The sequence below is a fragment of the Vidua macroura genome, chromosome 18 (assembly GCF_024509145.1).
Source record: "Vidua macroura isolate BioBank_ID:100142 chromosome 18, ASM2450914v1, whole genome shotgun sequence".
In the NCBI taxonomy this organism is placed as follows: domain Eukaryota; kingdom Metazoa; phylum Chordata; class Aves; order Passeriformes; family Viduidae; genus Vidua; species Vidua macroura.
In genome coordinates this window covers 13,960,390-14,021,337 of record NC_071588.1, presented here as the reverse complement: position 1 = coordinate 14,021,337, position 60,948 = coordinate 13,960,390, and the positions used below count along the sequence as shown (strand labels likewise).

Sequence of the window (60,948 nt, the reverse complement as noted above, 5' to 3'; positions counted from 1 at the left end):
CAAACCCCTCAGGGGGACAAGACACCCATCCCAAGGAGGTGTCTGTGGCTTCTCTGCTGCAGACAAGGGGCCCATTCAGCCCCATGCCCTGACCCTCGCCCTGCATCCTGTGCAGCTCCTCGGGGGGAGTGCGGCCAGCCCCCCCTGCAGCAGCTAGGGCCGATCATGTGGCTCCTAATGAAATCCAGATCCGGTCAGAGTGATGACATTGAGCAGTGATTTGTGCTCCCACACAGACTAAACACAGGCAGGCGTGATGCGGCTGGGAGCACAGGCTGGGGATGAATCAGGTACCCGGAGCCTCTGCCGGACTTCCACCTGATTATTCCTCCTCTCCTGCTCAAAACCATTGGACAGAGTGCCCTCGTGCTTCCCCTGCAAAAATATGGATTTTTCCCACATGATGCTTGCAGAGGCTGAAATAAAAGCTCAGGCTCTTGGATTTGCCCAGCGATGCCTCTGTGTGTTGGAAGCTGTTTGCTCTGTGCAACTCATTGCGGCTGAGGATTAACTGGGGTCTTGGATCATGTGGAAACACTTCCACTACTCCATGGGTGAGGGAGAGTCTAAAATGGAGCCAAGGTAGCTTTCCAGTGTGTGCAGCCGGGGAGGTGGGCATGCCCGCCTGATGCCGTGAGCAGGGGTCCGGCTGCAGCCCCTCCCCTGTGCAGTCTCAGGGCACTGCCCTGTGCCCCGCTAAACGCACACTGATGGGAACCCCAGCCTTCAGCACATACGGCTGGGGCTGCAGAGGCACCCCTGGAGGTATCCATGAGCTGAAGGTGCATCCCCACTTTGAAGCCCACGCAATGCAATGCAGTGCAGGACAGGGCAGAGGAGGTGACCGTGGCTTTGCCCAGCCCTGAGTGCCCATCGGTGGGGACAAAATGGCTTTAGAGTGATCCTGTTTGAAGAGCCTGGAGCTGCTGCTGGGTTGGTGCTGGGAAGTGAAGTATCCTGCTGCCCTGCTTACCTACAAGTCCATGCTGGAGGTCCCTGAAGCCCAGATCCTCAGGGAAAGTACCCAGAACAACACTTGTTGGATTCAGCATCACAAAACCTGCTCTGTGGGCACGGTGTTGAGAGGTGCCTGGGTGGCACTGCCATGATGCCATCAGGGATGAGGCTGGCACCTGGATGCTGTGGGCAGGCTCAGCCTCACCTCAACGTCCTCACCTTCAGCTCCTGACTTAAAAAAACAGGTAAGTACATAAGTGTTTGTGTATATGTACATTACTATATACATAAAATGACAGAAGTGTATAAATCTATGTTATAGATTTGGAAGTATGTGTACCATGTACTGTGGGAGCATATAGGAGATTGTAAGTGTCTATATATGAAAATAAATATAGAAATAGAAAAACATTTACTCCTGGAGTGTATAGGAGCGCATACAAAGACATTTTTATATTATATTGTGTAAATATATATATATAAATTATATATAATATACACTCCTATACATTCCAGGAAAAAAAATTTATATATATATATATATAAAATGTATATTGACATATAAAAATCATGTATATCATATATACACATATTTGTGTGTGTGTGCATATACTCCTGGAGTTTGTATTTTTATCAATGTCCTGTGTTTTGTGGCATCTTGGGCACAGGGTGCAGAGACAAACCACTCCCCACCCCGCTGCCCCATGTTCTCATGAGGGAAAAGGCTGCAAATACCAACCCAGAGGCTCCACCATCCCACGACAAAGCTGCGGTAGCTGGATCAAGGTGTCCGTGCCATGCCATGGCTGTTGGTGCAGGGTCCCAGAGCCACCACCCATGCTCACAGGGAGCCCTGGGGTGCAGCTTTCTCCTTCCTGCTGGATGCTGATGCTGGAGCTGCCATCCCGCAGGAGCACAGTGCCCGTCCTTGGCTCTGCAGGTTCGTGCTACCTGCATCAGGAGCTGGTGGGCACCGGGAGAGCACAACAGCAGCAGCTGATGGCCTGCAAAAGGCTTCTATTTCTTGTCACTGAAACACCACCAGAGCCCTCCTCAAACACCAACTGTCCCCAAGAGAGGTTGATGAGGTTGCTGATGGCTGTGGTGAGGAATGGGAAATGATTGTGGTAGTGTTGCAGCTCTTTGGGGTCTCAGCTGGTGTGATCCACACAGCCTGGCAGTGGAGAGCCCAGTGCCAGCTGGATGGTGGCTGCACGAGGACATCATCCATGAGGCCTGGGGACATCTCAGTGTCCCCAGCGTGGCCATCCCTGGAGCCAAGTGTCTGGGGGAGGCAGTCAGGACTCTACATCCACTCTGTGAGGCAAAGAAGGAAATGGCCATTTCCCCATGTATAATGTAGCCAGAGGAAGTGTCAGCTGCATATGTATTTGTATTCCTATAATCCTAATGGAGCTGCCCAAACCCCTTCACAATCCCCTCATCCAGAATGAAATTCCCTCTGACACTGCCGTCCCCCTTCCTAGTGAACAGTGAGAGAGAAATTTCCTATATAGTTTTGAGAGCTCTGGGTTGTCTCCTGTGTGTTTCGTTCTCATTGGAGTTTCCCTTCTGAGTTTATTTTTGGTAGGGCCTGAAACAGGAAATGAATTGTTGGCAGCAGGCTGGCTTTTATTGCTGCTCGCTGGCCAAGCCAAAAACATGTGCTGTTGTCCAACCCAACAGCTCCTTCTCTGCTTTGGGAAATCAGGAGGAAATGGGAGGAAGATCAGTGTTGCAGTGTTTGTGGAGGATTGGCCAAAAGTGTCACTGTGCTCCTCTGATCCCGTGGATGATATGCTGGTAGAACGGAGGCTGCTGGCTCCATCACAGCCACTCGCACAACTTCTCTTCAGCCATAAGTCACCACGTTGGCACCAAAAGCCCTACTTGTCTATTGGGGAAGCTGGATCCTGCTCTGTCTCCAGGGAAGCAGAACACCTGATTTCTTGACATTATGACTGGGTTCAGCTGGTTTTTCCTGGAGGTCAAAGTTTTCTGCCTGCCCAAAACAGCCCTGAAAAAGCAGCTCAGAACAGCAAATATGTATAATTTCCTGGCAGAACTCACAGCTGCAGGAAAATTATTTGATGGTTTTCAGCCTCTACTGATTTGTGAACCCCTGAACAAGACCTCCTTACTGGTGTCTATCATGGGGAGCTGTCAGTCAGGGATATCCAACATGCAGTGGTGGGAAGAAAGCCTGCAGAATGCCTGGAAAAGAGATTCATTAGCCCTTCCTGATACTGAGGTGTGGCAATGCCTCATCCATGTCCTTCACATGGATGGCATCATAGGACATTAAGGGAAGAGTCTGAGCTGGAAGGACACTGTTAAAAAGACCCTGGAAGCAGCAGAGAACCTCAGGGTGGACATCAGCTTGTTGTTTTTCCTCAGAGTAAGGCAAAGCCCATAGTGGGAGCTGCTGGGAAGGGCACAGGCAGACGTCTGAAGGAAGTGTCCACATGCGGTCTCCTAGCTCAAGAGGGTTGTGAAGAAACTGGAGAGGCCTGGACAAGGGATATCAACATGCTCATGGAGCTGGCACACATTGCACCAGGAGGAGGGGGCAGGGCTGGGCTGAGGGTAGGATTCTGAGAACAGTCAGTGACTAAGGTCACAGAATCACAGAATATCCTGAGCTGAAGGGACCCACAAGGACCATCCAGTGCAGTTCCTGGCTCTGCACAGACACCCCAACAATCCCACCCTCTGCATCCCTGGCAGCGCTGTCCAAATGCTCCTGTGCCTTTGGCAGCCTTGGGGCTAGGACCATTCCCTGGGGAGCCTGGGCAGTGCCCAGCACCCTCTTGGGGTGTTAATCCCTGTTAATCAGCTTAAATTTCCCCTAACATAGCTTCATGATGAAGTTGAACCCTTCTTGGTGGTGCTGAATGATGCAATGGGATAAACAGTCACCAACTGAAGCTTGGAAGATTCAGGTTCAATCTTGGAATAAAATTCTTTCCCAGGAGAGTGATCCTGACGTGACGGTTGGCCTGGAGCCTCTGGTGACCTGCCCGCCTGTCTGTGACACGGGATTTTTGCATTTATCCGTAGGCTGCTCACTTGCAGGCTCTCCTCTGGCTGGCTCGGACTGTGATCAGAGCCCATGGATGGACTTATGCCTGGGTGGTCCTCAGCTGTGCCAGGATAGCCTGAGGACCAGGGAGAGCTTACAGTGCCCAGATTTACTGAGGCACCAGCCCCAGCTTTGCTGCCTGCATGAGCAAGAAAGTGACCCAAGAGAAGGCTGGGGCAATTCCCAAATTCATCTTCCTGAGCCACCGTCATGAGCATCACAAGTGGCTCCGCTGAGTGCTCTTCAGCACTGACATGAAGAGATGTGTGTAAGGACCATGTGGTGTCTGTGACAAACCTTGCCTCTTAAACTGTATTTAATGTTGCACTTTTATTGCCTGGTTCAACTCCTTTACTTCTCTTTTACTAACCCGTGAGTAGTTATTAATCTGAGTGTCTTGGAAGCCTCTTCAGTTTGTCCAACAACAGCCTCCGTGGTGGAAAGAGGGGCTTGGATGCCATCCCAGGTCTCATGGATTCAGTGTCTCAATTTTTCTATTGATTTTCTCTGTTTTGTATCTGGTGACATTAAGAGCTCATTCATCCACTCCTTTTTCTGCACTGTGTGATGTCTCAGGACTAGTTTCAACCACTTTCCTTCATCTTCCCAAATAAAATCTGAAGGAAAGGGGAGGGAGAGTGAAGGAACTCTGAAAGGTGACCAGGAGCCTGTGAAGCAACACTGTGATGTCATTCTTCAGCTTTGTGTTATGTGATGATGCTTCTCCAGCCAGTGTCAGGTACTGTGCTGGCTCCAGCTACACAAAGCTGAGCCATGCCCAGCTGTGGGCCAGAGCCCCATCCTCTCTTGAGTGCTGTGCTGGGCTGGTTGCAGTCCTGGTTCCATGTGGTCTCATCCCATTCTGGTGTTCACCAGCTGCCTCCATCACCTCTGAGATTGCTGTGGTTGACCTTTTGGTCTGGTGGTCTTCTGGGACATCAACCCCCACTGTGGGAACAGCTCAGGATAGCTCAGTGGTGGGCACCAATGCTCCCGGCTGCCCTGGAAGCAGACAGCCCCAATTCTAATGTCAGGGAGAGTCCTGCTTAGGAATCTTGGGCAGAAGCTGTGTGGGAGAAGCCTCAGCTTCTGGGCTGCCCCTGGGCTTGTCCCAGCCTTGTCCTCTGGCAGCATCCTGCCTGGGGCTGTGTGAAGACTCCAAATGCTGACAGGGCTAGCAGCCCCTGGGCAGGAGGTTACTCCCATGCTCCCCCACATTTGTGTCCCAATACCCTGAGCACCCAGGGGTGGGCTCTCTTTGATCAGTAGCCAGAGCTCTCTTGAACCTCAAGGTCTGACCCAGGCTACACTGAGGAGTGTCTGACCAGGGGACCAGTAAGCCATTGGGACAGTGCTGGATACTGGGGGAAGAGAAGCTCCTCACCTTGTCCTCAGGGCTCATCTCTGATGCCAGGTGAGCATGTGTAGCAGCAGCCCTAGTGGGGACCTGCCTTCCACCCTGTGTGCTGCTTGTTACCACCTGCCTGTACTGCTGCAATGTCATCCATCTCTGCACTGCATCCCACTCAGGACCAGGAAGCACCCAAGCAAGGCTGGGCATGTTGCCTGCCCACGGGAAGGCAGGGATAGATGGCACCCAGCTACGGAAGAAATACATTTTTATTAGGAAAGCGCTCTGCAGAGGTGCCAGGCTCTCTCATACCAAACTAATCCCTCCAACTCCAGTGGATGGGATGCAGGAACCCGAAGGGCGTCCACCTCCATCCATAAATAGTGCTTCCTCCTGGCCAGGAGCAGCGCCGGGGCGGAGGGGAGGGAAGGTGGCATCGGTCGAAACCAGCTCGACCCCACTCCGGCATGCACCGGCAGTGGAGAGCTGTGCCTGGAGGGCGCCGGGGCAGGGGAGCTGCTGCCAGTGATGGATGTGGGGCACATCTCTGGCATTGCCCAGGGCACTGAGCAGCAGCAGCTCCCTCCCTCTCCCGTGCTCTGCGACCCCGAGAGACCAGAGTGGAGCACGGGAAGCGAGCGGCTCGGTTACTGCAGAATATACCGTGGACACGTCTAGTACAACAAGCGCTGCTTATGCGGTCAATAATACTGCTACAAAAAAAGTGTGTGTGTGTGGGGGGGTATGCCACACACAGAGCACAGAGCCCCCTGGGGTGGCAGCTGGGCTGGCTCCTTGCGGTCCCGCCCTGCGTGGAGAGGGAGGGTGAGCTGAGACCCGGGCAGAGAGCAGGAGTAGGGCACAGATGAAGGGACCGGGGTCCTAGGGCAGGGGGGACTAAGGCAGAAAGGGGGATGAGTGAGGTGGAGGGGGATAAAGGGAGGATCAAGGCTTTTCCAGTGCCCCCAGCCCAGTCCAGGCCCCCACGTTCGCTGGTTGTGCTGGCGAATGTCCTTCTTCCCGGTATGCGGCCGGTGCGGGGCCAGTGCCCGGTTCCTGGTCACTGCACTGCCTGAGCAGGCACAGCAGCTGCCCTGGGCGGCTCCAGGCTCGCTTCCCGGCTCTTCTTCCTGGGAGGCTTCTTAATGGGGGTTTTCTTGGCTGTCTGCTCAGTGGGGAGAGTCTGATCCTGCCCGCTGCCGGCACTTGGCTTCTCCATCCACTTGGGCTCCCTGGCTGCCGTCTCGGCCGCCGCAGGGATCAGTTTTTGCAGATGGGGAGAGGTGGGCAGCAAGGGTTTGCTGGTCTTCTGGCCGCCGGCGGCCGCCGAGCGCTTGGCTTTCTGTGGAGGGGTGGGCTTCTCCCGCTGGGCACCGACCCCGTTTGCCCGGATGCCTCCGTCCCCCTTGTTGAGGCTCTGAGTCTTTTCCTTCAGTTGGGCGGCCAGCTCGGAGGCCAGCTGGGGATGCAGCGGCTCGGAGCGGGGCTTGCTGGTGCTGGGGCTACAAGGAGCATCCCTGGTGTCCCCAGCCCGCCGCTCCGGCTGGAAGGCGCCCATCTTTCGGAAGGCATTCTGCACCGCCCCATTGATGGTCTCCATCGGCTCCGAGCCAGCTTTGCTCCTCTGCTTGGGTTTGGAGGGTGACTGCGGCTCCCTGCTAAGGCTGGATTTGCCCTCGGGGACGCCGGGGTCCTTCGGTTGCTTCTGCGCTTTCTCCTTGCTGCGGGCGCCGCCCTTCTCCTCCACTCTGCCATGCACGTTGGCCGACGTCTCGCTCGGACTTCTCTTCCTCTTGGCCAAGCCCTGGCCTTGCTCGGGGCTGCCGGACCGGGCAGCCACCTGCTCTGGGGACTGGCTGGGTGCCGGCAGCGAGTTGGACTGGCTAGAGTTGTACCTGCCATGGATCCAGGAGACTTTGGGCTTCGTGGCCGGGTCTGGAGGACGGGGCTTGGTCCTTTCCGGGGATGGCGGCTTCTCGGGGCTGTGGGGCTCTGCAGTGGCATCCTCCTCCTCCTTGGACTGCTTGGAGAGGCGGGCGACCCTGGCGTAGAGCGCGGTGCCGGCCGACCCCGAGCCGCAGGAGGAGCGTTCGCTGTCTGAGGACTTGAGCAGAGGGGTCTCACTGCTGTCAGTCGGGAAGGCTCTGACAGAGCCCGTCTCCTTCAGGAACATGTATTCTCCTGCATCCTCCCCGCTGATTGGCGCCACCAGCTTGTCCCCGGGGCTGGCAGGTGTCCCTCGGTCCCTGCTGTCACCCATGCTCTCTGTGGGAAGAGAGCACAGCAGTGTCAGGTGGGACGTGCCTGAGGAGGGGAAGGACTGAGATGTTCCTGCAGAACAGTGTCCTACCAGTTAGGTTCCCAGTCAGAGATCTCCTGGCTCTTAACCCTGGAGCAGCAAATGCTGGAGGAGGGAGCTCTGAAACCGTATGGGAGGCATGACTGGAACCTGCACTCCTTCCTGGGGCACCAGGAACCAGGGTTGCATGGTCCCCACCATGCAAGAGTGACATCTCTCCATAGAGCAGACCCCTGGTATTGTCCCCAAAGTCCCCTGGGGCTACACCCTGCTCACCTTCATGGGGGACACAGTACACAGGTCCCTCGTCCGTGGTGTCAAAGGAGGAGAAGGAGCCACGGGATGACCAGGATGGGGAAGGCTGCTCCACTACAGAGGGTGGCTCGATGAAGCTGCAGTTCAGGGTGTTTTCCAGGTCATGGTGGGCCACTGTGAGGGCAAGGAACTGTTGTCAGTGCCTGTTCTGCTGAACCCCCCAGTCCCCACTGTCAGCCAGGAGGGTGGGAGGCTGCACAGTTCCCACTGCCCAGCTTCCTGCTGGGTGTCAGGGACAGGGACAGCATCCAAGGCACGGGGACACTTCTTGCTGCACAGTCCCACCAGATCCCTCAGTCAAGTGGCCACAAAAGCCATCAACCAGCAGTGGTGGTGACCAGTATCCCCCATGCTTGGGCTGTGGGCAGCAGAGTCTTTTCAAGCCTCACACTTCCATCTATCTCCGGCTCCAGCTGTCCAAATTGAGGGTGAATGTGGTGGAGGGACAAGCCAGACAAACCCTGGGTCCCATGAGGACTTGAGGAGTGTCTTGGTAGTCACCCATGATCTGCGCAACCTGGCACAGCCACCCTGCAAAGAGGGTCCTGGCACTGTGACTGTCCTCTTCCTAGGGAAAAAATTAGCTGCTGGCTTTAATTCCACTAATTCCCACTTCAGCATCACTGACTGCATTTCCTTTTCCATGTGCTTTTGCACATGGATGCAGGATGATCAAAGGAAGCCTGCAGCAGGGGGATGTGTACATTTTCCCTATTCTGCCATTTTTCAATCCCTTTGCCAGCTTCTTCCTTCCTGAAGCTGAGTAGGAGTATCCCTCCCTTCATGCCCTGGAACTGCCCCTCTGCCAAGGGGCCACCCACAGAGAAACCAAGTGGAAGAGAGAAACCACCAGAGGAAAAATGGTGTTAATAAAACAAAATAGAGAAGATGAACAGTTGTCTGGGCTGGAGTGCCTTTTTTTTCAGCTTGATGATTTTTAAGGCTTTTTTCTGCGTAAGCTCATGTCCCAACGCATCCTGAGGGGCTTCCCCAGGTGCCCACAGCTTCAGCAGCCTCCTCGGGTAGCCACAGAACTGAGGCAGCACCCAGCTGGGAGGAGGGACCAATCCTCCCAGCGAGCCATGCAGGAGTAGATGCACTTGTCCCCATCCCTTTCCACTGGCTTTTGTCCCCTGGGACAGTGACAATCTGCCTTCAAAGCAGGGCAGAGCATTGCTTTGGATGAAGGGCTGCAAAAGGGTGGTCCCAGAGGCTGCTGAGCATTGCCCAGGCTCCCCAGGGAATGGGCAGCCCCAAGGCTGCCAGTGCTCTCAGGCACAGGGTGGGACTGTTGGGGTGTCTGTGCAGGGCCAGGAGCTGCACTGATGATCCCTGTGGGTCCCTCCCAGCTCAGGTTATTCTGTGATTCTACGAAAACCCCATGAACAGAGAGGGTCCCAGCTGTACGTGGGTATTTCCAGGTATTTTTAACCTTTGACTGAACATCCCAGCTGCATCCCAGTCATGCTGCAATTGCCTGCCTGGACTGTTTGAATCTTGCAACACATCCCTGATTTACAATAAAATAACTTTTAGTGCAATTGGGATGCCCACTGGAATGTTTATCCTTTATTAGGGAATCTGGCTTCAGACATGTAGGGCTGTTAAAATGACAGCAGTGCTACACACTCACCCTTGCATAGTTCGGCTTCTTGGAGCAAGGAAAAAAAAAACCTAAGCAGAGATATTTAAAGAGCAAATGGCCCAGAGAGGGGGAAGCAGCAGCTCCAACATGGTTTTCCTTGTAATAAAAACCAAAAAGAGAAAATTAAAAGCAGACGTCTGGAAGCGGATAAAGGAGATGCTTCCTGAGAGGAGGCATGACGAGCGGCTGGGACTCACAGCCACAAGGCAACTCCGGGACTCCAGTGAGACCCAGGACACAGCCAGATTATAAAATAAGGATATGTAGTGCACCTGGAAGTTTTGGGAGGCTTGGGGGCTCCAGCATGGTTGCCAGGGATTTTTCTTCCCTGGCTGTTGGGGCTGAGAGAAATGTGGATGCTTCCCACATATCCCTACCTCTCACTGCTCCCCAAAATTTTCTGGAGCCACAGCATCAGAATAACAATCCCAGCCCTGCCTGCACAGTGGCCAGTTGGTCTCAAGACTGGGATGAGGCAGAAAAGAGCAGCAAAGAACCATGAGAGAGGGATCCCAGAGTCCTCCTGGCCACCCCCTCCCAACTCATCCCAAGCTCCCCATGATCAGCATCACCCTTGGGGCTGGTTGAGCTTTGCTGCTTGTGGAGGAAACGTGGCGGGGTGCCGGGCTCAAGTTAGCTCTGGCATCTTCAGGCTGACATGAGCAAATCCCATATACAGGCGTACCCAAATGCTGGCCCTATGGCTGCTGCTGTGAGCCCAGGGTGTGGCCCTGCAGGCTGCCAGCTCAGGTGCAATCCCTGGGGAGATGCTGTGGATCCAGAACTGGTGCCAAGACTGGGGAGGAACCTGAGGCTCCAGGCACCTGATGAGCTTTAGTGGGGCTTCAAGATCTGCAGTCCCACCTGGGAATGTTCTACCATGGGTAGGCTTGTGCTCACTGGTGTTTGAGGCTAGAAGAGAAAACCCAACCTGGTGTCAGGAAACACATGGCCAAGACTATGGACAGATCCAGAGTGACCACTGCCCGGGCATCAGCCAGCAGCAGTTTCACTGTGACATCCCCACAAGGTCCTGAGCACCTCCAGCACTCACTTGACCCTTGGGATGGGGCACTTCAGCAACTCTGGGACCCCCCTGCTGGGGCAGGACCAGCGTGGGTAACAAATGGCCTCTGCAGGTGGATACTGCCTGGTGTGGCTTCCACAGCACCAGGTGTGGTCATGATGTGGCACCCTGGTCACTGGGCATCAGGGAGACAGCTACTATAGGCAACCCAGCAGGGCACTGTCACCCTGGGGCCCCCAGACCCAGTGGGGGCTGGAGGCACTGCCAGACCTCATGTCAGTGGGACTGGGAGCTGCTGGAGCCTACATGGGCTCCACTGTGCCAGATAAGGCAAGCCCTGACCAAAGCCTTTCCCTCCAGGGAGATGCCAGCTCAACTCTGTGACAGACTCCAGGAACAGCCCCAGCCCTGCTGGGACCCAAGACCATCCTGAGCACCCTCAGCCTTTCACGGGGCCACTGCTGCCCTGTGTACACAGAGCAGCTGGACTGCTGCCAGCTGCCTGCAGGCAGCCCCCCTTGCCCTCACTGCACACAGGCACCCTCTGTCCTCTCCTCCCCAAGCCCTTCCCTGGCCCCTTCCACAAACACAGCCTGTATGATCCTCTGTTATCCTTGCAGCAGGAACATTCCTTGGGCCCCAGCACACCCTGCTCCAGGTAGGGCTTTGCTGTACCCCATGTGGTGAGGGGTTATCCTCCCACCTTGGGTGCTGAAGGTAGTGCATGGTGTGCAGGGATGGGGGTCACCTCTGTGTCCTGCCTGGGATGAGGGACTTAGCCTCACACTGAGCCACCGTGTGCCAGGATGTGGCTGCTCAGGGCATTTCATCAGCATGCCATGCCCAGTGAGGTGCTGGGCTCAGGAAGGGGGCTGGGGTTGAAGTGCATCCCAGCACAGGCTGGGGATTGCTGCCTTCACACAAAGTTTAGTCAGCGGGGTTGCAGCAGATCCCCAGCTCTCCATGCTGGGAAGAGTTGCAAGGAGAGTTCAGAGAGTGCAAGGGACAGCATTCCCCAGCTGCTGGATGCAGGAGGTCCCAAACAGCCCGGACAATGCCAGGTCAGGGGCTTTGCCAGATATGAGCAGCTCCCTACAAGCCAGTTCTGTGTCTGGTCTGAGTGGGAAGCTCAACCCAAATCTCTGTCCCTCCATCCTCAACTCTGCTGCACATGGCAGGAGGGAGGGCATCTGCCCAGATGCTCTGGCTCCTGGGGTTACTTCAGGACCAAAAGCACTAAAAAGGCATCTTGCTGAGTGAAAGGGACCATTCCTCTCCAGGGGAACCTCAGGAGAATAAACCCGAAAGTACCTCATCAAAGCTCCAGAACAAGGTACAACCTTTGCATCCTCACAAAGCAAAATGTGCTTGGAGATCTAGAAGCTGCAGACAGAAAGGGCTGAGCTCCTGTGAGCCAGTCAGCTCACACCAACCACTGAAATGCTCCCAGTGATCTGTGTGCTCCTGTCACTGCCCTGCCATGCTCACCGCCCTGCTTTGGGGCTGCAAAGGGTGCTCTGAGCCACACATACTGCCCTGACAGGAGTAAAACCTGGCTCTCTGCACCTTCCCCAAACCCCAGCGCCTTACCCATGACCTTGGGCAGCTTCTGGCGGCGAAGGGGGATGCGTGGGAGCTTCATCCCGATCCGACTGAACCGCCCACACAAACGTCTTGGAGGCTTCTTGGCTGCTGCTGGGTCCTGGCTGGAGCTGCAGAAAAGGTAATGGCACTATCAGAGGCACTGCTCCCCTCCCGTTGTGGGGCCAGCCTGCATGGGCAACAGAGAGAGGCAGCAGCTCAGAGGTGCTGCAAGTGCAAAGGTGTTCTGGAGTGATAATGGGGCGGATGAAAAGCAGGGGTGTGCCCAGGCTGAAAGAGTTGAGGACCCACAAAGGCTGCTGCCAGCCCCAGGAACCCGCTTGCACCACACCAGGATGTAGAGCAGTGCCAGGGAATGGTGGGAAGGATGGATGCAACCACGGCCATTGGCACTGCAGTCCCAAAATGCCTGCAATACCTGGTCAAGACCCCAAATCTTTAAAAAAAAAAAAAAAATCATCCCAATCCAAAGCCAAACATGTGGCTTCTCTTTATTTGCTTTATGGTTTTGAAGCCTCCTGGGGCCACATTTTCAAGCAATTTTCCACAGCCACAGGAGTGAGTGGCTTTGTGAGCTGACTCAAGGGAACCTGTGCCATGCCCACCACTCCCTGCAAGGGAGTGCACTGCAACAGCTCCATGGGTCACCCAGCAGTCTGGGGACATCCTGGGAGAGAGGAAACTGTCTGGAGCCATTCCCCCTCTCCCTGGGCCATTCCTCACTTGATGGGTTTGTGCTTTATCTGCAAGATTATTACCTGCAGCCTGCAGGCTCTCCAAGCCAGCTGTGACTGGCTGTGATTGAGCTCGCAGGGCTGCAAGGGGAGGCTTCTGAAAAATTCCTCTGCAGTGGCTGGTGGCACGAGGGGGTTTTCTCAACTATGGCTGAACTCCAACAGCCCTCTCATCCCTTGCTGAGCAGCACAAACCTTTCCCCCTGCCTTGGGTCTGTCCCCACTCCTATTTTCATGGTAGGATGTTGACCTGGTGCTTCTAAAACGCTGTCAGCATCCTGACCTTGCTGCAGGAATCCACCCTCCCTGCTCTGATCATCCATCCCCATGTGGGACAGTCAGAATCCCCCCTGTCCCCCAGGCCTCATCCCTTTGCCCAGGGATTTGTTCTGAGGATTTTGGCTGTGTTGTGTAGCCCTTGCTGTATTTCAGGGCCCCCTTTGCAGATCAGCTCCAGACTCTAGTGACTGGAGGGGACTTGGCAGGTTTCCGTGACATTATGGCCCACAAGAGAGAGACAAAATCAGGGAGAGCAGGAAGGTGTTCCCCTGGAAGGGCTCACCCTGAGTACCTCCATCAGCCCTGATGATGCAGCAGGACTGCTCAGACCCTTGTACCCACAAGGTGTCATGTGGGCAGCACAGTTCTGCCTCAGTTTCCCTGCACAACCGCTGCCCCAGCATGGGCTCTGCATCCCCCTGCCAATCCCAGAACCCACTGATCTTCTGCATTCCCAACCTGGTGAGATCCCTCCTGGCCCCAGCACTCACCCACTGGCTTCGTCCTTCTTGCGGCAGACGCAGCAGCAGCAGAGCAGGGAGAGCAGGAGGATGAGCAGCAGCGCCAGGAGGGCCCCTGCCCCGATCACCCCCATCCTCTGGTTGGCCTCTGCAAGGCAGACCCGCGGCTCAGCCCGGGACCAGCCCTGTGCCAGAGCCCAGCCCCGGTGCCTGGCACTCACCCATGTGGCAGGCACCCGTCAGGGGGTCGCAGGCGCCATCGTGGCAGCCACAGACTTCGGCACAGTTGGCTCCGTAGCGTCCAGGAGGGCAAGTCAGGTTACAGCTGGAGGGAAGGGCTGGATGAGAGTAGTGCATCCCCCACCCCAGGCACAACAGTGGGAGCCACTTGGCTGCCACCTTCTCCCAAACCCTCCATGTTCCAGGGAGCACTCCTCCAGCTTGCTTTGACACAGCTCCTCCACACCCTGGGGGAGCCCTTAATCCACAGGGATCTGGAGCCCATCACCCATGCAGTGACTTTGCCCATCACTCAAGGGCTCAAGGGATTCGGCCCAGCTGGATCTCAGACGCTCTTACTGCTCTCTGCATGTCACTTCACCATTAGACACAATAATTAGGAAAGGTCATTGACCCAGCAGTCACATCTAAAGATATCCTGAGGTCACACACAGGGATTCCAGCTCAGCTCTGTGGTGATGTGGCCGTGGCATTCCAAGCCCCACCCCCCACCAGGCAGAGGCACAGTGGCCACAAGCTGGGAAAGTGCCCAGATTGACATTTTTTTTTTGCCTCCAAGAAGGAAAAAAAACAGAGCAGCCCTAAGACCCTTACAGTTTGGTTATGCCTGGTGTCAAATCTCCACTGCTGGTAAAATGACTTCCTGATGGTGTCACAGAGATGATGGGGACACACATAAATGGGCACCAATCCACAAGTCTTAAGGGCTTGAGCGTGGAAAACACGGTGTTAGCGGATCCATCCCAACCTGCCTCCCCAGCCATGGGTCAGGCATCGCAGAGCAGGACCCAGTTGGAGCTGGAAGATGTTGGCAGCGTAGCTGGGCACCAAACCCTTCGCCAGCTGCATCCCAGCTGGATTGGCTGCAGCTGGAAGGAGCCAGTGGGCCCCAGACCAAACCCACTCCCCTGGGGACACAGCTGCCCCCAGCCCTGGGCACTGTGCCCCGAGGCAGCTCAGCCCATTTCACACTCCAACAACTTGCAAAGTGCCACCTTGGCCAAGCCTTGTGCCTGCTGTGTGCCTGTCATGTGCCCATCATGTGCCTGCCAGGATGGGTGCTGAGCTTCTGCGCCTGCTGTGCTGCACTGGGCAGCTAAAGAAGCAGAACAGGAGCAGGGATAATCCCCCAGCAAGGCCAAACCTCTCACTCCACCACTTGGCCCCACAGTTCGGTCCCAGGCTGAGATTTTGGGAGAGCAGAGGAGGGTGATTTTTTCCAGGAGAGTCCTGACACTTCTGGGAAAGACAGAGAAGATAAAGCACTTTGTGCACACATAAATATTTTAGCAGCTGCTCCTTTAGCCTCCTCCTGACACAGAGCTGAGAGGACATGCTGTATGGCAAGGATGTTGCTTGTGCTTTCATTGCAGAAATCCTCTTTTTAGCAAAATTTTACCCTGCTGACAAAAACACTGGTTTGGATATAGTCACAGGGATTTGCCTGAGCACCCAGAACGTTCCCGAGCCTGCCTGACTGCACAGCTCAGCTCAAGGTTACAGCACCAAGGCTGCATCCTGAGCATCCCCCATCCCCACCTTCCCAGTGCTGTGCCAGGGTCTCAGAACAGGTTAATCCACACTCTGCCCTCTGGTGCTGTGCTGAAAGCATCACCACACCCCCTGAGGAGCATTCAGACCCTCTCACCTCTGCCTTTGCTACCAAAGATGGCCATGATGCCCAGGCCGGGCATCCTAAACTGGTGCCAGTGTTCAGCAACTGTTCCAGCACCACAAGTGGTTGGCAAAGCCCCATAATAACACCTCCCAAAATGCAAATGCTCCCTGTTTTTATACGCTGAGTGAAATGTCTGCGTGGGCAAGATGCCAGCTCCAAATCCCCATCCTTGCTGTCACCCTCTGTTAATTGCTAGGAAAACCTGAGTACCACGCAGCAAGACCTGGGAGAGCTGTCTGCAAGTCCCAGCTGGGTGGAAAATGCTTTTGTCATATTTTCAAACAACATTTCAGTCCCACGCTGGGAAAAACTACACAGGGATGTGAGCAGACCCTCGATGGCCCTTGTGCCCCTGGAGTGGGGGAAGGAGGAGGCCTGGGGAAGACCCTAGCCAGATGCAGAGCTTTAAGCGGGAGCCCCCCAGGGATGCCATGCCTGCGAGGCTTGGTATTCTGTGATGTGGTTTTCTCTCTGGTTTTGGATAGAAAGTCCACCCTGGACTTAAAAACCCCCACCAAACCACCACTTTTTGTTGATTTGTTATTCCCAAATAGGCCCTTTCCAAAGCACAACACCCTTTGCTGCTCTGTGAGCTTGTCCTTCCCCCTCTGCTCACCAAATTATCCGAACTATCACCCATGAGCGCTTCCACTGCAGGAAACCTCTCAGATGGCAACAGCATAGGGCACAAGGGGGCAGGAGGTGCCTGAGCATCACATGTAGCCATGAGGCGCCCCCAAGCATGCTCACCAGTGCCTCACTTACTATGTGCCGTGGGAGCCGGGGTGGCAGAGGCACTGCCCAGTCTCGAAGTGGCACTGGCCATTGACGCAGTCGTTGCAGACGAAGGCGCAGTTCTCCCCATATGTCCCATTCCGGCACTTGGTTTCACACCTGGGAGGGATGAGGGCAAGCGGCTGGAGCACCCATGGCACTTGGGGACCTCCAGCATCCCTCCACATGCACGGAGACGGTGCTGAATATCACCGTGGTGGCTTGTGGTTTCTGAAGCCAGGAGAGGAGTACAGGGACGGACTGAACCCACTGACACAGCCATGGACCTGGAGGGAGTCTGTGAGACCCCTGCCCTACACCCCTCGAACTCTGGATGCTTGCAGTGGGGCTCAGCTCTCAAGCTGGGATGCTCTTCTGCAAACTCTTGTGCCCAGGATCGGTTCCAGGGCTGCAAAACCCTTCAGTGACCCTGTTCCCTGGGAGAATCAGGGAAGCCAGGCACTGCTCTCCCAGAACCCAGTGCTGCACCCAGCCGCACTCACCGGTCTCCAATCCATCCTGGGTTGCAGTGGGAGCATTTGCCATTGATGTGATTGCAGGTGTGGCCATCCCTGCAGGGGGGACAGAGCTTCTCGCAGCCTTCTCCGTAGAAGCCGGGCGAGCAGGGCTGGTCGCACTTGGTGCCATTCCAGCCCGCCTCACATGTCAGGCAGCGCCCATCGGCCACGGTGCACGGCTGCAGGCTCTTGCACTGCCCACACCTGCAACGAGGGGAACCCATCACCCAGCACCCCCCAAATCCTCCTGCTGCCACCTCCCACCGGCGCTGGATCAGACCCAGCAGGGATGGCCACTCACCGCCTCCTGCAGCCCTGGCCATAGAAGCCGGCTGGGCATGGCTCACGGCAGTACTTGCCCCGGTAGCCCGGCTCGCAGGTACAGGTCCCGTCCACCTGGTTGCACTTGCCCTTGTAGCACTGGCAGTAGCGGTCGCAGCGAGGCCCAAAGGTCCTCTCCCGGCACTGGCAGCGCCCCGTGAACTGCTCGCAGGGCGAGTTGTTGCAGGAGCACTGGTTGTTGCAGCCACGGCCCCACCAGCCAGGCTGGCACAGGCAGTTGCCTGTCTGCTGGTCACACTGGGAGTTGTGGCTGCAGTAGCAGGAGCTGGAGCACTGCGGGCCCCACCAGTTGGGCTCGCAGGTGCATTTGCCCGTCTTCTGGTCGCACTTGCCGTGCTTGCAGAGGCAGATATTCTCGCACTTGGGGCCCCAGCGGTTGAGGTTGCAGGTGCACTGGCCCGTCACATCCTCACACTGCCCATTGGGATGGCAGGTGCACATTTCCTTGCAGTCGGGACCCCAGAACTGCCGGGGACACTCTGTGGGGAGAACCATCAGCCTCACCACTGCCCAAAGGGACAAGCCCACGCCAGATACCAGTGGAGACCTCCAGTCCCAACAGCACCTCCTGACCACAGTCCTCCCTCTCCTCTCCCCAGTGCACTGCATCTAAGAGGAGACCCTGGCAAGGGGACAATGCCCTGGGAAACAGAGCCAGGGGACAGGCAAGGGCAGAGCTAGAGCATTCACAGTTCCATCCCTGATGATCTGCTCTGGAAAGTCACCCCAGGATGAGCCGGGTCCACCCTGGTGTACCCCCTGAGGACACAAAGGCACCCGCCAGTACTCACTGGTGTCGCAGTTGGCACCAAAGTAGCCGTGGCGGCAGCGGCACTCGCCGGGCCTGACGCATACCTCGTTCTCCTTGCAGGTGAAGTTCCCCTCGCACACAGCTGGACAGATGGACAGACAGCAAGCATGAGTACCAGTGCTTGCACCCAAACCCCCCCCCAGCCCCCCCCAGAGCAGAAAAAGGGCTGTGCAGTGACCCTCTGAGTGCTGCTGAGCTGTGGCACTGTGACCATCCTGGCAAGAAGATGCTTGGGCTGGATGGGTCCCTTTCCAGAAAAATTCCACCAGCCTCCTGCCACCCAGCCAAGCCATGTCCCTGCCAGAGGCTGCACCCAGTGGTGCTGTCCCTTGCTCACCTATGCATTGCTAGAGGGGAGAAGAGGACATGGAGTAGAGGGGTTGTGGGCACTGCCACCCCAGCACTGCCTCTCCCACGTGGCCACCTGCCCCCAAAGGCCACCAGCCCCTCTCCTGCTGAGGGGACCTCATCCTGAGACTGATGCCTGGAGCCAGGCAAGCACAGGATGTGATGCAGGCAGCACTTGCAGATCCCACACCACCCTGGACAAGCTTCCTTAGGCACTGGGACAGGGAGAGACAACCACCCATCCCAGCCACCTTACCTGGGAGTTGTTAGACCTATGTTGATGGATATTATAGAAATCCCTAAAATAGACAGATTACACAGGTTAGGAGCAGTGAGTCTAAAGGTTAGAGCAGGTTCGGGGGCAGGAGATGGGAACAGCTCACTGTGGGACCATCCTCCCCCCATTGTCCTGCCAGATCCTATCCTTCTCTCTTCCAAACAGGACACATCCCGTTCCCAAAACATGCAGCGAGTGGTTACAGGGCTCATGCACAGTGGGTTAGTTGGTTATGTGGGCTTTGGTCCCAGCTGCAAAGCGCCACCTCCAGTTCTCCTGGGGTGTGATGAGCCCTGTGGCCAGCTGAGACTGGGGGAACCCCAAAGCAACTGCCTTCACTCTGGTGGCAATGCAGGGAACGATGCTCCCAGGGTTTCATGCTCAGCATCCATGCTGGGCTCACTGTGGTCCCCAGTAAAGAGCTCTGACACCTTTTATGGCCCCAGTCCAAGCTCAGCGGTCTTTGGCAGCCTCAGCAGCCTCTTTCCAGTGAGGCCATGAGAGATCACGTGCCTGGTCTGGGCAGCTTTGGCTTCACTGCTGGCTCTGGCTCAAGTCCCCACGTTGCTGCAGAATCTGTGGGGAATCTCAGTCCCATCCCTGCAGCTGCACCTTCACCCTCGGGGACACTTCACTGTCCCTTAGGACCCCAAGCAGCATCCCCAAGTCCTCAGACCCAGAACTGGCTGGTAAGGAAAGAAACCCCCACAACTCTGTGACCCCTGACACTGGGGCTGAGCACCCATTCCATCCACACAGTGCTGGCCTGGGGCACTGCAGGGAGGCAGGTCCCCAGGACAGGGGGTCCCAGCCACAGGACACATTAAGGTGGCCCCTGACAGTGGTGGTGAGGCTCATTGAAGTGTGGGCAGAGCCCAATGAAGCAAAATGCTGGTGTTTACCTATTAAACACTCGCTCCCTTGTTGCCTCCATCCCAGGCAGCACACGAGAACTGAGGAGCTGCAGGGATAAAAAAAAAGCATCACAAATAGTTAGAACCCTCAGATAGTCCTGAAACTTCCCAAAAACCCACCAGAAGCACTGAAGCCATGGTGGTGAGAGGTCCTGCTGGGGGTTTCTGTACCTCCAAAGGGGAAGGAGAGCTCTTGGCTCCTCCTCCAGCACACAGAGAGTTCATGGATCTGCTGGAGGATCCCATGGATGCTCCACCAGCAATTTAGGTGATGCCAGCAGTAAGAACAGGGCCAGTTTTTTTCCATTAATAAGGAGTGATGAAAAAGCAAAAGTCATGTTTGCAACCTCCACAATAAAAAAAATCCAAAGGACTGGCCACCCCCCCCCCCAAAAAAAAAAAAAAAAAAAAAAAAAAAAAAAAAAAAAAGAGCTGGGAAAAAAGGGAAGGTTCTAAATGTCCCAGGGGAAAACATGATTTGAATTGCAAGCTTGGTACTTTGGTACAAGCCTGGGGATGGAGCCCCAAAGGCAGGTTGGAAGCACCTGGCTGGAATAGCTGGAATACAGCCAGCTCCCAGGGAATGTCCCTATGTACCCTATGTAGAAGCAGGAGGAGGCCAACTGCAGGCAGCTGAAATGTGTCCCTGAGCTCTTGAGAGTCCTGGAGTGCCGCCACCTCCAGGGACTACCAGGCACAGGATCATCAGGCAGGACATTTTTGGCACAAGCTTGATCAGGATGGGGGCTCAGACCTACTCAGAGGCTCAACCAGGGATGCTCAGCTCTCTGCTGGGAAGTGACATGTGGGGACATCTCACCCAGACTTCATCAAAGAACCCTTCCCAGGCAAATATTTGGGGGCTCATGATGCTGCAATTAGGGGTGGGGAGTACACTCCCCATGACCCCACAGAAATCCCTGCTCATCCCTGGAGCCACCCAGTCATCCTTGGGGTGACCCACACTGCCTGGTCCCACAGGTGAGGGAGCAATGCTAGAGGGTCACAAGCAGCCCAGGCGGATGCTGCAGTCAAGGAAAACTTCACCCGGGCTGGTCTGGCGGTGCAGCCTGGAATGCATCTGGCTTTTTTTTTTTTTTTTTTTTTTTCCCTTTCCCTCTTTATATGTAACAAATGCAGAAGAGGAGGAGACAGTGAGGAAGTATTTGCTTGAAACCCAGCGCAGTCACAGGACCATGTCTGGCTGCCAGACCGCCTCATCCATCGGGGCGGGAGCTGCCAGCGGCGCCGCGGCCAAAGTGGGGTCCTGGGGCCGCAGCTCCCTCCCTGGCCCTCAGGGCAGCACCCACGGCCCAGCCAGGAGCACCGTGATCCCCTTGTCGTGGCAGACAGTGAAAAGTTGGAAAGGAGGCAGAAAAGAACCACAAAAATTATTCAAGGCCTGGAAAAAATGCCTTGCAGCCGGAGCCCAAAATAGCTCCATCTATGCAGCCTGCGGAAGCAGCCCCAAGATGCTGCGATGGCAGCAGCACAAACATCCCCCCACAGGGACCCTAGGGCTCAATGGGGGGCTCTGCTCCTGCAGAGCATGTGAGGCGTTAATGGCAAAGGGGGAGCCGACCACCAAATCACCTCCCTGAGAACTGGCCAGGCTGGAGACAAGGTCCTTCTCTGCAAGAGGCTTTGGGCTGTGCCCCCCAAAAAGCTTTGCCAGCTGTGCTGGGATACTCAGGCAGAGGTGGAGAAGGGTCCATGGTGCTCTTGCCCTCCCATGGCATGGCCAAAGCCTCACTGTTGCACCTGGGGTTGCTTTCACCAGTCCAGCCTTTAGAAATTCAGTTTGGTGGCTTTTAGAATGAAACCACCACAGGTCTGTAAGAGGAAACCCTTCCACCTGGGAGACCTGCCTCCAACAGCCCAGCCTGGCCACCAAAACGGGCATCACAGGAAATGTGCCAAAAAGTATCCTTTGTGATGAGCTGATGGTGGAGAGCTGGGAGTTACTGGGACATGGTGGCAGGAGGGAAAAACTGACATGAGCTGGAGGAGGTGAGCGGCACCACAACCACCCCCAGCTGGGAGCCAGCCCACCGCCTCACAGGATTTGAGCTTATCTATTCCCTGATAGCTAATCTCTCCTTCCCGGTGCCTGCCGATGGCCTCCCACACCCTGCTCAGTACCCATCTCATTTGTCAGCAGCTTTGACAACAAATAAACTTGGTCCTGTGGCAAGAGAGGTAGCCAGTATGTGACACTGGGAAACCATTGCTCCCAGAGGGTCCCAGCACAGCCAGCCCACAGAGGGTCAATGCTGGCTGTAGGTCACCAATGCTCATCAGGGTGGGGGACTAAAAGGATTTCATGGCCACAGCTCCTTGACAAAGGGCTTGCTCCATGTGTCCCCTGACCACTGGAAAAGGATAACTGAGAGGTGTATTTAAAAGCTCGCTCCTGACCCACATGGACATGGCACTGCAAACATCCACTCTGCAAATACTCTTTCCTTCAGAGCACTATAAATGCTGGGAAAAAAAAAAAACAATGAAAAGCTGCCTCTGAGCTGTGGCCAGGGCTTGAGACCTCAGCTGATGTGGAGGAAAAGCTGTGTGCAGAGCTAGAGCTGTCACCTGCAGGGACAAGTCCTCCATGCTAGCCCTGCTGCTGACCCATAGCCATGTCCTGCTCATGCTGAGCATCCCTGGGATCTCAGCTAATGATCCCCGGCTTCTCACAGAGGTAGAATATTTTTCTTGTGGATTAGTATCCCACACTGCTCCTGGAAATCACTTTGCCAATGGCTACAGAGAGGCCTCTGAGGCAGGAGGGGTGGCTCCTCAGTCAGACCAGCGTAGCCTGCCCTGAACAATAAGGAGCAGGCTCACATCCCTGGAAGCAGGAACAAGACTCTAGGGTTCAGCTGGGAGCTGGTGCATGTGGTCCCATGTGAGACCACCCAGCTCAGCCCAGTGAATGGAGCTGCAAAGGAGCCCTGCGGACACCCAGCATACTCCTGGTGCTCAGAGAACCACTGACACCCTCCCCATTCCCAGTGCTTCTCCATCCCTGCCTTGCTGCTCCTTCCAAGCATAACCCCAGTGCTAATCTTCCTCTGTGTCACCCATCTCTTGGTGTCACCCAGCTGGCACAATGTTCCTGGGACAACTGGGTCCCAGGCACTGGCACTCCCCAGCTGATGCCAGCTGCAGCTCCCTGACCCCAGCCTCAGGGTGCAGACAGACAGACAGATATCCCCAGGGCAGGCAGGAATAGGATCATGGGCATAAATAGAAACCCTTCAGGCAGAGAAATAAATCTGAAGACCAGAGATTGGAAAAGAGAGTGTTAGCAAGAGAGCAGGACAGGGTCAAAGCAGTGCCCAGACTGTCACCACTGGCACCTTTGGTTATACCAATGGGAAACCAAATATAAAAGAACTTCAAATTTAAGCACAAGTTGAATTTAGAACACAAAACCCCAAAGAGCCCCAAATATACCCTTTTCTTCTGCCCTAAATTATTCCTTGAATTTCTACCTGGGAGGTCTTAAGAAGTCACACAGTCCTGAGCCCTCTGAAACCTATGGTGGCATCTCCACAGGATGTCTGGGTGGGCTTTGCAGAGGTAAGGGTCCAACAAGCTCCAACAGCCTTGGGTGGAGGACATAGGGACCTCCTCCCAAGGCCACCTTCAGTCCCACTGCCCCTGGCCCCAGGATCTGCAGCACCAGGGCCTTGGGGCCACTGGGGTGGGTTAGGATGGTAACATATGGGGGGGTCCTCCCTGTCCATTGTACACAGCAGTGATGGGGGTGGGTGCCAAGTGAGTGGGTGGAGAGGGAAGAAGGGTTTGCAGAAGGGTGAGGGATAGAAAATCATGCAAACATCATCTGAGCTTCCTAGGAACTGTCTCTGCCCCACCATCCCCAGCTCCTAGGCTGCCTGGAAGCCCCAGTCCTGCCAGAGGATGGACACAGCCAACCCACTCAACAGCCAGTGCCTCTTGCATAGCCCATGGCACCCACGGGTGGCACAGTGAGGGAGTCTGAGCCCTGTGGTGCTGGTGCAGCACCTCCCCCACCTTCATCCAGTGGGGATGAGTGGGTCCTTCTGCACAGGGGAGAAGCCAGACACCTCATCCCCAGCACATGGGGCAGCACACAAGGAACAGGGTGGAGACACTACTCAAGTTCCCTCTGCCAGCCCAAGATGAGGTGGCAGCTTTGCTGTGCAGATGATGGGCAGCTGAGGAGGGACGGCTCCTTGCTGTCAAGGAACAGCTCCGGTGGGAGCTGCGGCCTCTCTGGCTCTTGAAATGCCTCCTTAGGAAACTCCGCCTGTAATTTGAGGAGGGGGCACCAGCGCCCTGTGGCCCTGCTGAATGGAGCCATTATGCGGCCCCTCTCGCTCGAAGCACATGTTTTCCTTGTGGACTAGTCTGACCTCACAGGCAAGATGTAAAGGTGCATTTATGGCCTGCCCCCCCCATCGAGCGCAGGGGATCCAGCTCTCCCTGGTGGGAAGCAGCGGCTGTGGGCTCTCTCTCCTCTTGCTGGGGCCAGCCTGGCCCAGGAGCCTGGGCAGACCAAGCCTGAGTGCTGCAGAGAAGCTCGGCTGAGGTGATGCTCTGCAAAGGGACCTGTGGGACACGCTGGGAGCCAGGACAAGTCAGTGCCACCTCCTGAGACCCTGCCCCCAGCTAAGTAGGCAGGATATGACCTCCAGGACAGCTAGACAGTGCCAGCACCCACTTTCTGAAGCCAAGCACGAGGGTCCTGGGGCTGCCAACCCCACAATCCCCAGCAGCCTGGGGCATCTTCACCATGATACCCAGAGCATCCTGTATCCCACCAGCCCAGGGTCAGCAGGGCAACCCGATCCCCGGAGGCACCCAGGACAGGCTCCCCAGCGCAGATTCTGCCCCAGGGATGGAGGCTTGCCCTGCGTCCCTCTCACGACTCCATCCCCAGAGACACCCAAACCCAGCTCCCTACAAGAGAACCGGCCCCGGGCATCCAGGACTGGCTCCGGAGGCATCCAAGACCGGTTCCCCAGAGCCCCCCGGGGATCAGGACCAGCTTCCACGTCCCTGGCCCCGCTCGGGCTCAGCTCCTCACGCTCTCCCCGCCGCCGACTCCCCCCGCCTCAGCCGCGCACAGGACGGACTTTGTCTTGGAAGGCGCCCAGCGCCGCGGCTGCCCGGGATGGGGGATGGACCGGCGAACCCGTCCCGTCCCGTCCCGTGGCCCCGGCCCCGGCTCGGCGCTGGGGGTCTCGTCCCGCCCCGCACACCTGCCCGCCCCCGCTCCTACCCGCCGGCCCTGCAGACGTTCCTGCCGCGGGGGCTCAGCTCCTGGGCGGCTCCGCGGCTCAGCACCGACAGCAGCAGCAGCGGCAGCAGCGCGGCCCCGGCCCAGGCGTGGCGGGGCGGCCGCAGTCCGCGGGCCGCCATCAGCGGCGGAGCGACGGGGCCCAGCCGGACCCGGCACAGCCCCTCCAGGGCCGGGCGCTGCGCCCCCGCCCCGGCTCCGCCGCTCCCGGTCCCCGCCCGCCCCCGTCCCCGCCGGTCTCCGCTGCCGCTCGGCGGGCGGAAGCCGCGCTGCGATCGCTCCGCCGCCGCCTCCCCCGCGCCCCTCTCTGCAGCGGCGGGAGGGGCTCCGCCGCCAGCCAGGAAATTCCGCATTGGTTCCCCTGACGGCGGGCCAGGCTCCGGGGGCTGCTGCCGCCGCCGCCCCGGCCCCGGGCAGCGCCGCCCCGACGGCCCCGAGAGGCTCCACCGGGTGGGCAGCGCCGCCGAAATCGGGGAGGGTCCCCGAGGGGGAATGGGAGGACGCGGAGTCCTGTCTTCCAGCGCAGCCCGGGGGTTCCAGCAGCTCCCGGGAGTCCTGGGAGTCCAGTGGCTCGGGGTGTGGAGCCACTGGAACCGCGAACCGATAGCACTGGGGATCGGCTGTCACGGCGGTTTGGAAGCCTCAGAGTCCGGGAGTCCCCAGCAGTCTGATGGTCCCCGGGCTCTGGCTATCCCGGGATCCAGCAGCTCCAGGGGTTTGACAGCCGAGGGTGAGCTCCGGGTCTTGACTGTCCCGGAGGTCTGGCAGTCCCAGACTCTGGCTGTATCTGGGATCCGGCAGCCTGAGATGCATAACAGCCCTGAGATCTGTCTGACCTGTGATTCCAGTAGCTCCAGGGGTCCCACAGTCCTGGGTGCCCAAAGACCCAAGGGTCAGTCTGTCCTGGCAGTCTGGTGGCCTTCAGGAGCCCCCAAAGTCCCAGTATACACCTGAGCCAGGGATCGAGCAGCTCCAGATGCTGGAGACAGCCCCAGGATCTAGCTTCCCCAAAGATCTGGTAGCCTCAGGTGTGTGACAGCCCCAGTGCCCAGCTGTCCTGCACGTCCAGGAGGTGCCAGATGCCAGTGATCTGGCATCTCTATGTGTCTGGCAGCCTGGACCAATCTGTTGGGAGCCATGCAGGACCCATGGGAGCCAAATGGTGCCTGCAGCAGCAGAGCCAAGGACCCTGTAGAGTGACAGAAAGGCTTCAGAGCAGCCCCACTGTAAGGACACAGCTGGGAATCAGGGGGGACACCCTGGACACCTGCACAAGTCCCACACCTCTAGCATGGTGGGGCAGTCAATAAACCTCCTCAGCCAGACAGTGCAGCAGCACTGAATGGGCCGGGGCTTTCTTGGCCACCATCCTGTGCCAGCTGGATTTTCAGCTTAATGGTCTCTTGCAAGAGATGCCTCAGGGTTCTTTGAGCTCCCAGGACACCCAATAACAGTATGAGGGAAATGTGGATGGGGACATCCTGGCCATCTCCCTTAAGGTAGTGCAAATGCAGCTGGACAGCTGCATGTGTCTCCTGAATGCTGATGGCTTGCACAGAGCTGGAGAAGGTGTACAGACAGTGCATCTCCCAAAGAGTTGCCTCTGAGCACCACACACCTCCAGGGATCTCCTGTGGATGGGGAGCCTCCATCCCTGTAGGCATGAGTTGAGCAGCATCCTTCTGGAGAGGAGCAGGGAGTTCTGAGCACCTTGGGATCCTTGCACCAAGCAGAGAGCAAAGGCATTTGGTGGGTTCTCTCCATCTTCAGTATTGGCAATACTGATGCACATGAAGGCTTCTCTCCTGCTCAGGTGACATCCAACGGAAAGTCTCTGGTGGTCTCACCTGTGGGAATATGACCCTAGGGTAGCAGCCCCTCTCCCCCCTCCTTTTTTCCCTTGCACATTCCGTGTGTTTGGCAGAAGCACCAGGGAGTAGCATCCCTTGCCCATCTCCCCCTGCCTCCACATCCCTGTCCCCCCTGCCCCATTCTGCTCACAGGTGCAGGAATGTGAAGACCATAGAGGCACAAATTGCTTCCTTGGGATGACTCAGCCTCAGGCTGAGCTCGGCATCCCTTTCTGCTGAGGAAAGTGGGATGGGGAGGGTCATCTCCAAAGTTAGGCAGAAATCTGAGCTTGGTGGGGGTGCCACCCCTGGCAGTTCTGCCCACCTTGAGCTGTAGCCTCACTCAGGCTGTTTCCACAGCTTCATTTTCCTGCATTGTGCTGAGCAGCCCTTTGTGCTCTGCTGTCTCAGTCACAATGAGCCAGGGCAAGATCACACTGCCTCACCTTTGCTGTGCTGGTGTTTTGTGCGAGGATATGTCAGCTTTTTGTATGTTTTTTTGGCTTCCATAAACTTATCTTTCTCTTGGCCAGCAGGCAACGCAGCTCGACTGCTCCGTTTCTACCTGTGTAACCCACAGCAGGGCAGGGACTGAGCTGCAGCCAGGGAGATAAGCTGCTCCCTCAGAAGATGCTGCCAGCTGGCATAAGAGGCTAGAGAAGCTGAGGATGCTGTGGGGAAGAGGCAAAGGGAAGTTTCACAGTGCTCTGGGCTGGCTGGTGCTGCCAGGGCCTGGGCACTGCACATCCCACAGATAGCACCCACCCCTCCCTCCTGTCCCATGGTCCCAGCCAGGCTGTTGTCCATGCAGAGCTTGGCCCGTGACTTCCATCACACTATTATTCGCAGTTCCTATTTCAGACCCTGCCAGGTGCCTGTCTCCTGTCTTTCTGTGTTTTGGAAAACACCACAGAAGAAAGAACCCCCAGCGCTATAATATTTCCGAACACAGAACTAAGTAAAAAGATGCTGTTTTTTCAATGCTTTGGTGGGCAGGACTGCACAATGGGGCACGGTGGGACCTACAATATGAGGTACTTGTCACCATCCTCACTGTGCTCAGGCTGTCAGGATGGTTTCTGCAAGGATATGGCTCTTTCCCTTTCCAACTCCCCACTGCTGCAGCAGCAGCCTTGCAAGCAGCAAGGCTGCAGCACAGGGTCCTACACACACACTGTCTTTCCATGCCTCCTCGTCCTTCAGGACGTGCAGAAAACAGCAGCAAAAGCTAAAACTGAGCAGTGTGGGGAACGCCTGGGATATAGGAGGGTTGGTTGGGTCAGTGCACCCAGAAATAAAAGTGGCAGTTGCTATTTTCTGGTTGAGCATGGATACAGCTGTGCCAGGGGACATTTAGGTGGGAGATCAGGGAAAGGCTCTTCTCCCAGAGGGTGCTGGGCTCCCCAGGGAATGGGCACGGCCCCGAGGTTGCCAGAGCTCCAGGAGCCTTTGGACAGCGCTGCCAGGGATGCCCAGGGTGGGACTGTTGGAGGGTCTGGGCAGGGCCAGGAGCTGGGCTTGCTGGATCCCTGGATGTGGCAGGGCCAGAAGCTGGATCCTTATGGGTCCCTTCCAGCTGAGGACATTCTGTGAAAGGTTGTGGGGAACTGGGGATTTGGGGGTTTCAAAGGCATCCTGTGCCTTGGGTGTTCAGGAGGCAGCACCTGCAGCCCTACACAGCCCCTGCAAACAGGCACACACAACACCACTGACCCAGGCTGCAGAACTGTCCTGTCCTAGGAAGAGGGATGGGGAGGGGATTATCTGCAAAAAAAAGAAGGCAAAGAGGGGCTTCTCATACCCTCCTACACAGATTACTGCAGGTCTTTGCTGAAGCTCACAGTGCTCCTGCATCAGCCAGCCCTGGCTGCAGCTGCAGCAGCAGAGCTCAGCCCCTGGGGCACCAGGGTTCTCTGCCACTCTCACAGCATCCTACATGGGCTGGAAGGCAGCCCAGGGCCTAGAACATCTCCTATCTTCCCTTAAATTCCAGGAGCCCAGCTGCTGCCTGCATCAGTGCTGTTCTGGTCCCGTGCTCCAGGCAAGGCTCCCTGCTCCCCTCCAGGTTTATTATTTTAAGGCAGAAGAGCCTCAGCTAGAGAAAAGGCAGGAGATGAACCAGCTCTGGAAAGCTGAAACATCACCCCTTTGGTGTGGGTGGCTCACCAAGTAAAGGGGCTGACCCTGGAAAAAAGAAGACACTGCCACAGCTCCAGGCAGGGAATCCCAGAGATGCCTGTGGTCCTGCAGAGCCCAGGAAAAAGTGCCCCTAATTTGAGGCATGAAAGCCTGCAGGGTGCATGTCCCCCAAAATCAAGTCTCTCCCATGCTGCCACCCTCTCTTCTGCAGGTATGGGGATGGCCTGGGGCTCCCAGCTCCCCCCAAACCCATCACAGGAAGCTCCATGGCTTCCAGTCTCTGTCCCAAGAAGTCTGGCCTCACTCCTTTCCCCAAGCTCTGGCTCAGGGCAAAGCATGCAGCACTAATCCCCCTTTGAGACCACGGCAGTGCCTGGGGACATGTGGCTGCCCAAGACCAGTGAGAGAGAGACAGACAGAGAGAGAGAGAGACGGGAGCAGCAACAGTTGTGATTTAATCATTTCCATTCTCTACAAATCCAGTGTACAGCAGAGACGAGCTGTGGTCCAGCTCCTGGTGCTCCCACTGCCATGGTCCATTGTTAGAACCAGGGACTGCAGGCAGGACTGGTATAGGGATGGGGCCAGCCCACTTCCCTCACCCTTCCTGCTCCATTGGATGTGTGCCTGAGGATGGACAGCCCCAGGCAGCTTATCCCAGTGGAATGAGGGAGAGCCTGGACCTGCCCAGCTCTGGTCAGTGCAAAGCCAGTGAGTAGGCAGGTAGCTGTCTGGGACAGGTGACAGGGGCTGATCCTGCCCCTTTGGGCAGCTCCAACCCTGGCAGAGGCTGGAGGAGCTTCTGGCTGAGGTCAGCTTGTCCTCAAGTCACCCAGCCCACCTGGACTTGAGCCCATAGGCACAAGGCAAGTGGATAAATCACCCTGTGGAATCCTGCCAGGGAAAAAACACCAGGACAGTGTTCATCAAGGCACAGGGCAGGCTGGCAGGAGAGTCCCAGTATCTCCCCTGGGACAGCTCGAGAGGCCATGGGATGGCAGAGGGACATCTTTGGAGCAATGCCAGCTGGGGTGATCCCAGAGGTCACCCAAGGTGTGAGTGGTTCAACAGCAACAAGGACACTTCTCTCCCAGGGCAAAGGGGGCTGGGGGAGCTGCGGCAGAACTGGCATGGGAAATGGTGACAGCGGCTCAGGCTGAGGGTACAGGAGCCCCAGGGCTGAGGCTGGGATCAGTGGCTGAAGAGGTTTCCTGTGAGGAGACGCCTCTTGACCTCTTTCCAGAGCAGGTCCCGCTCACGGTTCGCCCGCTGCATGAAGCCCCTGTTCTCCTGGGCCCGGCGGGACAGGTAAGGCAGCACCTCGTTCACCGGCCCATAGGGCACATACTTGTACACGGGGAAGCCAGCCTGGCCTGAGGGAGAGAGGCTGCAGCTCAGGGAATGGACGAGAGAGGAAAAAAAATGTGCAAAAAGGGAAAAAAAAAGGTAAAAAAGGGAGGAAAAAGTGAAAAAAATGTGAAAAGGGAAAAGAAGAGGAAGATACTTGAAATGGGGAAAAAGGGGGCAAGGGGGAAAAGAGGGGGGAAAGGGGAGGAAGGAACAGGAAGGGGGAGAAAAAAGGGGGAGAATAAGGGAAAGAAAGGGCAAAGGAAAAGGGGTGAGGATAAAAGGGGTGAAGAAAAAACAGGGGGGAAGAAAAAAATGGGGTGGGACAAATAAAGAAAGAGGTGGGGGGGGAAGAAAAGAAAGCCACCTGCCCTTCCTCCCTGCCCTCCCATGCCCTGATAGTTGTGCAGGAGGCTGTGGTTGGGCACTGGGACAGGGATGTCAGCAGCGGTGGAGCCTGGTGGGGGGCAGCAGTGCATCTCTCCCGGCTCAGCACCGGGAGCTTGGGAAAGCGCCAGAGGGAGCAGGCTGAGGTCACCAGGAGCCCTGGGAATGTCGGCAGCCGGGGCTGGGCCAGCTCAAGGAGCGTTCAACCAGAAACATCAAGTTAACACATTTTTCCAGCATGACTGGACGAGGCTGCAGACGGGCGGCCAAGCCCTGCTTCCAAGAGAACTCCAGGACAGAGCAGCATCTGTGCTGGACAACTGCCCAGTTTGCCTCCTGCTGCTCTGCTGGCCTTGGGACTCTGTTCTGGACACTGGTGTGAACAGGGAGATCAGTCCTTGACCTGGGCTGGGTACCTGGACCCTCGTGTGTCCCTCTGTCTAGGCCCCTGGCAGTGCTGCTCTGCTGCCTGAGCTGGTGGCTGAGGACAAGGTCACACAAGAGGCTTGTGCCATCCTGCTAGCAGAGAGTCCAGGACTCTGTGTGCACCTCCCATGGAGCCAAGGGACACCCCCAGGCCGAGGAAGTACAGGAGAGGGTTTCTGTCTGCCAGGACCAGTCTCTGCCCCATCCTGAGACACCCCAATCTCTGCTCTGACTCCGAAGTGGGAAGATCCCTGCCCAGCCACTACAGGCTCATGGAACCTCAGAAGGGAGATGTGACTCTTCATTTATATCCTCATCTACATCTTCCCCAAACCCCACCCAGGGGTCAGAGCATTCCCCATCGCAAGGCACTGTGCTCAGGCAGTGCTTTATGACAGCCTTTCCCTTTCCCTTTCCCTTTCCCTTTCCCTTTCCCTTTCCCTTTCCCTTTCCTCCCCTAGACCCCACAGCAGCTGCTTAGGGGTCTCAGTGGGGCTGGAGCACCTCTGCCAAGCGCACCCACTCCCATCACTCACCGAGGGGGAAGGTGATCTGGTCACACATGCCCAGCAGCTGCCCAAAGCACACCTTCTTGTCCGAGGGATGTATCCCCAGCTCCGTCATCCTGCAAAACAAGCCTCAGCACAGGGGAAGAGCAGACCCAGCAGAGCTCACCAGGGCAGTGTGTCCCACCAGAGGGATGGGGATCATCTCTAAGTAGGACAGCATGGCACTGACCACGTCCCAGATGGATGCTGGGATGTAGCGCTTGAGGGATGTGTTCTTACAACAGCCTCTGGGCTGGTGATGGGACCAGTTCTGCAGCCACTGGGGCCACCATGCTGTACCTCAGCTCCAAGCCCCATCTAAAGCTCCAAGCCCCATCTAAAGCCCTGAGTACCACGTGGGAGCCAGGATCCCCCCAGGTGAGCTCAGGGGGGACCTGACAAACCACAGCACATCTCCCTGCATCTCTGCTGGGCCCCTGCATTCCTCCAGCCCCTTGTCCCTGCCTCACCATGCTGCCTGCCCAGCACCCACCTGTGCAGGGTGAACTTCACGGTGTCCTCATTGTGAGATGCCACCATCACGCTGGCTTTCTGGCTATGCTTGATCTCCTCCAGGACATAGTCCAGGCACCTGGAAGGCAAGACGGGCCTCTGGTGAGGCCTCTTCCCACTGGGGCAACAGGCAGCAGTGTGCCTGGGGCTGTCCTCTACCTGTGGTACATCTCATTGGTCTTCTCATAGGTTGGGTTGATGGGATCCTCGTAGCCCATCTGAGCCGCCCTCTCCCTCTCCTGCTCCATGTAGGCACCACGCACCAGCTTGGTGCCAAAGTGCCAGCCCTCCCGGCGTGACAGCTCCACGTCCCCTGTCACGTTGTTGTAAGCCTCCTGTGACCAAGTGAAAGACGGCATGGGGTCATGACTCCAGTGCTGTGCCTGCCTGCCTCAGCAGCTGTGCCATTGCACTGCTGTGGCTTCAGGAGACAAGGTCTCCATCTGTCCACACCAGCGCCCTGGGACACGCCGGCCTCACCCTCAGGTAGCACTGGTAGGTGTTGTAGATGATGGGCTGGCTCCTGTTGAAGCAGCGCTGCGTCTCTACGGTGAGGCGGCTGATGGCCGGTTGGAAGTAGCTCTGCTCCGCATCTACCATCAGCCTCACGCCCTTCTCCATGGCTCTCTGGGGGGTGAAGGACATGCAGGCTGGGTTCATAGGGCTGCCTGCTGCATGTGTCCCCTCTGTGAGTCCCCCAGCCCCAAGGCCCCCTCACCTTTGCAAGGACATCCATGCGTTGCAGCACCCTCTTCATCTGCAGCTCCTCCTCCTCACTGAAGCGTGACAGCAGAGGCTCCAGCTGCCCAGTCTGAAACAAGAGCAGCTTTGTGGCACCCTGCCTGCACCCAGCTCTGCCCATGGGGGACACAAACACCCCTGGAGGGAACCCATCCCCAGGACTGCTGCCCCACCCCAGTCCCCCAGCCCCCACCAGACAGCAGTGGTTGCACACTGTGGTCACAGCATGGCTGAGCTTTGCAGCCACCAGCGCCTACTGGAAAGAGCATGAGATCCTTGCCCTGCTCCCACAAACCCTCTCTAGGACCACTCTGGGGGTAGCAAAGGTGGGTACCCACCTTCCTGTTGGGGATGAGCAGAGGCCTGGAGAGCTTGGTGCGGCTGTCAAACAGGCTGTTCCAGTCCAGCAGGTCCACAGTGCTGGGAGCAGAGAGCCAGGTCCTTGCTGGTGTCTTGCAAAGGCAGGGGGCTCTCTATCACCTCCCAACCCCCACCGGCAGGAAGGACACATGACATGTGCCACCCTGTCCTGTCTTGTCACCTCCACCCAAACTTCCCCTGTGTTCCATTAATATGCTGAGCCACAGCAGGCATTTGGAGACCTCCCCTTGCTGCTGCCTCAGGGACAGGGACAGAGTCCCCCAGTGTCCCTGCCCTGCAGCACCCCCAGCTCCCAGGCAGCTTACCCACTCGTGCCCAGGTTCTCGCCTGTGAACCACTGCTGGCTCTCTGCCTTGCTTGCAATGCCGAGGTTGGCCAGTACCTCCTGCCACCAAAAGAAGCATCAGGGATCTGTCTGCTTGAGGTGTCACAGCTCAGGGCTGCTCTGGCACCTCTGTATCCATGGCAACCTCCAGCAATGCAGCACAGCCTCCTCCGGCAGGCCACACCCGCCTCACCTGCAGCTTCTCCACCTCCAGCTTTGTGTCCAGCACGGCCCGCCCAGCCTGGCCCTCCTCTGCAGCCATTTGGTGGAAGAACCTCTGCCACTTCACCAGCACCTCTGAGAAACGCACCTGTGGGGACAAGGCTCCAGGTGAGACACCCAGGCTGGAGCCTCCTGTCCTGCCAGGGCTTTGCAAGATCACACCCAGCCCAAGGCAGATGCTGACCCCAGAGCAGGGCACCTTGGCCAAGCTAAGTAGAATAGATCCCACACATCTGCCTTCATGTCGCCTCTAAAGTTCTAAGCTCTTTGTGTCTCCCCAAAAGTTGAGGCAGGGTCTTCAGGGGTCTTGGGCTCTCAGGGGACAGGCTGTTGGTGCCCACTCCTTACTGCCATTATTAGAGATGCCACCTGGTACCTGCCCCAGCAGATGCATCATCTGTGGCCCTGCCTCTGCCCCACCACACTCTGTCACAGTTCTGGCACTCACCAGGAATTGGGGTCTGGCCAGTGCTGTCAACTTGATGGCAGAGAAGCCATCCTCTGAGCTGCCACCTGAATGGAACCACAAGGACAGTCAACTTGACCATCAGTCCTTGGGCAGGAGAGATATGGTGGTGGTGGGACTGAGAGATCCTTGCAGTCCCCATCACAGCGGCTGTCCAGGACAGGGGAGCACTCACTTGAGGCATCAATACAGCGGAGGAAAGTCTCCATGTGTTGGTCACACTTGGCCTCATCGGCATAGAAATAAGTGTGGGCTCCGGTAACTCCACCATGGTGATCCCCAAATCCCTGATGGGCTCGGTATTGCTTCTCCCTTTTTTCTGCTCCTGGGGTGGAAGAAGATGGAGATGGGCCATGCCCCACCCAGCTCCTATGGCCTCCCCAGGAGCTCCCAGTGTGGGTGAAGGGGAGAGAGGCTCTGGCTTGGAACTCAGAAGAGCCCCCAGCGCTGACATGAGCCCTGCTTGCTCTGTGCCCAAGCAGAGGCTGAGTCTTTGCTGAGGGGCAAGATTGGGTCAGGAACCATGTTGTTCTTCATCCAGCTCATTTTTTGAGGCTGTGGTGCCTGCGTGCTTCCCCCACAACACCAGGCCTGCCATGCCCAGATCTCCAGGCTATCTCCTGTCACTCACCTCCCATCTCCTTCTCGGCTGCAGAGGTGCGGGAGCTAAGAAGAGAAACAGGAAAGATAAGGGCCAGTTCAGCAACCCCCTGCAGCCCTACGCTGATGGACAGGACAGCTCTGAGGCTCCTGTGCTGCCATCCTCCTGCTGGACCCTGCTGTTCCCTTGCCATCCCATCACCAATGGGATCCAGCTGGCAGTTCAGATGCCCAAAACCCACCTGTGGAAGGGAACAGGGCTTCATCATCCATCCAGGGAAGACGTGGGAGCCCTGAGGCAGCACAGTGAGGATGCCCTGTCCCAGGGTTCAGAGCTGCTCTCCAAAAGCCCACCCCATGCCAAAGACAAGGTCAGTCCGGTGGGGCTCCATCTCCAACCTGCTCATGGTCCTTGTTGTGGTGACACCAAGCCTCAACTCACTGCCTCCTCACCTTGATGGCACCAGCAGCCAGACCACAAAGCATGGAGCTTCTCCAGACACAAGCACACCAAGCCGAGGGTGCTTGCTGCCCCACACTCCTCTGTGCCACTGCTTCAGCCAACAACTCACAAACAACATCTCGTTTTCAATTCCAGCTGACCTCAGATGTCATTTTAAGCCCAAACTCTCTGCCATGGAGATAACAGGGCTCTGACAACCTGGCGGATGATGGCCAAGTCGTGAGATCCTTCCTGAGCTTGAGTAGCTAAGCCTTCTTGCTGACACCCTAAACCCAGCTGCAGACCTGGGGTCTGACCTGGAACAGGTCCCTGGAGAGCAGCCCTGAGTGGCAGCAGAGCCATCCCCAGCAGAAGGTCTCTGCCTTGGCATCCTTGTCCCCAAACTGGCCGTGCCCGATGGGGAAGAAGCACGGTGCAAGGGAAGCAGCAAAGCCACCCATCCGGAGCCAGCAGGCTGGCCAAGAGAGCAGAGAGGCACATGGCAGGGTCCCAGGACATGTTCTCCCGTATGAAAACCCTGTGACAGGGATTAGGGGCTGCTGGAAGCACAACAACCGGAACCAAGCCATTCCCTTGGCCCCCTGGAGCCAGGACCAGCCCCACATCACTCAAAGCCTGGTGTGAGCCAGGGCAGGAACAACTGGAGCTCATGGGAAGCAGGATGCACCATATCTAACAGGCTCTGCACCCTGATTTTTCTCACCTGAGGACAGGGAAAGCAGCTTTCTGTCCCTGAGTACAGAGGGTAGAGGAAAGGAAGGAAGAGAGATCATACACTCAGAAATGGGATTTTTCAGCAAAGCCCTCACTAGCTGGAAGCTCCCTTTGGAGCAGCCAGAATGGCATAGGGGACAGCTTCAGGTGAATACTGCTGTGACATGAAGCCACACACAAATGTGGATCCTGTGGGCAGGGGACAGCTCTGAGCCCAAGGCACACCTTGGGCACAACATCCAAAGTACTGGGGACAAGTGGCTGGAGTGAAGACACACAGCTCAAATAGCAAACAGTGCCCTTGGAGTTAGAATGTTTTGTGTTCCTGAAGATAAACACACCCTTCCCAGCAGCATTTCTGCTGCATGACTGCACCAGCAGTTCCTTCATCCTCTAGGGGGGCATTCAAAGCAGTGCCATGGTGCTCGCTTTGTTCTTCTGCATTAAGCAAAATAAACGCAGATCCTTCCAGCTGAAGCAATAACTTTGTCCTGGATATCAGCTGCTCATTTTGCAATATTAATCTTGGCCGGCAAAGCCATTCCCTCACCCACCAAGTGCCACTAATCCCATCTTATACCTGATCATCTCTTCTACAAACCCACAACAAGTCTTCCAGAGCAGGTCCCATCTCCAGGCACTGTCCAGACGCTCCTGGCAGGCTGTGTCCAGATGCTCCTGGCAGGCTGTATCCAGACAGGAACAATCTCAAGGTTGAACTCAGGGCCTGGGAGTTCACACTTGCCTAAAGCAGGTTGTGAGGACTTGCTGGATGGCTGGGAAGGGTAATCCAGCTGACACAGCAGATGGGGCTTTCAGGAAGTTTTGGATCAGGCTAACTAGGGGAGGCGGCAGCTCTGGGAGCAGCATTGCCCAGGCTGGGGACAGTGATCCCACCTTGGGGCAGGTGTCAGATATCCACACAAGGAATTTCTAGAGGAAGCCAAATCCACACTCTGCACAGCAGAGCCTGAAAAGCATCTGACAATGCTAGGGGCAGGATTGTCCCTCCCCTGTGTCACCACAGCCCCAACCCATGTGCAGTCTTGGGATGCCTGTGGGCCAGCAATGCTGCCAGGAGGCTACAACCACCTTCACTATGGGAGGGGGGGTGGTGGTCTCGCTGCTTCACCCCACAGGTACCAGAAGCCCCTGTCCAGTGCTGCCTCTCCACCCCCACCCAGGGCTGCAGCCACGCTGAAGCCCCCAGACCTCTGCGGCTTGGAGAACACTTATTTTCCAGCTGTGTCACCATGACCTGGCAGCAGCCTTCAGCACGTGGCTGAGGCCTCGGGGGACAAGCTGGCAGAGTCCTGGATGCCAGCCTGAGGGGGGCAGGCAGGGGCCTGCGGCAGGCAGGATAAGCTGGTTCTTGCCCACGTTGCATTGTTGTTCCCAGCCGGAAAGGCTGCGGAAGAGGTGCCACAGCCCATTGCTGGGGCGGAGAGGGCATTTCCCTGCCATTATGTCAGGCTTGCTCCATAAGAACAACAGGAGATGGCACCAAGAGGCCAAAACACCCACTGACCGCTGTGGTTTGTAACTCTGCTTCCTGGCTGGCAGCAGCACAATCCCAAAGCATTCACCAAAGGGAAGGACACAGCTCCGGGGTCCAACAGCCATGAACCCAGGACTGCCCACCCCTCTCAACCACGTGCAGCCCAACTCAGCACCAGCCCTGACAGAAGCACAGAGAATTTGGGATTTTACCCCAAACAGAGCCAGGGAGGACCCAGAGTGATGGTTGGTAAGGGACACCATTCAACATAACCCATCCAATCCCATCCTGGGCTTGGTCCCTGTTCAGAGAATTATAGAACATCCTGAGGTGGAAGGGATGAATGAAGACACCAAGTTCCACTCCTAGCTCTGGAGAGGACAACAATCCCACCCTCTGCCTGATCGTCCAAGCACTCCTCAGCCTTGGTACCATGACCACTCCCTGGAGAGCCTGTTCAGTGCCTGACCATCCTCTGGGTGAATACCCTTTTCCTGATATCCAGGCAAATCTCACTGGGGCTTGGGCAGGGATGCCTTGGGAAGTCTTTTGGACATGAATGGCCCACACAGCACAGGCAGAACTCACCTAGCCAGGAGTACCACACGTGCAAACCCCAAATCTGCAGCACAGCCCAGCCAGCTCACAAACCACCAGCACCCATCAGCAGGAGGGATACAGCTGCAGGCAGAGCCTGTCTGAAAGTCTCCTATGGCCCCTCACAGGAGGGGCCCTTGGCCCAGGCCCAGCCAGGCATGGAGGGCAGCAGCCAGGCCCTTGGCCCAGGCACAGCCAGGCATGGAGGGCAGCAGCGACAGCCTGGCAGAACTGGCGCTGCTGGCTCAGCCCCACGGGAATGCTGAATGCTGCCTGCATGTCCAGGGGAGAAACACCCAGCCACACACCTTCAAAACAGCCACCCTCCTGCCTGGCAGCAGCGGGGTGTTTTGAAGCTTTTCTAGAAAAACCCCAAACTTTGCAGCCCACTCTGGGATGGTGCAGCCCTGCTTCCCCCCGCACAGCTCTCGTGCCCGTGCTGCCCTCGCCAGTGTCCGCTCCCATCACGGACACGCAGACCCTTCACTCCTGGGGATGTATGACAGCGGCAGCAGCAGCAGCGAGGGGCAGTGGCACCAGCCATGGCACATGGGGATCCCCGATAAGCAGTTGCCGGGTGTGGAGCAGAGATAAGGCTCCCAGCAGCAGCACCTGCATCACCAGCCTGACTCACATCCTGCTCGCAAACCATTCTAAAAAGCCGTTCCCGCTGTGTTTTTGATACCACGTGACAACCGGACGGTGTCTCCAGCTGCCAGCAGCGACTGCCGCTGTGCAGCCTTGCCCGGGGGACGGCACATTCTCAGCCAGTGTCCTCGGGAAGGGCCTCCCTTGTCGTGGGTGGGGGGACACCTCCCACCCCCGTGACCGTGGGGTGCCGGCCAGCGGCCTATCGATCCGGAGAGCACAACTGACCGGAACTGGAGCCCGAATAATGGAAAGTTACCGGCAGCTTTGGGCTGGTGCCAGCTCTTGGCAGAGGGCAGGAGGCAATGAAGGCTGCCTGGGACTGGGAGGCAGCGCGGGAAGGGAGGCACCACCCCAGCTTGAGAGAGATGGAAATGGTGGAGGGTGGAAATCATGGAATTGCTGAGATTGCAAAAGAGTTCCAAGATCATTGAGTCCCCCAAAATGTATGAGGTAGCATTTCTATGGTGGGGAATGACGGAGGCAGGAATGAGGGGCAGCACACCGATGGGGGGGAGGAGGAAGGGGTACTTCAGGCGTGACAGCAACGCTGTGTGTGTTGTCTGTCTGTGTGCAGAGGGGTGGGGGGGGAACACAGCACCCCAGGGGGTTAGGGAAAATAGGACGTGGCTGACAGAGGGAAGATGGAATGGGGCGGGGGGGGGGTGGTTAGCATCCCATAGGAAATGGAAAATAGAGGTGGGAACCCCCTCAGGGTGTGCAGAAGCGTTCGGGATGTACAGCACCGCCAGGGAGGGATTGCACTCTGGTGTGTGCAAGGGAATAGATGGGGACAGAGGAGGTGCAGCAGACGGGGGGCAGCACCCGGTATGCGCAGAGGGGCGGGGGGACCGACACAGATCAGTGGGGGCTCAGCACCCCAGTGTGCGGGGCACAGTCCCCGCCGTGTGCGGAGCATGGGCGGTGCCACGGGGGGGCGAGGCCGTGACGCAGCGGTCTCGCAGCCAATGGGAGCGGGGGGCTGGGCGGGCGCAGCCAATGGCAGTGCGACCAGGGCCCGCCCCCGCCCCGCCCCAGCCGCGCACTCACCGCCCGTCGCCCAGGTCCTCCTCCACGCTGTAATCCAGCACGGCGCCCACGCCGAAGGCCTGGTTCCGTCGGAGCAGCGGCTTGATGGCCTCCTGGTCCTCCCCGGCCACGAACTGTCCGTAGAATGTCATCTTCATCAGCCGCTCGAACAGCGTCTGCCCCAGCACCCGCTGGCACAACTGCAGCAGCTGCGGGACAGTGGCGGGTCAGCACCCGTCCCGCACGGGCACTCCCGTAGGAAAAGTCCCCACGACCCAGAACTGGCATTCCCCAAGAGGAGCACCCCCCCGGCCCGGGTCCGAGAGCTCCCCAACACGCGCACCCTCCGACCGAGAGTCCCCCCGGAAGGGGAATGACACGTCCCGAAATTGGCACCCCTAGGATGAGAGCCCCCCCAGTCCAGGGCCGGCACCCCCCGGAGAGAGAGTATTCCTAGCACGCACCAACATCCTGTAGAACAGGCACTGTCCCGGAACGAAAGATCCCCCATTTGGAGCAGTCACCCCTGGAGTGACAAAACCCCCATCCCGCACCGACACGTCCGGACGTACGGAGGGGGCACTCCCCATCCTGGGACTCGCAGTTCCAAAATGGAACGCCCCGGAGCAAGAACCCCCTCCAGAAGGAGACAGACACCTCCTGGAGCGGCTGCCCTTGAGCAAGAGCCCCGCGGGTCCAGAGCCGGTGACCCCCCGAACGGGGACAACCCCCGCCCCGGAGCAGCCCCCCCAAGCTAGATTCCTTCCTCCACCCACCTCCCGGTTGTGCTGCACCAGCGGCTCCACGGCGCACAGCCCCAGCACTACCAGCCCCCGCAGCAGCTCCGCGTTGCTCTTGCTGCGGAACGCCTCGCGCGGGTCCCCGAAATCCACGGCGGGCGGCGGCGGGGCCCGCTCCGCGCCCCGCGGGGAAGGGGGCGGCCCGGGCCGAGGTCCCGCGCCCGCCGCCGCCGGGGAGAACCCGCGGGGGGCGGCGGCGGGCGCGGAGCGCGGGCGGCTCGGGGGATCGCACCGGCGGACGGCGGCGCGGAGCGCCCGGGCGGCGCTCGGGAGAGCCATGGGCACGGCGGGGCCGCCGCCCGACGCCGCCTTAAGTACGGCCCGCGCGGGACCGCCCCCGGGCCCCCAGCTCCACGGCCCCGCTCCGCCCCGCCTTTGGCCGCGCTCCGCTGCCACCGGAACCGGCTCCGCGCCCCGGCACTGCCCCGGCGCTGCCCCGGCGCCGGGACGGCGACCGAGACTGCGACTGATTCTGGGATCGGCACCGGGCCCGGCAGCGGGACTGGGAATGGGACTGGCACTGATACCGAGACAGGCATCAGCACCGCCACGGGGATGGGAACTGGGATCGGGATCGGCACTGGGACTGGGACCGATTCCGGGACTGGCACCGACACGAGGACAGGGACCGGCAGCGGAACTGGGAACGGAACCGGCACCGAGACCGGCACTGGAACCGAAACCGGAAGCGGCGCCAGGACTCGGACGTGGACAGGGACTGGGACCAGCACCGGCACCGAGACTGGGAGAGGAACTGCGAGCAAGATCAGTGCTGGGATTGGTACCGGGTCGGGGATAGGAACCAGGACTGGCAAGGTCACAGGGGCCAGCACCAGGACTGGAGCCGCCCTGCCCAGCGCAGCCCACTCTCGCAGCCCCCTGCCCGGTGCCTTCCCCATTCCCATCCCCTTGAAGCAGCCGGTCCCAGGGGCTCTTCCCGCCCGGGAAGCCCGAGGAAGGGGCGAGTGCGGCTCCAGGGGAGCCCTGGGTGGGGCCTGAAGGAAACTCTTCTTGGAGCAGTGCTGGGAGCGGGGCAGAGAGGATCTCCTGCCCTTGGAGGAGCCGTTGGGAAAATTATGAAGGTCCCAAGGGAGCCCTGAAGGGGACCTGTGGGGAGCACTAGGACCAACCCTGAGGGGCCAAGGGGCTCGTGGGTGCTCAGGCAGCCCCAGGGGGGGCCAAAGGATGCTTGCTCCCTTGTAGCCATCTCTGGGGCAGGCTGTGGTATGTCCAGCCTGTGGAGCTGGAAACACTTGAAGAAGGATCTCAGACCTGCAGGACCTGTTATGGGAGAGATGTTTCAAGCCCCTGTACTTGTTTCTGTCCTCTTGATGTGTGTGTGAACATTCTAGGGGTTTCAGCTGAATCCTCACTCATTTGGTGGGGTCCATGGATGCTTGGGTTGCTTGAGGCAGCAGACTTGGCTCCCTTGTCATGGGCTGGGGCTGTTGGGCTTCACCTGCTCTGCAGAGCACTGGAGAGGGCTGGCAGGACCTTGGGATCTTCCAGGCAGGGCGAGTGCCTGTCCTGCTCCTGGCAGGCGTTTGCCTGAGCTGTTCCTCCCCGGCACACCCAGTGCTGAGCTCCGGATATTACCGAGCACATCCCTGACACCCCGCATCCAGGAGTGCTCCCGAGTCTTGGTCTGGCAGATCAGGTACCTCCCTTCCTTTTTGCAGGATTGTTTCACAGTTGCATCACAGCTGCATACTTTTCTGTGCCCATGTCTCTTCTCCCTGCCCTCATCCCTTCTCTGTGCCCACGTCCTCTCTCTGTGAGCATGTTCCTTCTCCATGCCCACCTCTCCAACCCCGTTTCCTGTGGCTGCCGGAGGATGACTCCGGGCTGATGCAGAGCTGTCCAAATCCAGCTCCTCAGTGACATCTTGTGCTGGGAATGCTCAGCGCAGGCAGGAGATGGGAAAATTAGTTCCTGCAATTGTTTTTTCCTGCCCTCCCCAACACTGACATTGCTGTAACCGGCAGTGAAACCACGGGGACTCCCTGAGCTCATTTGTAAGGTTTTCCTTGGGAACATCTTGTCCTTCCACGGAGACAGCCAGGCAGTGGCATTGCCTCTGACAGAACTGTGTACAAAGCTCTGGCAAAGCATCCACTTCCTTCAAAACATTCCCTGTGCTAACTCTTTTGTGCCATTTAGAGATAATAATAATTCACCCAAAGTTCCTCGCCGTGATGAGACTGCACACACGAATTCTTGGGATGCGGTTCAAACCATGTTTCTCTGCCAATTGCCACAGAGAGAATTCCCTTCAAAGGCTCTAATGGCACCAATCACCCCTGGGAAACACTCGCCTTGTCTTAGCAGGGAAAGCTTCCAAGTGCTGCCTGCTGTGCCAGCAGAGCTGCAGCCCTGCAGCATCCAGCTGGGTGCAAAACCAGGTCTGAGTTTCTGAAGAAACTTTAATCTCAGACCCAAACTCAGAGATGAAATGTTAAAAAGCCACTTTTGATGGAAGTGAAATCTGATGAGGTTTCTCTCAGGATGGTAGTACCTGAAGCACAGAAAATCCCTGAGCTGGCAGCCCTGCCAGTGGCAGGGAGACCAACAAGGGATGCTCCAAGCTGCCGTGGGGACTGTACCAAGCCCTCGTGGATCACTGTGGCCTTGCAGAGTGCTGATCCCCCAGCTCCCAATCTCCCTTGGGTGTGACATTATGCCCTTGAGGCCACTGTCCCTGTTCCCACCAAGCCCAGGCAGGGGCTGCTGGCACAGAGGGGCTGGTCCCTGCTCACGGTGGCTGCAGCTGGCATGGGAAGCTCAGTCCAGCCCGTGGCTGGAACGCACATCACGGACACAGACATGCTGCTATATCCCACACGGGGAGCACGGCCAGGGCTGGATAACACATGGCCAAGTCCTTCCTCGGGCACTCTCGGGCACTGCAGTAGCAATGGAAATAAATCCAGGAGAAGCTGTTATGGATGCTTGAGAAGCTGTAAAATGTGAAGAAACATTTGAATGTGAGACAAAGAGGTGAGAAGGGAATTTGGCACAGGAGGAGATGTAGTTTAGAAGGAGAGGCCATGCCATGCATATTTCATGGGCCAGCCCTCAGCAGAGGCTCCTCTCACACCACAAACATCACAGATGGCAAGCAGTAACAGCAGCTGCTCCCAGCATCTGGGAAGGAGAACGGTGAGATGATTGCTCCTCCTGCCTTGTGGTAGAAGTGGGCCAAGGACACAGGACCTGGAAGCTGCTGGCTCTGCTCCCCAGGTGTGGGACCAGCCTTCCTCACCCTCCTCTTCCTCCAGCCCAGTGCCAGGCTAGGGGGAAGCCTGCCCCATCCTTGGTGCTGGGGCTCTGTCCTCACTGTCCCACAGCTCTGTGAGCCCTCCAGCCCTGCTGCCCCAGCACTCGGTGCTTCCAGCATTGCTCCTCTGAGGTTTCCTTGGAAAGTGCTGATCAGGTCCTCCTCTGTCAGGTGTTTCTCACTGACCATATGCCTGACTTGTGCCCAGCACCTGCGCTACCAAATCACTCCCACCGCAGGCCAGCATGCAGGAGGGACATCTGCACCCTGTGGGAGCAGGGTGGATCCTCAGCTGGCATCTGGCCCTGCCATAGGTGCCCCTTGGAGCAGCAGGTGCTGGGGTGGCAGGAGCTGGGTGGGTCAGAGTCTGATGTGGATCCACTAGCAAAACCCAGGAGAAGGTGGACTTCAGGACAGTGCTTCCCAAATTGTAGCCATGTGTGGGTTCTCATCTTGTTATTTTTCTTCACAAGAGGCTTCATCTCCCTCTGTGCAACTCTTCAGGGAGAACTCCAGATCTACTACTGCCTACTCTGAGGGGATAAACCCTTTGGGGTGCACAGGAGCTCCCAGCCTCAGGATGGGGTGTGTTTGGATAACGAGTGGGTTCTCTTTGACTCCGCCCAAGCACCCTGTCTGCCTCGGTGTCATCCTCCTGGGGGTGAATCTGATTTGTGCCACATATGGACCACAATGTGGCAGCAGCATGGAGGAACCAGCCTTCCTTCTCACAGCTGGAGAACCAGGGAACTGCGTCCTTCCCCTTGCAGAGGTGCTGCAGAGGCTGCAGGAGGTTCAGCTGCTCCAGCAGGATTGGGGTGATCCCTATCCAGGTGTGGCACAGGCAGGTGAGGCTGCAGCACTTGGTGTCCTGCCTCCATGAGAGCAGAGTTTGGGAACTTGCTGGTCACCTGGGGAGTCACAGGGTGGGAGCTCCAGTTCCTGGGGCGTTCCTTTGGCCTGGGGGCTCTGGAGAGAGCAGCTGAGAGCTGCCACAGACCCTGCAGAGGAAAGAGATGCCGGGTAGCTCCTCTTGCAGCTGATCTCCTGGCCAGCCCAGGAGATGTTGGTGTCCCAGCATGGCTGGGATTTTGAAAGTTGGACTGTGTTCTGATCCTTGGCATTTTCCATTTGCATCCCAATGATTTTTGGTGAATCACGTGCAGCCTAAGAAATAAATGTCTTCTTGATTCTTCCTGTGAGCTCCTGGATGCAGCTCAGCAGCCAATAGAAAATATCCAGGTGAATTCCTGCCTCCATAAAGGTCAATGCTATTAAAAACCAAATTGCCTCTGAAAGGGAATCTAGGAAATATCCAAGGCAGGGAAAGGCACATCAGACTTACCACACCAGTTAATTGTTTCTTTGCAGAGAGTCCTTCTCTTTTTCCATCCACTGGCAGAAGGGAGTCATGTGAGATGTCTACAAGTGTGCTTGGGGGAAAAGGAACACCGGTGAAGACCTGAAACAATTTTGCTGCTCTTACAGCTGAGAAAGAATCATGCTGGAAGGTTTCTGTGGAAGTGGGGCCTGGGGAATGGACATGAAAAGCCTTTTTTCCCAGCTGACTCTCTTGGTGGGTGAGTTGTATACAGAGCCTGGATGCCAGAGGGCCTGGAAGGGAGCCAGCTCTATTTTAACCCTTTGTAAATGATTTAAACACCTCGTGCTGGGGGAACATTCCCAGGAAAGGGGATGCTTGGCTCTTCTTCCTGGGCAGACCAGGGGTGTGCAGGAGATGGTGGGAGGTAGAAGGAGCCAGTCCTGGTAGGGACAGCAGGAGTGTGTGGTGAGGATGGCTGTGCCCCTCCTGTCCCCCAGGAGCTGCTGCTGAGACCTGAACCAGCTGCTCCTAGTCCAGCTGGCCAGAGGCATCCTCCCAAACCCCTCCCAGGTGATGTTCCTAAGGAGCCTCTCTATTTTTTGCAGCCTTTTCCTGCCAGGAGCATCCCCTGGGAAGGCCAACGTAGCCAAAGGTCCCGGGTGCCCTGTGGGATCCTGGCGAGGTGGGGACATGGGGCAGAGCTCCCTGCAGCATCTTGGGGGCAAGAACACATCATGGGACTGGGGACAAGCTCCTGAGGCTGGAGCAGGGCAACTCCAACCCCCCTTACCCCTGAGGAGCTGGCTGATCCTTATTGATTAATCTGGTGGCTCATTTCTCTAAAAATAGGCTCTTAATTACTGAGCCTCTGGAAACAGAGTTGTCTCACAGCAAAACCTGATTGATCGGAGGGCAGCTGTGGCTCTGGTGAGGGCCTGTTGGCCACAGAGCCTGGATGGCCCCTGCCAGAGACAGGTCCTGGCCAGAGGAGGTTTCAGGCTGGTTCAGGTTGATTCCCAGCTCACAGCTGATGGATATTTGTTTTTTTTCCAAGTGTGACTTGTTTTTGCTTCTTAACTTTCTGTGTAATTGCAAGCATGTGGCACTGAGAGGCACTTGGACTTCTCTTCTGGTGGAAGTAAATGGGAGGAAAAATGTTCATTTTTCCCTAGTGCTCCTGAACTGTGTGTAGAAAAGGGAAAAACTGTTCTGCTTTTTTTCTTTTTTTTTTTTCTTTTTTTTTTTTTTTTTTTTTTTTTTGGTGTTGTTTTCCACCTTCTTCCTTTGCATGGACAAATACTTTATGGGAACTTTCCTGCTTTTCCCTTATTCACCTGTCCCAGAGAAGGTGTGCAAGATCCCAAAAAGGCTGAAAAGAGGAAAAAAAAAAAAAAAAGAAAATAGAGTTTAAAATAGATTTATTTTCTGGGGCTGTTTCATGTCTCTGAGTTTGGGTTCTTGCGTCAGGAGTGTATTGTCATGTCCTGGAGATGGAGAGGGAGTATTCCAGAGCCCTGGGGTCCCCCACCCTCCACAAGCACCACAACCTCTGTGCAGCTGAGTCAAATTAAGGAGAAAAAGGGAAGAGTGGCTGCAGTAGCTGGCTACCAGCACTGGCCCTGCCTCCCTCCCTGGCCAGTGTGAAGGCCATCTGTCGCCTGACAGATCAGCTGGACTCTGCTCTCCATGTCCATCTGCTCCTGTGCAGGTTCCCTGTCTGCTGTATCTCCCTCCTGCTCCATGGCCCCTGTGGGCTCTGTCCTGTGATCCGAGCCAGTCCCTGCCCCAGAGCTGGGATGGGCTGTCACCAGATGACACAAGCAAAAACGACGCAGCACAGCCTTGGTCACGATGAAGAGACTAATTTATTTTCTCTGACTCCAATCTTTTATAGTTCTCAAAAGATGCCAGTGCATTGGAGGGTGAACGTGCCACCTCTCCAACGACACTGGACAAACTACCTGTACATCAAATTTCTCCGCCTCTATGAAAGAATGCAAAACAATAGATTGTTTACAGAAAGTTGTGTGGGAAAGTTCTCTACAAGAATGTAAACTCAGAAGGCTTTAGAAAACTCTTGAAAATCAGGGCGACAATGGGCACCACGGGATTCTCCGAGAGCCCTGAACATCCAAACCCACAGGTCCTTGCTTACTGCATGGGCTGTAGATCCTTGCTGACCTACTCATAGGTTTTTTTTACCCTTTATATTTTATTTTTTTCAAGGCTGAATCTTTCACTCTGGTGGTTGTGTGGCTTCATTTTGCTCATTCAAAGTTTCTTCCAGTTGAAGTTTTATGGGTAATCTTTTAATTCTTTGCCCAAGGAAGTATCAAAGGGAGCATCCCTCCTCAGAGGGATTCAAGCCATGGCACCCACAGGGGAGGCTCACCTTTCTGAGCCCCATTCCTGCTGTCCCACAGCTGTGACAGCCACCCTAGAACAGGGGAGAACACAGGACAGAGCTCCTCCAGAGCTCTGGAGGATGCTCCACCAGGGACAGCCAGGGGACACTGGGCCTGGGACAGCAGTGCTGGCAGCTGTCACCAGAACTCACACCTTGACTCTGTGAGAGCTCCAATAATGTTTCACCATCACCAGCCAAATTTCCCCAGATTTTCTGGGGATAGGAGAAGGCAACACTCCCAAGTCCCTGCTCCTCAAGCTGGCAACATGACAGCTTTCCACTGGAATGACAGAATTTTTTTTTCTTAATGCAGGCCAAAGTAATTTTCTCTCATTAGAGCTGCTGATACAGATGGAAAAAGTTAGCTCTCTCTCCAAAGCTTCGTCTGCCAGTGAGGGGCAGCATCCCCCAGGAAGATCTTGGGGTGTTTGGCTGCTCCAGCTTCTCGTCCCTCTGGCTGTGGCTCTTTGCACTGGAACTTGGAAAGAAAAAATATTCTGGGATGGAAAATTTCAAGCCTAAAGGGTAAAGTTGGACAAAATCCAATCCAGGTGAGATTTGGCAGAGAGACCCAGCAAAGGTTGTTCCATTTTTGCTTTGTGCTTTGGAGAGCCTCCCTGCAGCTCTGCTCCAGCCAGGTCAGGCTCTGCTCTTGTAAGAGGAGATGTTAACACCACCGCATGTGACTTTCTCTGTTGTTTTTTTTTTTTTTTTTTTGGTCTCTGGAGCTATGACTATTTCAGAAGCAGATGCTGCATCCCATGGGCATGGGTGTCCCATCAACCCACCCCACTCCCAGAGGTGGCCCAGAGGCTTTGATCCTCTGGCTGCTTGTCCACAGCAGACACTGCACATCTGTGGTAGCACCAGAACACCCTGACACAGCCCAGATAAATCACCTGATGGAAATGAGGAGCTGGGATCTTGTGGAAGCTCTGGTTACTGGAAACCAAAAGGAGAGAGGAACTCAGTATCTGTGCTGCCTCTGGGGTGCATGTAAGGGTGCTTTGAACGAGGGACGTGCTAGAGACTGCTGTGACTCCTTCTCCCTCCTGTGACCTCTTCCACTCAGGTCTTGCCAGAGTGTGCCAACCCATCCCTGCAAGGTTGGAGGAGCTCTGCAGAAGGACCTTCATGGGCTGTGCTGAGTCCTGGGCTCCTCTGCACCAGGAAGGACCCCATGGCACTCCTTGGGGGCACCATGAGTCACTGAGAAAATCCCCAGGTGCTGAGGCCAAAGACCTCAAAATTCACCTGTGAAGAAATAAGATTAGATCTGACTCATTCCAAGGGTTTAAACCATTTTTCTATTACTAAAAAGATGTCTTTATGCTCTAGGTATTAAAAAAAAAAAAAAAAAAAAAACCAAAAACAAAAAAAAAAAACCAAAAACAAAACCAAAAAAAAACAAAGACAGCAAATCCAAGGTAAAAAATCCAATTTGAAGATGAGAGATGAATCTGCTTTGCCATAAATTTGGAGAAGTCATCACCAAATTTGATGTGGGGTTGCTGTCCTCTCCTTCCCTCCAGGGAGCACTGTGGCATCTCCTTTCCCCTGGATTTTGGAGAGAACAGATTTGTGTTTCCTACCCAGAAACAGAAATAAAGCTCCAAAAAACTGTCTGTGCAGGTCTCTTCTTCCCTGCTTTTCTGACTGTGTTCCTTCATCAAGAGGATGTCAAGAGGCCAGAGACACACCAGGGCCTGGGCCAGGCCAGGAAGGGGCTGGTCATCCCTAGGGAGGCAGGTGTGCTTTTGTCCCGGGGCAGAGGTGCTTAAAGCACCATGATACAGAAGTGATCGCCAGTAGATGCTCCTGCCCCTCCTTGGGTCACATCACCTGCCCGAGACAGCAGCAGAGCTTGGACAGGATTTTGGGTGGAGCATGTGCTGGTGTCAGCTGTTCTGTGCTGAGGGGACAGCCGGGAGGGTGGGCTGGAGCTGGCTCTGGGTAGAGTGTTCTGGTGGAGCTGTTGGAGAGAGCCCAGAGGAGGCCACAGATATGCTCTAAGGGCTGGAGCCCCTCTGCTCTGCAGCCAGGCTGGGAGAGCTGGGGGTGCTCACCTGGAGAGGAGAAATCTCCAGAGAGAGCTCACAGCCCCTTGCAGGGCCTAAAGGGGCTCCAGGAGAGCTGGAGAGGGACTGGGGACAAGGGATGAAGGGACAGGACACAGGGAATGGCTTCCCAGTGCCAGAGGGCAGGGATGGATGGGAGATTGGGAAGGAATTGTTCGCTGGCAGGGTGGGCAGGCCCTGGCAGAGGGTGCCCAGAGCAGCTGTGGCTGCCCCTGGATCCCTGGCAGTGCCCAAGGCCAGGCTGGACCCTGGGGCTCGGAGCAGCCTGGGATGGTGCCCTGGGGGGATGTCCGTGCCCTCGGCGGGGGGGGGCGCTGGAGCGGGGCGGGCGCGCAGGGCCCGGGGCACCTCTCGGCCGCTGGGTGGCGCTGCGGCCCCGCTGTCCCGGGGACAGCGCGGGGACCCCGCGAGCTCCGGCTGCCGTCGGGCCCCGCGGCCCCGTCCTGCTGTCCCTGCCCCTTTCCCGCGGGTGTCTTCATCCCCTGCCCAGGGCCTGGCCCGCTCTGGAAGCGGCTGCTCCAGTGAATTTTTCCTGCCTCAGCCCCGCAGGTTTCTCCAGCCTCTGCCCCGCTCTTATCCCACCCCTCCCTCAGCACAACTCTGGGGGCTCTCCAGTTCTCATGAAAATTCCAGGTATCCAGCTGTTCTCTAAGAAACTCCAGTTATCCAGCTGTTCTCTAGGAAACTCCAGTTATCCAGCTGTTCTCTAGCCGAAGTGTCCTGGCACCTATCCTGCAGCCTAAGTCCGGGCTCTTCAGGCAGCAGGGTGAGCAGTGGACAGGGGTGTTCAGCTGTCCCATAGCGTGGCTGGAATTTGCGAGGTGTCAGGGACTGAACAAGATGCCCAAGGAGCCCAAGGTGGGTGGCACTGAGGCTGCCTTTGGGTGGCTGCACCAATTCCCTCGCTGCCTGCTTGCACCGGGGCTCCTGCAGGGTGCTGGGAGGGCCAGGTGGGCTGGGGACATCTGGGTTGTCCCCTGTTTATATGCTATAGGACATGGCAGCTCTCTGAATGAGCTCTCCCCCTGTGCGTATTGTCACCCAGCCCCAGCAGTACCAGTGCCCACGGGGGAGGGTGGGGGTGCTGGGGAGCAGGGTGAGCAGCACAGGGCTGTGCAGAGTGTGTGTGTGTGTCCCTGGAGGTGCATGCCAGGGGCATTCGGGCACAGAAGGGTGTTTATTGGGGTACACACATGTCCAGCAGGTGGGAGGAGGAAGAGGTGTGTGTGTGAAGCAGTGGCCAGCAAGAACAAGGTGGGTCCATCAGCCCTGTCCCTGCTCTGCCCCAGGAGTGCCTGGGCTCCCCAGAAAGGCTCCTTTCCAGGTTGTCCCCCAGACGCCTCATCCTGGCTCAGCTGGCAATGGAGTTTTATTGCTGCTCCTGAGAGCTGCTGTGGAGAGATCCTGGGAGGAGCTCTCAGCCCATCCATCACACACTGACTTGGCATTTATGAAGAACCTGAAGCAACAAATACTCCTTGGGACATGTGTGGTTGTTGGTGTCAAGGAGGGGCTCAGCAAAATTCCCACAACCCCTGCAATGTGCCTGCTTTCTTCTGGCACTCAGAGGACCTTCCTTGGGCTGGCCCAAGGGCTGCCCTTTCCTGGGAAGGGGAGCTAGAGTCCCCTTGGCCACACTGCAATGTGCACATTTGCCAGCCTGGCCTACATCACAGCTGGACAGGGGTGGGTGCAATCATGTTTGAATGTCTCTCCAGGACTGGCACAGCTCCCACAGCCTGGCTCTCTGGTGCCAGGGATTACTGGGGTAGCAGTTTGGTTTTACAGACAGGCGTGGTGGGATCTGCAGTGCTACACCCTGCTGTGCTGCCCAGTACAAGACAGATGCCCAGGGAAGAGCTGTGAGGATGGTCAAACCACTCAGGAGAGAAGCAGTGCTCTCCACCCTTGGAGGTATCCAAAAGCCTGTGGGCTATAGCCCAGAGAATCCAGCTTTAGGTGACCCTGCCTGAGCAGGGATGGCACTGGACCATCTCCAGAGGTTCCCCAGCCTCAGAGAGCTGTGAGTCGGTTGTGACAGTGTCAAGCCCTGGAACAATGGGGCAAATGTCCAAGAGAACAAAGAGAAATAAGGATATGGTTTTGTTTTCTTTTGGAAGCATCTCTAGTTGCAGAGGATGGACAGCAATGAAGGGAAAAGCTCGGTGGTGGTGGAAGATGGAAGACAACTAAAGTCCCAGACCTCCTTTAGCTGTCCAGCATCACCAGAGGACACCAAAGGGAAATGTGGCATGTTCCCAAATAAAGCAGCAATCCAGGTCCATTCTCATGTTTCACCCATAAGCAGTTGCTGGCAACAGAAAAATATGATAAACAATATACAGTTTATCCAAAATTTGGCATTTTTTTCCATGAAGGGTGCTGAGATTCTGATGAAACCTGGTTTTATTGTGACATTTTGCTCTGCGAGAAAGCTCTTTTTGGCTGTGCCCAACACTGTATGTTGCTCAGCAGAGCACAGACGGCCTGACAACAATTTGGCTGCTAAAATTTCTAAAAATAAAAGCCATCCTTTTTTCTTTCTTTTTTTTTTTTTCCTCTCTGAAGAAATGTTACAGCATCACACCTTCTTCCCAGTACAAACTGTCAAACCTCTTCAGGCTGAGGGGCTGTGCATGACACTGAACTCCAAGATTGTGTCATTCTGCTTTTCTGCAGTATTTTGTTCTTGAAATGGGGTATTTTCTCTGGTCTTGGCAGAAAAAAAGGAGGAAAGAAAAGGTCATAGGGTGGGTTCAAACACTTTTTTATTGTTTGGGGCTGCCCAGAGAGGAGCATTTGGGGGTCTCTTCTGGAATTGTCTGCTCTGATGAGGAGGTGGAGCTGGAGCTCACTCCTCTGCTCTCTGGGAGGGGGGTGGTTCCTGGTGGTCTGTGCTGAACTGGTTTGAACTGGGAGCTCCATCCTGCAGCGTGCCCCCCACTGCAGTAGGGTAGCTGCCTGAGGCTCCCCTTGTGCTGCCCCAAGGCTGAGTGAGAGCTGACACTGCTGCTGGTCACTGCTTAACAGCCAGGAGGCTTCAGAGCAGGGCTGCTGTTCATGAACCAGAGTTAAATAATAATAACAGATCATTTTAATCTGAATATATATCTGTATCTATCTAGACCTACATATATCCATCTCTATATCTATATCTATGTTTATATCTATACCTATATTTATATCTATATCATCAATATCTATATTTAACAGGGCTTTACTCAAAGCCATGCACCTCCCATCACCTGAAATGTCCAGTTAAGAGGAATTGCTTTCATTTGCAGATGTTTTGAAGAAGCCTCTACCCTCCTTCCTAAGGGAAATGTGGCACCCTGAGTGTCAGTCAGGGGTTGGAGGTCCCTGGTGTCTTGGGCATCCACAGAGGTGTCAGCCCTGTGTTTGGACATGGACATGCCCACCATTCATGCTGTAGAAAAATAAAAGGCATCCAGACCATGAGAACAGCCCTGCCACCCCCCTTGCCCCTGCTCTCAGACCCCCTGCTTTGCTTGGAGCACCTACTGCTCTCAGCTTTACCCATCTCCCATCTTTTCACTCAGACTGTACTTCCCTGCATGTTCCTAGGAATGCACCGAGGCTTTGAACAATGAATCATATCCATTGTTTCTTCCTCCATTAGACCAAATACCCTGGCAAGGAGGGAAATTATATCACCCTGACATTTTTTTTTCCTGGTAGACTTGTGTTGGCTGTTTTTTTTGTCATTTATTTTTATCACATATTGGTACTAACAAATGGATTGTTCAAAAATTTGTTCCTAAATTTTTCAAGGAACTGAAGCCAGCTTGGCTGATCTGTAACTCCCCAAACTCTTAATTTCCTTTATTTATGTATTTTTATTTTTCACAGAAAAAGTGCTTTTTCTGCACTTCCCCAGGATTCCCTAAGCCTTCAAAATTTGTCACAATCTGCTGCTAATTGTTCAGAGGTTGCTTGCATTTTCCAGGGTGATTTCTCTTGTCTCCTGATCAGTCAGTGCACTGAGCTTCTCTCGTTACTGGTGATGACGCTGGGCACTGGTTACAGGCTTGCACTGTGCAGCCAGGGTGAGGAAGTCACTGTTTGTGTCTCTGTGTCATCCCTTTGGTTCTTTCCATCACAAGACACGACTGCTGACTCATTTTTCTTTTCATTGCACTACCAGTATATTTCTGGAACTTATTTCCTTGCCTTTTATGCCCCTCACTGGCTGTAACTCTCTCTGCTCCTTACCCTTTCTCATTCTGCCCCCATGCGCTCGAGCTTTCCCTTTATATTCATCCTTATACCCTCATTCCCTTTTTTATAGGATTCCTTTTTGATTTTCAGGATACTAAAGTGCTCTTGTTGCAGCAATATTGGCCTTTTACTGTTGTCCTGTGGATCCCCTGCAGCAGGAAGTTTAGCTCCTGTGCACCTCATATACTCTCTTTTAGTAACTTCCCCCAGCCCAGTATTTTGGATTTTTTCCTTGAGGTGCCCTCCTGAAGGATGCTGCTGGTGGAAAAGCATCCCCCTGAGTTTGTTCTGTTCATGTTTGTGCAGCCACCTGTCTTTTTTTGGATTCTCTCATTTAATTTCAAAACTGATGAACCGTTGTTGGTGGTGGCTCTGCCCCACAGGACCCAACTGGTGCTTCCATACTGGTCAGAGGTTGGAAGAGCTGCTCCCACCCTCCCATCCCAGAACAGCACTTTGGAATAAAAAAAAAGTATCCAGAGAACTTTCCAAATGATCTTTGGGTGTGCTGTGTCCTCCTGCATTTGTTTGTGTGATGGAATGTCAAAATGGGGTGGTGTAGACATAATTATTGCTGTTTATTCAGCCAAATACTTGCTGAATGGAGCCTTAACTTGAGAATAATTGCAGATAAAATGAAGCTATATTTTTGATGAATAAATTGTTCTTCTTTCAAATGTGCTCAATTTGAGGTTTAGTGCTATGATAAATCTTCACTAACTTCTCTTCCTGAGAGAAGCAGAAGCAGGGAGGGAGTGTACCCAGCCGAATGTGGGACAGATGGTCCAGGCAGTGATCCTGCAGGGAAGTGAAGCCTCCTCCCTCTGGAGGAAGTGATGGGGACCTGCCAGGTCTGAGCCTGAACATGCAATGGGAAGGGAGAGTGGGAGGGTAGGAGGGATGGGATGAAGAGTGGCTATCACCACAGGAAATGTACCCAAAATGCCACACTTGTTCTCTAGCCTGGGTCAGTCTGTCCACTCATCTCTCCATCCATCCATCCATCCATCCATCCATCCATCCATCCATCCATCCATCTTCCATCCATCCATCCATCCATCCATCCATCCATCCATCCATCCATCATCCATCCATCCATCATCCATCCATCCATCCATCCATCCATCCATCCATCCATCATCCATCCATCCATCCATCCATCCATCCATCCATCCATCCATCATCCATCCATCATCCATCCATCCATCCATCCATCCATCCATCCATCCATCATCCATCCATCCATCATCCATCCATCATCCATCCATCCATCCATCCATCCATCCATCCATCCATCCATCATCCATCCATCATCCATGAACTGGGTTTGCATGGCCAGGTTTTGGTAGCAGGGAGGCTCCAGGAGTGGCTGCTGTAAGAAGCTGTTGGAAGCCTCCTTCATGTCCAGCAGAGCCAATTCCAGCTGGCCCCAGGATGGACCCACCACTGGCTAAGCCCAGTGGTGGCAGTGGTAGCAGGACTTGTGACCCTGTGGGTGACCCACAGGGAGCAGCCTGATCCTGAAGGACTGACCTGGTGGAGGAACCCATGCTGGAGCAGGGGAGGAGTGAGGAGCTCTCCCCCTGGGAGTGAGGAGCTCTCCCCCTGGGGAGGAAGCAGTGGCAATGTGTGATGGGGACCACAACCCCATCCCCCTGCACTGCTGGGGGGAAACAGGTGTAGAAATCAGGAGTGAAGTTGAGCCCAGGAAGACAGGAGGGGTGGGTAGAAGGTTTAAGATATGGTTTTATTTCTTATTGCCCTACTCTGATTTGATTGGCAATAAATCAAATTTTCCCCCAATCAAGTCTCTTTTGCCTGTGATGGTAATGGGTGGGTGATCTCTCCTTGCCCTTATCTTAATCCTGAAGCCTTTTGTTGTATTTCCTGTCCTCTATCCAGCTGAGGAGGGCAGTGATGGAGAGGTTTTGGTGGGCACCTGGTGTCCAGATGGAGCCAACCCACCACAATCTGCTGCCTGTAACGGTGGGAAGTGGGAAAAAGGACTGTGCACCCTGCAAAGCCCACGGAGCCAAGGAGGCACAGCCCATCTGCAGGGCCTGTGGGAGCCTGGAGAGGCCGCAGCTGCAACCCCATGCAGCAGCCAGGGGAAAGTCAGGAGGAGGCTGGGATCGGGACAAAGACTCAGCCACGGGCTGGGAGCTGGAAGGAAGCCAAAGACTGTGGGCAGTCAGAAGAACCAGAAGACAATTTCCCATCCCAAAAACTGAAACCGTGTTCTGTGTTATTTTGTACAAATTTTTCTGCACGTTTGTGGTCTCTGCTGTAGATACTTAATGAGTACCACAGGAAACATAATTGCAATAGCCCACTGGCTACAAAGTCATCACCAGGCCTGCCACGTCCTCGGGGAAGCAGGGACAGTTCTGATGGGAAGGTTCTTCAGCCTTTTTCACTCCACATCCTTATTGGTTTTACCCATCCTCTGTGGCCACTGGGAAGCAATGGCCAGGCCCCATGGGGGCTGTGCCAGCTCAGAGAGATGCTGGAGGGGACTCTGCCCTGCTGGCAGAGGTGGCAATGCACACCATTGTGAGCTGTCATGTCCTGCCCTTCACATCTCTGCCCATCTCTTCTCTCTGATCTGAGAGAAAAGCAGGCTCTGCCCTTTGTCTGGCACAGAGCAGAAAACATGGGACCCAGGGCCACGAGCATGGACCTGTCTGGGGACATCTGCCTGCGCCACCAGGGAGGGCAGGGCTGGCCCCTGACCCAGTGGGCTGCGAGAGCTGCCCAGTCCTGCCCTGGGAACAGCAGTGGCTCAGAGAGCCACACATCACATATGTGACCTCAAAAGGGAAATGCTAAGCTGCTGTGCTTTGGGAGAAGCTTAGCACTTAAAGCTGATTTCAACAGCTTTTGCCTAAAGTTTTAAGACCTGTCACTAATCAGCAGCTGGTTTATGGCTGTTGTAAAAGATCAGAAAAAAATAAAGAAATCTCCTGAAGTTGGGGGAGCGCTTCCCAGCTCCTGCATCCATCACAGCTGTACCGACATTTATGAGCACAGGGAGCCATAAATCCATGCAGGGCTGACATCGGCCGGGACTCGGTACTGAAGGGGAAGTGTTGTGTCTGAATATGTGTCCTGCCCTGGGAGAAACTTCATTAATGCTTTGCACACTGAGACAGCCAAGCCTTGGGACATTCATCCTCAGATTTTGCAGGCTCTCCTGCCTGCTCCTGCCACAGCCTGGCACTCCTGGTGTGGTTTTATGCTCCTTTGGGCAGGAGACTCAGGTGGTTTTTTTGGGAGGGGGAAGAGGAAGTGGCACATTTTGCTGTGATTTTGGTTACTCTCCTGCCTCCTCTGATTTGTGGAGCAGTTCTGGTGCAAACTGCCTCTCTCCTCAGACTTGGAATTGAATGGTCCAGCAGGGTCCTTGGTGCATAACTGCTTGATTGCTGGGCAGAACTGCTCTGCCCCAGGTTCCAGGATGCTCTGGGACGTGAAGAAAATCACCTTCAATGTGATCTGTGGTCTGAGGTGTCTCTTTTCAGACTACAAACACTTCTGTGGATAGCAGGTGCAGGCACTGCTGCCACTGGAACTCACTGGGGAAGGCTCCTGGCCTTGCACTCCAGGCTTGTGGTAAAACTCAGCCCAAGGGGAGGATGTTGTGGGCAGCAAAAGTGTCCTGGCTCCTGTCTTTGGGCAAGCTGAAACCTCCTGGGGCAGTGGGAGCTGCAGCAGGGAGTGGAGAAGCTGGAGCAATCTCATCCAGTCTCTGGTGCTGGACATGTCTGTGGGTCTGCTCAGCCTGGTGCAAACCTGAGCTGAGTCTGTTGGCAGCAGAGACCAGAGCCAGCCACCTCCCCTGCTGCTGGCAGCTGTCCCAGAGCACTCTGTGTGTGCACAAACCTTGTGTATGGTGGTTATCAGCCACCCTGGCCAAACCTCCTCTTCTGAGTGCAGCACCTGGTCCTTTCCCTGTCAGCCACAGAGCAGGAGCAGGAATGAGCACGTGGCAGCTGAAGTGAGGGGAAGTCAAGGGGATGCTCCATCCCCAGTCTGGCGAGCACAAGCAGAATGAGGTGCCTGTGGAAGCCAGTGATGTGTGGCAAGGATACCTTGGCCACCACCAAAGCAATGTGCTCACTCAGCAGCCCTGCTTCCAGGGCAGGACCTCACTCCATCGCCCGGGAAAGTATTTCCTTTGCAAACCTAAGGAAACTATGCGTGCGTGTGTGTGCAGGGGAGAGCCTGAACTGTCCCCAGCCACCACCTTGCTCTGCTCACACATAAATTGACATCTTGTAGGAGAGCTGTCCAGAATACTGAGTAATTATAGCTCACCCTGAATCACAGAGCAGTGTGGGCACAGCAGCTCTCTTACAAATCACTGCAAAGGCCTTACAGATGAAACCTTTCTTCGCCCCTGTTAAAGGGCTGCATTTGTGCTGTAAACAGTAAAAATAGCAAGTGCTGTTATTAACGAGGATGTGCCGCAACTGCTGACTCGAAGGCACAGCTTGTCTCCATATGGCCATTGCAGTTGAAGGACAAAACCAATATTTTATGTTTCTCACAGTTATTGTTCATCAAATGTTTATGAAAATGTGTAATGACTGTGTATGATGAGCATGCTTTCCAATAACAGGAGTGAGATGAGGACCTATGTGAATTTCCAATCCAAGTAATAAAGACCATTAAATTAATAGCTTAATTACATGATACATTTCAAAACATTTTCTAGAATGCATTTTATTTTTATTTAGCCTAATAACATGTTTAGCTGCAACTCTTTCTGGGATTTGTGTAATAAACCCGCAGCAGTGGTGAAGCTTTTCTGAGTCTCAGTTTGTATTTTTATTGCTGTTCTGGAGGATGCTGAGAGTGGGGTCCTGTTGCTGTGCGGTCCCCTGGCACACACCAGTCTGGGCTGTGTGATCACAGACAGGCTCTGAGGGGACTCTGAGCTCCTGCTCCCAGAAATCCTGAATGCATTTTGGTGCTGATCTCTGTCCAGCAGGACCTGTGTGGGTTTATTCTCTCACTCACACCCTCTAAGGTGCTCCCTGCTAGCTCAGGGTCCTGCACAGGCTGTGCAAGTGAGATTCAATAGTGCATCTCTCAAGCAAGCAATTGCTGTTAATTCCCCTCCCCTCCTCACTGCAGCTCTCCAGTTTGTGCCAAGTCCTTGTGGTGCCATTCCCAGCTCTGAGTAAGTGACTGGATCCTCTGCCTGAGGACGGCATCCCCACTTTGTCAGGGGTGTTGATGAGGTGGAAGACGAACAGAAGAGAGCCGCAGGAAGGGCAGAGTGGCTGGAAAAGCTGCCTTGGCCTGGGCAGTGAGGGGCAGGTGCCCCAGTGAGCTGCCTGCAGAGCAGGAGCCCTCACTTTGGGAGAGCGGCGCTGGTGAGAGCTGCAGGAATTTGGGTGAGAGCAGCACACAGAGAAGAGCCCGTGGTACAAACAGTCACTAGGATGAGTCAGACCAGAAATAAAAGATATGCATGAACAGCTTAATTAAGGATCTATCAGATTTGGTGTCACTGATGATCTCCTCCCAGGGAGTCGCCAGGGAGCCTTGGGCCTCTGCCCCACTGTGCTTTGAGGTCAGTGGAGAAGAGGGGCTGAGAGATGGTGGGAGCTGAATCCTGCAGGTTTGAGGTGTATGAGGGCTGCTGGGGCTGTGATCCTTCCTCCACATCTCCTTCCTTTGGTTCTGCCCCTGTCCTCATCCCCTTGAAGCCACGTGCCCCTATGCACCTCCAGTTCCTCCTGCACATTCCTTGTGGTGCCTGCTCACCCCAAAAAACAGTGCTCACACCATGGACCGAGAAAACTCTCTGGGAATGGCCTTGTAGCAGTTTTGGGAACAGCCTGTGGTGTCCCATCACTGTCCTCTCATGAATGGGCTCCTGGCATGGCCTGTGGACATAACTTTGGAAAATTGGGGTAATTTTTCTCCAAATCCATGAGAGAAACCAACAGCCGGGCTATTTTCTCTTCCTCTGCTGGCTGAACTATCAATGGAAATGTCCCTGCATGCAGTTAATGTGTCAGGCACGGAGATTTGAGGCTTGTGCTCCGCACTCTCAGCTATGGGTATGTCAGTAACAGCCAATGCCCCACAACAGCAGCAGGGCCTTGCAGCAGCTTCTGAGAGGCATCATGTAATTAGCTGAAACTTCTGTAAACTATAAATAAATAATTAGAGTCTCTCTAACGAGTTATAGTGGTGGAGGGGGTGTGTGTGTGCACAGTTCCTGACACAAGCTCCTCCCTTGCTGAGAGCAGCACATTCCAGCAGTGTCTCAGCATTTATGTCCCACTTAATATTCCACTTGCAAAAAGGTGTTTTATTAAATGACAATTTGAAACTTAATTGTATTAATTTTCCATTGATTGCATATCTAATTCTAAATTAACTCATTGGCAGCTCACTTCCCTGATGCATGTTGAATTAGTCTCAACAGTTGATATGGTTGCAAACACAATGTGGAAGGAGTCACAGGCTTGTCACCTGCCTGTCACCCACTCCTGCAGGTGCTGAATACTCACTCTTTGCAACCAAAGAACAGGGCCAAGGCTTTTGCTCTGCAGGGGAGGATGCTCTCAGGGGTTTCCATCCAGCCAGGGCTCTTGGCCTGACCTTGGCTCTTGGTCCTTTGCTTGTTGAGATCCTGTTGGAGGCTCATGAGTCATGCCAGACATGCCAGGCTGGTCACAAACAGTCCCCCTCAGCAGGTGTGGGTGTCTCAAATGGTGTACACTGCCCCATGATTGCTCCAGGGACGGCTGAGTCCCTAAAGGAAGCAAGAAGTGCCGCTGTCCAGGACTTTCTTTGTGTCCCTGGATTTCTCTTCTGTGCTTCATCATGGGACTGTTGCTCTCTGCCCATGGCCACTACTGGCCTTGAACCCTTTCAGGTCCTGCTGCCCTGGTGGTACTCCCATGTGTCCAAGCACTAGGGTGCACAGTGCCTGTACAAATGGGTGCACAGAAGGGTGGGATGGACT

At 55.8% G+C, this 60,948-nt stretch overlaps 2 protein-coding genes and 1 long non-coding RNA gene across 10 annotated transcripts; 1 reads left to right on the top strand and 2 right to left on the bottom strand.

Annotated features, from left to right (window-relative positions):
• Window positions 1–5,641: 5,641 nt before the first annotated feature.
• SCARF2 (scavenger receptor class F member 2) lies at window positions 5,642–26,788 on the bottom strand. Of its 4 annotated transcripts, XM_053993594.1 has the most exons (12): window positions 24,924–24,941; window positions 19,643–19,701; window positions 18,720–18,762; window positions 18,096–18,197; window positions 17,264–17,783; window positions 16,948–17,166; window positions 16,436–16,564; window positions 13,974–14,077; window positions 13,783–13,900; window positions 12,267–12,388; window positions 7,966–8,118; window positions 5,642–7,655 (listed from the first exon to the last, which is right to left on the bottom strand). In XM_053993594.1, the coding sequence occupies exons 5-12, from the start codon at window positions 17,743–17,745 to the stop codon at window positions 6,451–6,453; spliced, it is 2,532 nt and encodes an 843-aa protein (XP_053849569.1). In that variant the 5' UTR covers window positions 17,746–17,783; window positions 18,096–18,197; window positions 18,720–18,762; window positions 19,643–19,701; window positions 24,924–24,941; the 3' UTR covers window positions 5,642–6,450. The 4 variants fall into 4 exon arrangements, with proteins under 4 accessions (XP_053849569.1, XP_053849567.1, XP_053849568.1 ...); XM_053993592.1 differs by lacking the exons at window positions 18,720–18,762; window positions 24,924–24,941 and adding an exon at window positions 26,560–26,788; XM_053993593.1 differs by lacking the exon at window positions 18,720–18,762 and having other exon boundaries at window positions 24,924–25,309.
• A 2,572-nt stretch (window positions 26,789–29,360) lies between these two features.
• PRODH (proline dehydrogenase 1) lies at window positions 29,361–40,806 on the bottom strand. 5 transcript variants are annotated; one of them, XM_053993605.1, is made up of 14 exons: window positions 40,612–40,806; window positions 39,857–40,044; window positions 34,918–34,952; window positions 34,462–34,611; window positions 34,269–34,333; window positions 33,792–33,908; window positions 33,579–33,658; window positions 33,231–33,312; window positions 32,870–32,962; window positions 32,605–32,778; window positions 32,311–32,486; window positions 32,132–32,230; window positions 31,627–31,715; window positions 29,361–30,303 (listed from the first exon to the last, which is right to left on the bottom strand). In XM_053993605.1, exons 2-14 carry the CDS (start codon window positions 39,991–39,993, stop codon window positions 30,122–30,124), a joined length of 1,479 nt encoding a protein of 492 aa, XP_053849580.1. In that variant the 5' UTR covers window positions 39,994–40,044; window positions 40,612–40,806; the 3' UTR covers window positions 29,361–30,121. The 5 variants fall into 5 exon arrangements, with proteins under 5 accessions (XP_053849580.1, XP_053849575.1, XP_053849576.1 ...); XM_053993600.1 differs by having other exon boundaries at window positions 32,632–32,778; window positions 40,612–40,694; XM_053993601.1 differs by lacking the exon at window positions 31,627–31,715 and having other exon boundaries at window positions 40,612–40,694.
• Window positions 40,807–41,031: 225 nt separating this feature from the next.
• LOC128816396 (uncharacterized) lies at window positions 41,032–49,268 on the top strand. Its single transcript, XR_008439887.1, has 2 exons — window positions 41,032–48,194; window positions 48,372–49,268. It is a non-coding gene; the product is annotated as an uncharacterized LOC128816396 (long non-coding RNA).
• Window positions 49,269–60,948: the final 11,680 nt, after the last annotated feature.

What these genes read in the sequence shown, in the direction of transcription:
- SCARF2 (XM_053993593.1), bottom strand. Translation starts at nt 25,294, where the DNA reads ATGCGGAATTTCCTGGCTGGCGGCGGAGCCCCTCCCGCCGCTGCAGAG. An exon ending in AACGTCTGCAGGGCCGGCGG is followed by an intron (nt 19,702 to 24,923) that starts GTAGGAGCGGGG and finishes TTATCCCTGCAG; the next exon opens with CTCCTCAGTTCTCGTGTGCT. An exon ending in GGCCAGGGCTGCAGGAGGCG is followed by an intron (nt 17,167 to 17,263) that starts GTGAGTGGCCAT and finishes CCCTCGTTGCAG; the next exon opens with GTGTGGGCAGTGCAAGAGCC.
- PRODH (XM_053993605.1), bottom strand. Translation starts at nt 39,993, where the DNA reads ATGAAGATGACATTCTACGGACAGTTCGTGGCCGGGGAGGACCAGGAG. An exon ending in GTGAAGTTCACCCTGCACAG is followed by an intron (nt 31,716 to 32,131) that starts GTGGGTGCTGGG and finishes CTTGTTTTGCAG; the next exon opens with GATGACGGAGCTGGGGATAC. An exon ending in CCAGATCACCTTCCCCCTCG is followed by an intron (nt 30,304 to 31,626) that starts GTGAGTGATGGG and finishes TCTCTCCCTCAG; the next exon opens with GCCAGGCTGGCTTCCCCGTG.